Here is a 68,784-nt window from a genome sequence, read left to right on the forward strand (position 1 = left end):
TATAGAAGAAGCACAACCAAAAAGAAGTTCAACAACATTAACTCAGGTCACTTGGGAAACACAACATAAACAATAACAAGAACAACAAGTGAATGTCAGTGCACAAAAAAGAGTGATTGCCCGTAGTGGAGTAATTATAATAAAAGCACAGTAGTTTCAACAGTACATAATATGAAAATTTAAATGACTAAGTACCAATGTCATCAAATATAGGGATAAAAAGAAAATAAGAATTCAAGGAAATTTGGATGGAGTGAAAGACATGGATCACTGGGCAGGAGAAAAAGTAAGGGGCCAAGGCCTTGATGAGCTTGTCCATTGGTTCATTTACTCTCCTTTGATCAATGATCATTTGCTCTCTTAGTTTCTCCACCTGTTTCCTTAATCTTTCATTCCCACCCTTCAACTTAGCATTCTATTTTGCCAAGGGTCCTCGAGGACTAGGTTCTCAGTATATCTGAGTAGGTTGAGCCATCAATTAGATCACCAAGAATCTCCCCAAGCTTCGTCTCATCAAGAACAGACTGAGTCCCATGCACATATAGCATCATAGTATCACATAAAACATATAAGTTTTTACTTCTTCAGAAACATTGGGACTTGGAGGAACAAAGAGGTGATTCTATTTTTGGAACTCAACAATGTCAAGAAGTTCCTCCAGTTTTCAGCATATCAGAGTCAACACTCTGCCTTACAGCATTTTTTGAGACTTCAAAGTCTTCTCTCTCCAAACCTAATGGATCAACCTTTTGCTTCTGTAAGGAACCAGGTTCCTCACTTACACTACCTTTTCTATCCCTGATCAACCATGTCTCCCTATTCTTCTTCTCAATATGTTACTCGTATCATCTGTTGCATCTTTCTCAGCCAACCCCCCTTGTTTTAATTCTTTCTCACATGTAAGGATTTTATTTCATTCTCTCTGCCACAATCACATCAGCAGGTCACATCACTTCATCATCAATCCTTTTTACTGGATCGAAAGTTCATTTATATACATAACTTAAAGAGGAAAAGATCATCATTAAAATTGACTTCATGAAAAGGACTTGAGGGATTAGGTCCCTTATTAAGTCCTCATATTTACCAATTTCTCCATCCTTGAAGGCTTCCACAAATCCAGCAACAACTTCAGCCTTACACTCTAGAATATTAGATCTGCCCTATTCCCTTTCAGTTAAATTTCCATCAAAATCTACCAAAGAATTCTTTGGGTTTTGATTCTGATGGAGTTAGGTTTTTGGAAAGTGATAGAGTTGGGTTCACTTCTGGAATATTTGGAAAGAAGGATTATTTTGATACAAGGTTGATTTTGGCTTTGAAAAAAAATCGGTTTTATTTGGGTGTAAGATACAGAAGTGCATTTTTGGGGCAACGAGTTAGTTCAGAAAATGTTTAACATTTAGGCCATCAAAAGTTAGGAGGAGAGGTAGGATAAAGGCATAAACAAATTAATAACATGATACTTCAGCAGCTTAAAAAGGCATATAAGTATTGAAGAGACTACTAACCAGGTTCTGTGACGATTTTTGAAAATTTTGAGCAAAGATTCTTAGAAGTGCAATGTCACTCTTACTTGTTTTTGCCCTGAAACTGCCATATATATATATATATATATATATATATACCTATAACAATATATTTTTGAGTTAGATGTCGCCAAAATATACTTTTTAGCATTTTACCTTTCCTTCTTAACATAGCCAATCATAGAGGGACTATGTCCTTAGTTGAGCTTGATAAACCCCAACTCCAGATGATTTATTTCAAAATGTTCCCTGCTCAGCGCCTTGGTGAAGATGTCTGCTACCTGATCCTTCGTCTTCCAAAACTTCATACAAATCAAAACCTTTTCAACATTGTCCCTGAGAAAATGGTATCTGACATCAATGTGCTTGGTTCTCTTGTGTTAAACTGGGTTCTTTGCCATGTTAAGAGCACTGGTATTTTCACATAGAAGCGGTACACAATCAATGTATACACTAAAATCTTCCAATTGTTGCTTGATCCACAGTGAATGAGCACAACACGAGGCAGCTGCAACATATTCTACTTCAACTATTGAGAGAGCTACTGAGTTTGTTTCCTTGTACCCCATGAGATAATACATGATCCAAGGAAATGATCCATTCTAGATGTGCTTTTCCTGTTCACCAGATAGCCTGCATAATCAACGTCAGCATAACCAATAAGGTTGAAATTGTCACCTGAAGGATAGTACAGAACATCCCTCAAAGAGTGATGTCGCGCATTAATGTGCCTTGTCCTCTTGTGTTGTACCGGGTTCAAGCTGTAAATACGCCAAAGTCTTCAAGATATTGCTTGATCTGTACTATTTAAGCCCAACCAGAAGCAGCAACCACGTATTCAGCTTTAGCAGTAGGAAGAGCCACACAATTTATTTCTTTATACCCCATGAGATAAAGCATGACCCTAGAAAATATGCCATTCTAGATGTGCTATTTCTATCCATTAGATATTTAACATAATCAGTATTAGCATATCCAACCAATTCAATGTTATCTCCTAAGGGATAGTAGAGAACCAGGTCCTGCATCCCTCTGAGATATCTTAGGATTCTCTTGGCAGCTTTCAGATGAGATTCCTTTGGATTGGATTGAAACCCAACATACAGACCCACACTAAAAACAATATGTGTTCTGCTATAGAAGTGACCCTATGATACCACTATACATGGTCTGATTTATAGGGGAACTAGGTTCATCCATTCTAGACAAGTAGCTATGGCGATAGGAGTGTCAATGATTTTTGATGTCTCCATGTCAAATCTCTTCAGCAGCTTCTTGAAGTACTTCTGTTGTCTTATCATTGTCCCCTTGGGAGTCGCTTCACTTGTAAATCTAAGAAGAAATTCAGTTCTCCCATCGTACTCATTTCTAACTCACTTCCCATGAGTTTTGCAAATTCTTCACATTGAGAGTCAACCGTTGTTCCAAAGATGATGCCATCAACATAGATCTGTACAATGAGTAGGTTCCTTCCTAATTTCTTCAAAAAAAGAGTGTTGTCAATTTTCCCTCTTGTAAAGCCATTTTCTAGAAGAAATTTTGACAACCTTTTACACCAAGCACGGGGAGCCTGGCTCCTATAATAGTTCTGTCAGCAGGTCGTGGAACCAGGTTCCACACACTATTCCTCTTAAGTTGATGGAGATCTTCTTGCATAGCTGTAATCCAGTCAGCATCTTTCAATGCTTCCTTGATATTCTTAGGATAAATTAGAGAGAGAAAGGCTGAGAAGGTAAGTAAGTTTCTTATCTTTGATCTGGTTTGAATTTCTCAGCAGCTGGAGTTCCAAGTACAACATCCACAACTTTGTTTTCTGCTTCAGATATCGTGATTGAGGGACCAGGTTCCTCTATGTCAGCTGGAGTTTCATCTTTAGTTCTGAGGAACAAGGTCCATGTAAATCTAGAGTAATCATCCATAATGACGAAAATATGTACCTCTTTCCTCCTCTACTTGGCATCCTCATAGGTCCACATAGATCCATATGGAGGAGATCAAGTGGCCTTGAGATACTAACTTCCTTTTTGGGGTTGAAAGAGGATCTGACTTGCTTTCCTTTTACACATGCATCACACACCCTATGATCCTTGAAGCTTGACTTAAGCAGACCACGAACCAGGTCCTTGTTGACTAATTTGTTTAGCAGCGTGAAACTTGCATGACCCAGCCTTCTGTGCCATAATAGCACTCAGACAACTAAGATACCCTTGTCGCAGATTAGGGAAAAACCTAGCAAGCTATACTTCAACCCCTTCACAAAGTACACATTTTCAATAGAGTGGGGAAGAGACTTCCTGATCCTTCCAGCTCCCAGAATGTATCCCTTCTTGCCATTTTCAAAGGATACACTCCCTTCCTATAGGGCCTTGAGTGAGAGAACATCATTCATTCTTCTAATTTTATGCTTATAGCAGCCACTATCCATATACCATTTTTGCTTTGACTGCTACCTCTCACTTCAGCCTACACACTAAATCAATGATTAGACTTAGGAACCCAAGCCTGTTTGGGTCCCTTATAATGATAGAATGGGCGAATCAAACTTCTTTTTGCCTATGCAGGCAACACATATTTTCTTTTCTAGGAACCAGGTTCCTCATCAGTACCCCTCATAAGACTGAGTTTTAACTCTAAAAGAGCCCTTGTAATAACCAATTTGACCATAGTGAGTGCACAACCTATTATCAGCTACAATTACATACTTGCTATGGGGATTATAAGAGGTTTTAGCCTTTTCGAACCCGATTCCTTGCTTGTTTTCACTATTACTCCTGTACATAGAAGTTATTACATCAGATGACCGGGTCCATTTAAGTGACTTATCAAGATCATTTTTAAATCTCTTTAAATCCTCATAAAGTTGTCTATTCTTTTCAAGCTCAGCAACAAGACTTGTTTTAACTTTCTTAAGCTCACTCTCAAGCTCAAGTTTAACCTCACTAGCCACTTCTTTACCCTTAGTGTTGTCCATCCATTTTTTGTTTGTTTTTTTAACAAGATATGTTCTCTAGTTACTTCTTCCACTTGTTCCTTCAAGTCTACAATAGAAACTACCATATCATCCCTCTTTTGTTCTATGTCACCAATTTCTTCTATTAAAGCATTTTTCTCATTAATGAGGCTATGATAGGCATCAATCAACACATTTGCGAAGTACATCAATTTTATTTTAGAGTAAGTTTTTAAATTTCTTTGAACATCAAGAAAACTTACCTCATCTTCCTCCTTGTCCTCGTCATCATCAGATTTAGCCATGAGTGCAAAGATTGACTCATATTCATTGTCAACAACCATAATAGATGCATCTCCTTGGTCATACTCATATTCAGACTCACTAGAGGAATCTCCCAAGTCAATCACAAGTTTGCTTCACTATGTTGTCAGCAACATCTCTTCTTTTTAATTTCCTGTCAGGGACTGGGTTCCTCTTAGATGCCTTATCAGTATTGGTTTTGTAACGATCCTGCTTATGAAGAGGGTAGTCTTTAATAAAGTGTCCGAACTTTTACACTTATGACAACAATAATTTCCTTTGAAATTCCTGCTGGAACTTCCTTTCTTTGGGATCCCGCCATTTTTACGAACCATCTTCTGAAATTTTTGTGATCTATTAGTTGAATTGACTTTCCTCAAAGTTTGGTGGAGTAGCCATGTATATCCTTTCTAGGTGTTAACCTTTTATAAAGAACCTGCTCTGATACCAATTGTTAGAAACTAAGCGTCCACCAGAATGTATAGAGAACCAGACTCTCTATCAGCTCCCACTGTAAGCAACAGAATGTAAAACCCAACCAGTATAGGGAATCGGGTTCTCTAATTGTTCCCACAGTAGCTCGGCAGTAAATAAAAAACATAGTGGATTTTTACATGAAAAAATCCCAACTCAAGGGGACAAAAATCACGACCTACACTTGTAGGCTTTCAACTTTACTAACTTGTAAACACCTATTACATGCCACTTTATAATGACGCCATTACAAAGATATTCAACTAAACTAACTTGTGGTACTCTTACCACAAGTCACTTTGTCACTCCCTAGTTACAAAGACTTTAACTAACTTGTGATGCTCTCACCACAAGCCACTTTGTGACTCTCTAGTTACAAAGGCTATACTCACTAACTTGTAACAACACTATTACAAGCCACTTTATAATAACTCTATTACAAATACTTCACAATTCGACTAACTCTAGCCAAGACACAAACACAAGGGTTTATGATTTACAAAAGGGTTTCCTACACAATGCTTCTAACTAAGCTAAGTATGAGTTATAAATGAAGAACAAATAACAAAGACTCAACAAACCTAAGGACTTAAGATATCTTCAATCTTGGATCCGGTCCTTGAGGTTGCGGCAACTTTGTTCTTGAGAGAGAGGTTGTGGCTAGCACTTGAGAGAATATTTTCTTTTCTGATTTTGCAAGTCTTGGCAAGAATGTCTTGTGCCTTACACCAGGTTTATACTACAAAAGACATCACCTTAGTGATGTCAATTCACAATGGTGATGTTCAATCTTGGTTAGTACATGTCTCTTCTCAATGGGAAGTGACTGCTGCACTGTCGCGTGTACAGTTGCAGGCAGTCACTTTCTGCAGTTGCTTTCCGCTGTACAGTTGACTTATACTTCTGTCAGGGGAACACCAAGGGATAAGGTCCCTAATCTGGTTATGTAAATCTAAAGGCACACTGCCTAGATTGTCTTGAGTCGATTAACTTGAATGATTGTACCATGCATGCTTCAACTCCTTTATCTGGTTCTCTCATGAAGTAAGTTGTTTTACCTTCCTTGATTGTATTTATACGTGTGTGACATCACTTACAATGATGTAAGCAAGGTAGGTAAAAAGTATTCCATAGAAAGTTGACTGTTGCACTGTTCCTGTGCAGTAGCGTGTGCAAGCAACAACTTTCCTGCTGGAGATTTGACTCATACAGTCTCCTCGGGAACTAGTAGGGACATATTCCCTCAGTTGTTCCTTCCACTCTGAAGAGTTGAGTTATATCCCATGCTGGATCCCAACTTGGAACTTTGTGATCTCATGGTCTTGTAAATGTGTAACATATTCCTTATCTAGTTCTGGATGGTAAGTTTGTTAGATCATAAAAACATAAAGTAAAGTACTTATGCCCAAGGTACTTGAAACCTATCAGATAGAGACCATATAATTACGTTTACTATGGCTCAACTAGTCAATTGATGCCAATCGTTATATTTTGGATATAATTAAGAATTTAGTTATGAAATATAAATAAAATGTAGATATTGATGCTAGTTAATTACATTGTTGCGCTTTATATATAGTTACATTGAACGTCTATATATATAATAAGTAAATATTGATAGCGATCATAAATTACGTTTACTATGGTTCCACTAGTCAACTGATACCAATCGTTATATTTTGGGATAAAATTAGCAATTTAATTATGATAAGTAGATATTGATAGTGACCATAAATTACGTTTACTATGGTTCCACTAGTCAATTGACACCAATAGTTATATTTAGGGATATAATTAGCAATTTAATTATGAAATATAAATAATAAGTAGATATTGATACTAGTTAATTATATTGATGCACTTTATATATAGATACATTAAACGTCTATATATATAATAAGTAGATATTGATAACGACCATATAATTACGTTTACTATGGTTCCACTAGTCAATTGACACCAATCGTTATATTTTGGGATATAATTAACAATTTAATTATGAAATATAAATAATAAGTAGATATGGATTCATATTTAATTACATTGTTGCGCTTTATATATAGTTACATTGAACGTCTATATATATGTGTATAGTAGCCAACATATAATTTCATTCATTAAGGTCATGCGTATATTGATAGTGACCATATAATTACGTTTACTTTGGTTCCACTATTCAATTGACACTAATCATTATATTTTGGATATAATTAGCAATTTAATTATGAAGTATAAATAATAAGTAGATATTAATGCTAGTTAATTATATTGTTGCGCTTTATATATAGTTACATTGAACGTCTATATATATATAATAAGTAAATATTGATAGCGACCATAAATTACGTTTACTATGAGTGACGACCCGGCCAGTCGTCTCATGAGTTACCGCTCTGTTTCCCCCATTACTGCCTCTTTATGCTTTGTTTATCCATTTTATGTGGTATCAGATTGGTCGGATTGAGTTCGGAAAGGATTTGGTAAGGTTTGAGACACTTAGTCTCTTTAGAGTGAGTTTAAGTTGGAAAAGTCAACTAGATGTTGACTTATGTATTAGAGGGATCGGATATGAGTTCTGATGGTTTGGTTAGCTTCGAGAGATGATTTGGGACTTAGGAGCGTGATCAGAATGAGTTTTGGAGGTTCAGGGTAGATTTAGGCTTGAATTGGCAAAATCGGATTTTTGGTGATTTTCGGTTAATAGGTGAGATTTTGATATAGGGGTCAGAATGAAATTACGAGAGTTGCAGTAGCTCCATTTTGTCATTTGGGATGTGTGTGCAAAATTTCAGGTCATTCGGACGTGGTTTGGTTGGATTTTTTATCAAAAGCAGAATTCGGAAGATTTTGGGAACTTAGGCTTGAATCTGGTGTGTTTTGGTTGATTTGATGTTGTTTGAGGTATTTTGAAGATTGGTACAAATTCGAATAAGGTTTTGGGATACGTTGGTGCTTTTGGTTGAGGTCCCGGGAGCCTGGGGGTGATTTCGGATGGTCGACGGAGAGTTTGAGGAATTGTTGCAACTGCAGATTGTGCTGTTTCTGGTATTTACGCTCCTGTGAATTGGGGACCGCAGGTGCGACGCTGCATATGAGCGAAAGGGGCCGCAGAAGCGGAATTCAGTAAGGTGTCAGGAAACCGCAGAAGCGGTTATAGGTACCGCACCTGCGATGCCGCAGATACGGGAATGGCACCGCAGATGCGGAAAGTGGTGAGTTAAGTGATTTTCGCAAAAACGGATGAATAACCGCAAATATGGTACCGTAGAAGCGGTAAATAGGGCCACGGATGCGAAAATGCCTGGGCAGAAGGTGTAAATTGTGCTCTTCGCGATTTTGAGCTGTTTTCACCATTTCTAATTCGGCTTGAGAGCTTTTTGGACGATTTTGAAGAGGGATTTCAAGGGAACTTCATTGAGGTAAGGAATTTTGACCTAAAACTCGTTCCTATGCTACTATTTCACGGATTAGAGCTTTGATTGATGGAATTTAAGGGCTAAAATTGGGGAAACTAGGGCTTGGAAACTTAGACATTTGCTTGAGGATGTGAAGGACCATTTGAGGTCGGATTTCAGAACTTTTGATATGTACGAACTCGTGGGGAGATAAGAAAGTTATTGATGTAAAAATTATCGAATTTCAAAACGTAGGTCAGGGGTCGGGTTTGGCCAGTTTCAGGATTTTCGATATTATTTGATTGTTTTCGCTTGGGCTTCGTTCCCTTAGCATATTTTGATGCCGTGATTCTGATTTTGAATAGATTTAACGCTAGCGGAGGCCAATTCGAGGGGCAAAGGCATCGCGGAGTAGTATTTTCACCGGTTTGAGGTAAGTAACCATTGTAAATCTGGAACTGAGGGTACAAAACCCTGAATTTGACTCATTTTGATAAATGCGGTGACGCACATGCTAGGTGACGAGCGTGTGGGCGTGCACCGATAGGGATTGTGACTTGGTCCATCCCGTAGCGACTGTTAAGCCGCGTATTTAATTTGGAATCTTATATTATTCCGTACTTTAGTCATTTATACTGTATTATGGGTTGTATGCCATGTTTGAGGCCTTGTGCCGACCTGTTGAGACCTTTAGGGGCATTTTTATTATTTTTCTCACTTTACTTGTTGAAAGCATATTCTCAATCATGTTTTACCTGTTTAAATATTTAAAACTGGTTTTATCGCTCCACTTCTAAATGTGAGGACTATTCGGATTGAGTTCCCTAATTTCTACTATTGTGCCCGAGAGGCTGTGAGGTTAATGATTGAGAAAGGTTGAGAATCTAATAGCGAGGATATTTATATATGTGTGAGTTATGGATCGGGTTTCACGCCGCATCGGTTACTATGATTTCTATTATTATGAGATATTAATGAGAGTGAGTACTGAGTGACGAAAGTGAGTCACGAGTGACTGAGATGCTGCTCGAGAGGCCATATTCTGAGTGATACCTTGCCCGAGGGGCCCAGTTATGATATTTTCACTGATTTCACTCTTCTTTTAAAAATAGCCTCTGTTGGAAAAATTGCTAAGTATATGATTTCAAGTATTTAAGCTGAAGTTGATAATTTTACGATGAAACTGGTTTTAAACTGTGAAATGGATTTGTTATCTTGTTGTTTATTCAGTTATATGATTTTTAACTGCTCGTCACTGCTTTCAGACCTTATTTACTTTAGTTACTTATTGAGTTGGCATATTCACGTTACTCCCTGTACCTTGTGTGCAGATCCAGGTGCCCGAGTGACAGAGTGAGGGTCTTCAGCTGATCCAGAGGTTGTCGGAGATTTCAAGGGCGTCCACAGCCCTGTTTTCTCCTTCTTATCTTGTTCTTTTCCGCATTTTATAGACTTATGTTATATCAGACAGTCAGTTATGTAGTAGAGGCTCTAGACTCGTGACACCAGATATTTGGGGCTGTGCAGTTCATGTTTATTTGACTTCCGCTTATATTTTGTTGTCTTAAACACTTATTACGGAAATTTGGTATCTAAACCTGTGTTAGAAAATGGTTTTATAATATGTGTATCGTAGCCAACATATAATTTCATTCATTAAGGTCATGCGTATATTGATAGCGACCATATAATTACGTTTACTATGGTTCCACTAGTCAATTGACACCAATCGTTATATTTTGGGATATAATTAGCAATTTAATTATGAAATATAAATAATAAGTAGATATTGATACTAGTTAATTACATTGTTGCGCTTTATATATAGTTACATTGAACGTCTATATATATAATAAGTAGATATTGATAGCGACCATAAATTACGTTTACTATGGTTCCACTAGTCGATTGACGCCAATCGTTATATTTTGGGATATAATTAGCAATTTAATTATGAAATATAAATAATAAGTAGATATTGACACTAGTTAATTATATTGTTGCGCTTTATATATAGTTACATTGAACGTCTATATATATAATAAGTAGATATTGATAGCAACCATAAATTACGTTTACTATGGTTCCACTAGTAATTGACACCAATCGTTATATTTTGGATATAATTAGCAATTTAATTATGAAATATAAATAATAAGTAGATATTGATACTAGTTAATTACATTGTTGCACTTTATATATAGTTACAATGAACGTCTATCTATATATTAAGTAGATATTGATATGTTGCGCTTTATATATAGTTACATTGAACGTCTATATATATAATAAGTAGATATTGATAGCGACCATAAATTACGTTTACTATGGTTCCACTAGTCAATTGACACCAATCGTTATATTTTAGGATTTAATTTGCAATTTAATTATGAAATATAAATAATAAGTAGATATTGATGCTAGTTAATTACTGTTGCGCTTTATATATGTTACATTGAACGTCTATATGTGTGTGTGTAGTAGCCAACATATAATGTCATTCATTAAGGTCATGCGTATATTGATAGCGACCATATAATTACGTTTACTATGGTTCCACTAGTCAATTGACACCAATCATTATATTTTGGATATAATTAGCAATTTAACTATGAAATATAAATAATAAGTAGATATTGATGCTAGTTAATTACATTGTTGCGCTTTATATATAGTTACATTGAACGTCTATATATATAATAAGTAGATATTGATAGCGACCATAAATTACGTTTACTATGGTTCCACTAGTCAATTGACACCAATCGTTATATTTTAGGATTCAATTAGCAATTTAATTATGAAATATAAATAATAAATAGATATTGACACTAGTTAATTACATTGTTGCGCTTTATATATAGTTACATTGAACGTTTATATATATGTTTATAGTAGCCAACATATAATTTCATTCATTAAGGTCATGCGTATATTGATAGCGACCATATAATTACGTTTACTATGGTTCCACTAGTCAATTGACACCAATCGTTATATTTTGGGATATAATTAGCAATTTAATTATGAAATATAAATAATAAGTAGATATGGATTCATATTTTCTTGCACCACCGAATTTTCTTGGTTTGAATCCATCTTTTAGATAGGGTAAAATGTCCACTTGACTTGGTTTGATATGAAGGAAGTATAATAAATCATATACCGTATTTGTTTTTAAGAAAGGAAGAAAATATAATAATTTATATACACACTAAATCATATAATTTGTATAAACATAAAATACACATAAATATAATGGAAATACAAATATAATACACAAGACTCTTCAGCTCCCAACATTTAATTTTCACATATTTCAAAGTTTGAAATTTAATTTTGTGTTTTGATGGAAAAATATAAGCTAATTAGTTAGGGAGTCTTGGATGTCTTTTCACTAGTATTGCCAAAGTTGGGTCACACCAGTTGGGTTGTTTAGCGTCACCCAAATAGAATTTGAAAGAGAAACACAATTTTTATAAGTAACAAAATTGGGAAATGATCTTGAATCAAGATTGTCTTTAACAAAGAGAAATTCACAATGTGTGATTTTAAATTAAAAAAAATTAGCGCAATTTTTCTCAATTAACTCAAAATATTCTTTAAGCTGAAAATTATTACAAATCGTAGCTCACCGAATAAATCAATTGTCTCTGTTTCATATCCATTGGACAAAAAACAAATACAAATTGGAAGCACAACTTTTTTGTCTTCCTAGGATAATTTTTATCCCCAAAAACACTTATTTTCCTTCCCACATCTCCCCATATAACTTCTTATTAATGTTTTATGCAGTTCACTTTTTTCCTATTCTTTTCACTCTAACACTTTCTGTTTTCCTTCCTAGGAATTTTCCACTGTTATGCAAGTTTTACTTAGATGGGAAAAATTTGTGAACAATTTAATAAGATAGGTTGAATGAATATAGTACCAAATTTTGTTCGTCTGGCAAAAAGCCTGTGAACAAGACAAGATTTACTCATCTGGTAAAACTTTTAAATAATTTAACAAAATACATATATCAAAGTTCTGCCCCGGCTACAAAATTTTTCCATCTAGCAAAACGTGTGAACAATGTAACAAGATGGGTAGAATAAAAATAGTATCAAATTTTGCACGTCCGTTAATTAAAATTTGTGAACAATTGAACAAACATAATTTTGCCATTCATCCTCGGTCGTGTAGCGCCGAGTTTATTTTACAAAACTTGCTTAAACGGGAACAAAATATAAACGGTGGTCTCAAATCATCCTATTTGTACAAATCACCCAAGTACCTCTCATCCTGTTCTAAGGTCAAAGTAGAAGACACAAAATTGGCAAAGCCATTGTTAATCAGTCGAATTAAATGAAACACACGTGAATAATATCAACTTTTTATGATAGAAACACTCAAGTATTTAATGTTTATTGATCACGCTCAACTAAGCCTATTAAAAGACTACGCGGACATTGTAAATATAATCTGGGGTATTATGTCCCGAGTGGAATCCCACAGGGAATTAACGTATCAAGAGAAGTCTGTGAAGTACTAAATTCTTATTAGTCAACCTCCTCAAACTTTGCGAATACAAGTGGTGTTATAATTACTACGACAACTAATCGAATCAATAAAACAAAGGTTAATTAATACGCAAAAATGTAGACAATTGAAATAAAGGCCTAAGGTAATGGCTTCCCCCGTTGTAAATTTCCTTAGTCGTATATTTCTTATAGCTATGAATTAGTTATCTCTACCGATTATGAACTCTCCAGCTATCATAACTCTCTCTCAAGTAATTATAATAATTTACTAGACGCATTCTCTCAAGCTACGCTAGCTAGATTCGCATTACAGTTCACTTAGATCGCATTCGAGGTATCGTTATCTCTACTCCAACCTCTAAACCCTCGGTTATGACTCTCGCCTATACTCCGGGAGTGATGTTGTTCAAACAATTACCTAAATATGCACTCTCTGTCAAGCAGATACATAATAAATAGGAACGGCTAATTGAGGATCCCTTCAACTAACAAAAATCAAAACGTAGTTGAACAAATAGAGATTAACAACCAACTCAAACTATATTAATATAACAACAAGTTCATCCACAACGGGTTCACCAAAAACCTTAGATTAAAAGAGTTAGCTATTCATAACAATGATAAAAACTACAAAAGAATTCATGAACAATGGTAAAAAAATAACCATAGAAGGAGATATGGATTGATACCCAATTGCTTCCTCTCCTTGTGCTCCTCTCCGGCTCTCCAAAGCTGCATACCCTTGTTGTGGGCGAGCTAGACTCTTTTTAGGTTGAGGGGATTGGTCTTGAACCTCCAAAAGTACCCTTCAGATCTGTTTTTCCGTCTGGACTAGCGCGGTCGCGCTACTGGACGCGCTAGTGACCGCGCTAGTGCCCTAACATTCTACCTTGGCCGTGCTAGATTAGCGTGATCGTGCTATTGACGCGAACTTTTTACCCTGTTCCGTTTAGAATTTGGAAAAACGTAAAACATGAAAGTTGTATCCCTTTGAGTTATCTTTCCAACCATATATTGTGGAGTGCAAATGGAGTTCTGAGCAAAATGTTATATCTATTTTACTAGATAGTGCGCAATATGCCTTCTCGAGTCTTCGTTCGTTCTTAATTATCAAATTTGACCCCCGAACCCGATCGCGGCTTAATTCCTTGAGCTTTTACTCAGACTTCAAAGCTCAAAATCACTTAATTTCATTCTATAACATCTATATAGCTCGGAATCGCTCCTACAAGACATAAAACACACACTTAGTGCAAAACACTAGCGATTAAAGCTCAAACTCAATTAAAGTGCAGTAAACTCGAGTGTAATAAGCGACTAAAATACGTAATTATAGCCTATCATCACTTATTTATTTTACACTTTATGTAAATAGAGTGGCAAATATTGATTCGAAAATTATAATATTAAAACCCAAAATTTCATAGTAATAACCACTATGCCTCAATCCCAAACAAGTTGTGATCGACTATACAAACCATGATTCTCTATTTAAACTGAGCACGTCCCAACACTATCTATACTACGAGTACTCATCGTAAATTGGCTAGTTAATTGCTTGCATACCGCAATCCTCCTCCTTTTATCCGAGTTTGGGACCAACAATATGAGCAAACTCACGTGCAGATAACAGCCAAATTTCATAGCAAAGATTCATAATCTAAGAAAGATTTAAAAAAAAAAAAAAAAAAAAACAAATCAGAAAATTTTGGAAAATAACCAATCAAATTTGCCTCAGTTGACTATTATGCTTTTTAGAGCTAAATTTACTAAATTTGTTGCACGTTGAGTCATGTTATTGAATCACTTGGAGCTCACGTACAAGGTATGGTCTACAAACCCCAGATATGAGAGAAATGCCATGCACGGCAGTGGCATAAAAGTCAGAGGACTTTGTTACGAAAATGCAAGGAATCTACACTTGTCAAATCGTATTTACTTGGACAAAGGTAACTTTTGGACCGGCGCCTAAAACTATCTGCATTCTATAACCGTAAAAGTATATAAAATTTATACTCCCTCCGTTCCAATCTATGTGAACATGTTTGATTGGGCACGAAGTTTAAGAAAAAATGAAGATTTTTGGAATTTATGGTCCTAAACAAGTCAAAAAGGGGCCCAGAATATTTGTGTGGTTATAAAAGTTTCTCACTAAGGGTAGAATTGTAAGTTTCAGCTAAATTGTTTCCAAATTTAGAAAGGGGTCATTCTTTTTTGAATGGACAAAAAATGAAATAAGTTCACATAAATTGAAACAGAGGGAGTATATTTTTTTGTATATAACATATAACAACAACAATAACTCAGTAGGATCCCATAAGTTGGGTCTGGGGAGGATAGAGTGTACGCAAACCTTACCCTTGTCTTTAAAAAAAAAAAAAAACATATATATATATATATATATATATATATATATATATATATATATATATATATATATATATATATATATATATATATATATATATATATATATATATATATGGGATATGGAACGAGGATTAGGCAAAATTAGCCGAATCTCGTAAATTCTGGTGTTCCTTTTATTGTTGTTTTATTATCTTATTTATTATTTGGTGACTGTCATAATTTTTGGTATAGTAGTTATGACTTATTCACACTATATACATTTGGCTTCCACAACAAGATTGGACCAAATACCAAAATTTCATGTTCTTTTCCTAAAAGCCAAATTCATATTGACTTCCAAAATGCACCAGGAGTTTCTACGAAAGCAACCAAAAACCTTTTTGATCATAAAGAACAAGCATACAAAAATTGACCAATTCAATCTTTACAAGCAACGGGGTTAGGCAAATCAACAACTTAGTTATGACTTATGAGACCTCTACATATCGTGTTACAAGGCACTTTTTTTTTATTTTTTATGACGGTGGTGTATAGCCAATTTGGGTGCACCTCGACTATTCCAGTATCTGCTACCTTTCATCAACACAGACACTTCACCAAGAATAACTGGTATCGTGTTACAAGGCACTTTACCAAGAAATATTACATGGTTGAAAGTTAGATATGTACTGCTGGTTCTGAAAGGCAAGAGGACTTTGCTAAAGAAGAATCTTACTGTTAATTTCAAATGTCTTCAAAAAACCTTTTCTCCTTCCTCTTTCTACTTGTTCTTCCATTTTCGAGTTGTTCTGATGCAACAGCTTGGATAAAATCTGGTTTCTGGCATGCTGGCAGTGAGTTTCCAGTTCCTGAAATTCCTTCTACTCTGTTCACACACATTCACTTTGCCTTTGCACATATCAGCACTTCAACTTTTGAGCTTTACATATCTCACTCTGATGAACCGTATATCTCTACTTTCTCAAACACTGTCAAGCAAAAGAATCCCTCAGTTATCACACTTTTATCCATCTGGGGAGGAAGGGATGAGTCCCCTAACTTTTTCGCGATGACTAGCCAGTTTTCTCGTAGGAAATATTTCATCACAACATCAATAAAAACTGCTCGACAATATGGATTTCAAGGGCTGGATCTTCATGGTGTCAACCCAAACACAGATGCAAACATGACTAATATGAGATCATTCATTGAAGAGTGGCGGACAGCGATTAATTCTGAGTCCAAGAGTTCTGGTACAAGAAGACTGATCTTGACTATGGGAGCGTACTACTCACCTATGCTAGATTCTATGTCCTATCCAGTAGATACAATTATCAGAAGTTTTGATTGGGTTCATCTCAAAGCATATGACTACTACTTGCCTACAAAAGAAAATTTTACAGGACCACATGCAGCTTTATATGACCCTACTAGCAAATTAAATACAGACTATGGTATAAAGGAATGGATCAAGAGTGGATTACCAGCCAATAAAATAATTCTAGGTTTGGCATACCATGGTTATGCATGGACACTTGTGAATCCAAAACGTAACACGGTACGCTTACCTGCAAGAGGTTTGGCAATAACACCCGATGGATCAATGAGCTACAGATACATCAAGCAGTATATGAAAAGTTATGGAGTCACACCAGTCTATAATTCCACATTTGTTGTGAACTATGTCACCATTGGATCATTTTGGATTGGTTATGATGATGTCGAAGCTATCAGAACTAAAGTTTCTTATGCAAAGGATAAGGGGCTTCTTGGTTTTGCTGCATTCCAAATACCTAGTGATGATGTCGATTGGGAGCTGTCAAAAGCAGGTTTAAATCATAGAGAGCTTTGCTACCATTTCAAGATTCACTAACTCCTATTCACTCAGCTCTATCAACTAATGTTTTTTCACAAATTAATACTTTCCTTACAGCTCAGGACGAAGAAGAAGATCAAAGCAGCAGCGACCGAAGGTTACTGGCAATTCTTCTGCCAACGCTCACCCTCACCATTCTCCTACTAAGTACAATAGTGTTTATCTTGAAAAAGAAAACCATAAGATCCGAAGGTAAATAATTCAACCCCTTGTCACTATTTCTTTTAAATGACCAACCAGAATATACTGGAACTGAAAAGTTTTCCTTTGATTATAGGGATCGGGGAATTGAATGAAAGAGCTATAGGTCGTAACCTAAAAGTTTTCAGCCTTGATCAAATAAAAGCAGCTACAGACAATTTCTCAATTAAGAACAAGCTTGGAGAGGGAGGATATGGACCTGTTTATAAGGTATTGATAACCCAACTTTTGCTTTATCCTTTTACAGGTGATTCAAATTATGTGTCAGTAATGCTAGGCGGCCATGAGATCAGAGAATCTGTAGCATAATATATCAGAAATAGGGAAACAACGATGGCAAGAAATTAGAATAACCACCTTGGCAGCATTCTGAAATAGCCATATTCAATAAAGAAAACAAAAGAAATAGAATTAACAAGTCCCTGGTTAGTGCATAACATACCTTCTGAATACCTTCAAGTGTTATTAGTAACCTCATCAGAGGAATGTAAATCTTGTGTTTGTTTGTTTGTCTTCATTCACATCTCTGAAACAGAAAAGAGTGAAACAGCGGAGTACTCAATTTATAAAGCAGTCATGTAGAAGTAGATGAAACAAAATCCAGTGCTTAAATCGACTTTTAATTGGTGCATCAAAACCATATTTTGGAGTAAATCAAAAGAAACCTTCATCTATAAAAGTACGAATGAAACCTGAAGCAACAAATCTCTGTTTCATTCCCTATGAAGCCTTTATTTTATGCACATCCCTCTAACCACTTTGAACGTTTTCTTATTGTACATTCAAGTAGAAAATTTGAGCTAATCTTATGCTCTTTTTAGCCCTCAATGTGTATTGTCAACCACTTATCCATGCATATACCTGATAGACTTTGAAGAGGAGCCTTCGCGTAACTGGTATAGTTGGAGCTCACGGGTTCAAGCTGTGAAACAGCCTCTTGCAGAAATGCAGGGTAAGACTGCATACAGTAGACCCTTGTAGTCTGGCTGTTCCCGGACCCCGCAATGTGCGGGAGCTTAGTGCACCGGGCTACCCTTTTTTATACCTGATATACTTTGTGCAGTTGGAAGTTTTTATATACATATCAAAATGTGAAAACAGCTCTACATGGTAAGTGGAGGTATAGTTTTATGATGAGTATAGTTACTAATCGTGCTCCCTGTGTCATCCAGGGAAGGTTAAGTGATGGGCAAGAAATTGCAGTAAAACGGCTTTCAGCATGCTCTAAGCAAGGAATAGAAGAGTTCCAGAATGAGGTCACACTTGCTTCAAAGTTACAGCACGTCAATGTTCTACAACTTCAGGGCTTTTGCATTGAAAGAGACGAGAAGATACTGGTTTATGAGTACATGCCAAATAAAAGTTTGGATTTCTACCTTTATGGTGCGTAAACTCCTACCTCATTACAAAATATATAACAGTACTTCATATGGTAATCCAAGATCTTAAGGCATATGATCATCTATATGCCACATGTCCAATAATTCATTATCTGATGCAGATCCAGTACAGAGCCTGCAGTTAGATTGGGAGACACGGGTTCGTATTATAGAAGGAGTTACTCAAGGACTTCTATACCTACAAGAGTACTCAGCATTCACAGTCATTCACAGAGACTTGAAACCTAGCAACATTTTACTGGACGATGAGATGAAACCGAAAATCTCAGATTTTGGTATAGCTAAACTTTTCCAGAAAGATGAAAAGGAAGCAAACACCGGAAGGATTGTCGGGACCTAGTAAATATCATGACTCTTAACCACTGTTACTTACTTAATACTCCTACAAGTATTACCTCCTAACATTGCAGCTTGTGTTCTGTAGTGGTTGTGTTCCTCCAGAGTACATTAAGCGAGGTGTATACTCCAGGAAATATGATGTTTACAGTTTTGGAGTTTTATTGTTGCAAATCCTTGGTGGAAAGAAGAATTCAAGTGAATATGGAATCGAGAACGATCTGAATCTTCTAGAATATGTAAGTCTTTGCTGTCTTATCTAACTAGTTCAATCTCAAAATTTTCTACGTGGAAACTAAGCTAATACGATCAATATTCAGGCATATGAACTTTGGGGAAAAGGCAATGGAGTGGATTTTCTTGATCTGTCACTGCAAGATGATTCTCGAATAGGCGAGCAACTGAGATACATGCAAGTTGCACTATTGTGTGTCCAAGAAAAATGGGAAGACCGACCATCGATGTTGGAGGTGTACTCCATGCTCAAAAATGAAACTGAGGTCTTGCCCAATCCTAAAGTTCCTGCCTTTTCCAAGAATAAAGACAATGACACACAAGAGACTTTAGTCACACCTGACCTTACTTGTTCGGATAATAATCTCACTATATCCCAACTTATAGCCCGTTAACACTTCAAAGTTTCAGGGAGCATTTTAATCTCACAAATGGTCTTTTTGCCTCAGTTTCTTTAGTTGGTCTCCGGAATCCCGTAGAGCAAGTTCCTGTTGTATACAATACATCACCCAGTCACAATTAGCAACTTTTTTCATAATTTTCCTATGATGAAGGAAAATTGTTTAAGTAGTGAATTGAAGTATGACTAAAGTAGAGTCTAACATGTGATTGCCTATGAAGGAAATTCCCTCAAGTAAACAAGTTAGATGCCAAGCCCAGTCTTCTTAAATTAATTGATCCAGCAACGACACTAAAACATTGCCACAGACTGAAATATAATCAATAATTAACAAAGATCATTTTCAAAAATCCATGAGTAATTCTACAGTACAGAGTTGGTTCATGACTTTGTGAAGTAGTTTAAATACATGTGCGCACACACATGTTATTGAGGCGAGAAAAAAATCTAACAAAAGATCCAAGCTCTAGAAATGCTAGTAGTTTCCCTAAGTCTGTTGTTGGGGGAGAAATTGGAAATCAGCATTCCCTCAACATAGCTCTATTTAGCTCAGACTCATTTAACCCAGGTGTTCATAGTTCTTCCTATTTTCTAAACCATGACAAATCTAATTAACTGGCAACATTTGTGCCCGTGCATTTTGTCTCGCCCTAAATGGAATGACTCTCTTATTATGTTGCGCCCCGACCTGAGTCCCCATGTCCACTTTTCCTGACTCGCAACCCATTTAGTTGGCAAAGCCAACAAGACTAGGAACGTTCCCTTCATTCTATGTTTTTCCTGTTTCCGCAGCGCTTCCTTTCACTGATTAAACTTTCAGTGAGATGATAATTCTTTAGCTACCGCTCATTCATGTAAACGTATCTTGATACTGGTTTAGATCGGAGGTGGATATTCAAGTTCTAGTAGAGTTCTACTGAATTTTAAAACATCAAATCACATATACTTAACCATATTATACACATATACATAACCATATTTTACATTCGAGGCAAATGAAGAAATGCATACCTTCTTTTGCTTTTTTTTAATTAGCAACGAAAGTAAGAGAAATTATAAACAGAAAGTTTCAACGCTTTAATTTCAAACACCAAACAACACAAATGTTCGTCCAAAATTAAACACATTCTTCTGATTTACACTAATTTACCCAATTTCAGAAAGTACTTGACATGTAAACTGGCATATACTTTCCAAAAGATAAAACCTTTGGGATAATGCCATTTGACCTAAATCTTCCAGGACCCAAAAATTGCACACCAAAGGATAAGATTTTGTAATGCACTTCAGAAACTGAAATTGCAGAAAACTCTAATCAATATTTCTAAATTAAGAAATGGAAACCGACTCAGGTTAGAGATTTCAACTGAATAAAAAAGCAAAATCCACGAAAATGGAGCTCCGAAAAAAGGCAAAAAAAATTTGGACCATTTCTCGATTTGTGCGTGTCATCCTTGCGCAGGGGCCATGCTAATCTTCTCTGTATCGTTCCAATTTTATCGGATGTCCCGAAGGGACGAACTTATTTGTAAGGGTTTCGATAAATAAACTGAAGAAAATTTCATTCTGTCGCCGATGAGGGAGCAACTAACTAGCTAGTTGCGATTTTAGTTGGGACGGGACTGGGCTACTGTTCACTCCGTTCCCTCTGAATAAGCCCATATTTTTGTACCTGGACTTAACTGTAATGGGCCGGCCTTCTTATATTCGTTAGTCCAACCCTGGAAAGTGGCCCATTTGTCGTCTTATATAAAGAAAAATTAACCTAAATAGCCACTCACCCAACCATTTAAACTAAATATATATATTTATAATTTATGTATACCAGCTAGGAAAAAGGGAACAGTAAATCCATTAGATAATTTATGTAAAGATTATAGAAATTGCACTTTTAGCTTATAATGTGTGTGTAGCACGAAGACTTGAATAAAATAGTCATTTAATTATATGCCTAAATTTTAGGAATTTCAGATCAAATAAAATTTATTTTTGAACCCTTCCTTATTTAAAGTAGATAGAAAGTACTAATATTTAAAACTCTAAATTCTATTTAGATTTTTCCAGATCAACTGGAATAAACACATAAAATTGAATATTAACAAAATATATGAACTTTTACGCAAGTTACCGTTCAAACGAAATGATTGGAATAATCATTAAATGATACAAAATACTTATATAATTAAATGAGGAAACACATATAAAATAATTGGTATACATGTAATATAAGAGTCGTAAAACAAAAGCATACTCATGTACAAATCAAAACTAGGGAAATACCGCATATATATATAAGAAAATACCGAAAGATCACTCATTATTATCAATATCTTGTACTTTTTTCTTTAAAAATATAATCATGTACAAATCAAAAATAGGAAAATATCGAAGGAAAAGACCCGAAACACTTTCCGATAGTGATGGGATTGCACTAGGGATCAGCTCTTAGCCTATTTTTATTGGGAAAATTTTACATTAGAACAACTGGGCTCCCTACTTTTCAATTTTATAGCCCATATTTCAATTTACAACCAACTAGCCCAAAAATAATAGGCTAAGATTCAACATCCAACTTCAATAGATTCTCAAAATTACTATTTAATTTTAAAAAAAGATTCCTCAAACTTTTAAATTAATTTTCGAATCAGTAACTGTGACTCAAATATTAATTCAACAAATCAAATTCATTTGGGTGGTGAAAATTAGATTTTTAACAAGCTTAAATATGTGGGTTTAAATTCCGAATTTGATTTTGTGAGAAATTTGGAGTGGGTGTTATTTAGACTTGTTAGAAATCAAAAAAGAATGGTCTTCAATGGTGAACTTCTACTCTTCAATTTTCTTACATTGCAAGCAGGTGACACAAGAGGAGAAGCAGAAAATACATGGTCCCTTGAAGCATATGTATAAGATGTGAGAAGAAAAGAGAGTGAAAATAATGATTGTGATAATACAGATTTAACTTCATAGTTTTTAGAAGCAATAGTTGTAAGAACACAGATTTTGAATTTGCTAGTGCTTTCAAAATATGTACAATGTGGGCTAGGTGGGGTAAAACTTAAAAACATGGGCCATTTTTTTGTTATCGTGTGAAGTCATGTATATTTTCTTGTAATTCTTTCATTTTTATTTGATTTGATGATGGATGAATTGGCGCGGCATGTCCAAATGAAGGTTCCATGGTGTATGCTATTTGAAGATGATATGACGAGACACGTGAGGAAGTTAACGCTAGGCTGGAGATTTAGAGACAGACCCTGCAGTTTAAAGGTTTCAGGTTGAGCAGGACTAAAACGGAGTACTTAGAGTGCAAGTTCAATGACATAACTCATGAGATAGATGTGGAAGTGAGGATTAAATCATAAGTCATCCTCAAACGAGGAAGTTTCAAGTATCTTGGATCAATAATCTAAGGAAATAGGGAGATTGATGACGGTGTCACACATCATATTGGAGCGAGAGTGAATGAAATGGAGGCTCGAATCCGATTTTTTGTATGATAAAAATGCATCACCACGACTTTTGAATCTTTTAGAATGACTTTTATACTCTTTGTCGTTGTATATGACTTTCGGAGGAAAAAAATGCGTTGTTTAGTGACTTCTTTTATCCTAAAACAAATAAAGGTGATTTTACTATATATATATATATATATATATATATATATATATATATATATATATATATATATATATATATATATATATATATATATATACACACACACACACACACACAATTAAATTTATACGCGATTTAAAGGATGCGTAATTTAATTCAATACGAATAGTCTAAGAACAGTAAATAATTGAATTCAAGGAAAACAAATTGATCAAACCAAACGCGATGGATAATTAAGCTTGGTTTTATGATGAACACTGAAAGTTGGTTCCGATCAAGCCCTCGAGATGGGCTCGGTTGTAACCAAAATAAGTAAGCATCTGAAGAACACTTTGACAGTAATTAAAGAACAAAAATTAACTTTATTGCTTTGGTATGCGAGCCAACAGTGGTCTTAAAAATAGGTTCTCCCCTTTACATAATAGGGGAGTTTCAATCTTAGTACAAGTCAAAATAAAGTAAAAATCTTTATGCTCTTGTAAACCATGATACGCCGTTGATATCGGGCGAGATTTACACCGTAATATCCGGGTAAGGTCAGATATTTCGGTCCCTCATTTGTCCTTTTCAATCGTCTTTCCTTTAGTCTCGGTTCTTTATTTTGTTCGAACTCAATTCTTCTCATGTTTGGCTGTGTCCGATTCTTGGCGCGTCATTCATCCTCCTTAGGCTCTGATATGTGGGATCCCTCGGCTTTAACCGATGCCATATCCGACCGCACTGTCTTCTTGTTTCTTTACCGAAAAATCGGAAATAACTTTACTTCCGATTTTACCCGTACACAACATTCATCAAGTTGAGTGACCATTTAGAGAATTAACTCATGTTTGTGGCCTTTGTTCTAGATGTGTATAATATGACTTTGTTCACTTCCAGCAAAATACTCACAATCATCAGTAATGGCCCTAAGAGGATGGCATGGTATATACTCCTCTTGTTGATAAGGTTGAAAACAAATAAGGAATCCGTTTCCACTTCTAAATTTTTGTATTCCCTTTTTTTGACTAATATGTGACCTTGTTTGATACTTACACTTTTGAAATAAAACTTGATGTAGGCTTCATTTTACCTGCATATTTCAATATTTATTTTTCTTATATTAGATATTTACACCAAATCAATATATATACAATATATATTTTTACATGTTTTCTCACTTAGCAATGATTTTTTGTTTTCCGAACCTAGCCATGATTAACCAAGTATATTGTTTGTTATTTATTGCCTATATATAAATTCTTTATTGTTATTTGTTGCATATAATATTCAACAATCTCTTCCCCCACACTCTATGTTATATCGTTTTCTTGGAAAACATTTTTATTTTGTTTTAGTAAATGACCGGCAATTCCATCATTCTATAAATACTCCCAGAAAAAAAAATTATTCTTTTATAGCCAAAAAAGGAAAGCTAGTAAAACCAAGAGATTTGTCAAAGAATATAATTAGGAGTACATTTCTAATGTTTCTAGTAGCCAAGAGGAAAACCTTTGTCGAGGGCTATATCTCTTCGTCAACTTGTCCTAGTTTAGAAGTTAATTTTTTTTTTTTAACTATTTCCCTCGCTAACAAAAGCAGTTGATATTATAAAAGAAAATACCATCAATGGTGTAGCGGATGGGTCGTTCTTCCCTTAACAAGAGGTTTCGGGTTCGAACCCTTGGTATGGAAAAATCCTTGGTAAGGAGCGGTTCCCTCCAAATGGGGCCCTACACCGCGCGCATCCGAATATAGTCTGGCTCCAATGTGGGTACCGAACACCATGGGAGAGACAAAACAAATATTATAAAAGAAAATGATACGTGGACTATGAATTATGAGGCACTATGAAATTGCAGTCAACTCCATAATATACGTCTTTTCACATTATTCACAATTTAAAAGTGTTTTACTTTATGGATTGGTAAAAATATCAAGAAAGAAATCACTGTGGATTTGTCAACTTGAACGTTTCAATTTCAAAATTAGATTATTTTTGATTTAATGATGACAATAAGGTTCAAAACGAAACAATATTTTCGGATTTGTTTTTTTTATATATATATATATATATATATATATATATATATATATATATATATTTTTTTTTATTTTTTTTCTTGTCGATCCCACTAGATGTGCAGCCTCAACCTCACGTTATTGCCCATTTAAACTCTTTTTAATGTAAGAAATGGTAAAAAGTGAAAAATAAAATCACTACGGATTTGTCAATTTCAACGTTCATAGATCACTACAGATTTGTCAACTTCAACGTTCATAAATATATTTTAAATTTAAGTGTAAATGTAAAAAGGTCCAAAATGAAACCACTACGGCTTTGTCAATTTCGACATTTGAAATATTTTCCTATTGAATAAATATTATTAATGTCTTTATCTTGTCAATAGAGCTGACTCACACTATGTCCTTTTCTTTTTTGCCATTAAGTTCATTGACATGTTCCTATGTTTTGTTTGAATAAATTGCTGATAACAACTTTGAGAAGAATTCATTTTCATTGTTTTCTTTAACAATAAAATGGAATATAATCCATTTTACATTTGACTGGCTTTTTATGTTTCCTTTTTTTTTGACCTAATAATGCTTCCTTAGAAATTTTGTCTTTGACTGATAGATAGAAGTTCTAATTGGATATATATTTTAATAAGGAGTATAACTTTATGTGCACAAATAGTATACATCATCAAGCTAAGATGATTGCTTATATCAATATTTAACTCTTTATAATAATTCAGACTTTGTAATATGCAAACTAAAGTAAATGACCCACTATAATGAACTAAATTGAATTGTTACACAAAATTAATTACACCGTCAATATATATTAATAAGGAAGGGAACCTTTGAGCAACGGTAAAGTTGTCTCTGTATGCAAAGGCGGGTCCAAAATTTAGTTTCTGATCAGTTCATACCATAATTTTATATTAATATACAATAATAACTGGGTTCACAATTAGATATTTATAAATATTTAGTGAGTTTCTTATTAGAAATACCGCGTCTATGCAAAAGTTACCGGATTTCTGTGAAACCAGTAACAACACTCTAAATACACCATTGTCCGTGACATATATGTCACGAGTTCGAGGTGTGAAATCAACCACTGATGTTTGTATCTGGGTAGACTACCTACATATCATACCCTTTGAAGTGCGATCCTTCCCCGAACCCTGTGTAAATACGGAATACTTCGTACACCGAGTGGCTAGTATATATAAATAGGAACCAATCCCAAAACTCAAGAGAATTGATGCAAGAAGCTTCTTCGATTTTTGTAATAGTCGAGAAGAAATCTTAATCAAACATGGGGGATATGCCAATAGAATTTAGAACAAAAAGATAAATCCAAGAATAAAAGCCAAACTGTTGGCTAAGAGGTCTTTGTTATTCTTATTTTTACTATCATAAAGTATGATAGTACTACATGCTTTAACTATAATACTTATTCTTAATATCAATTGCACTAAAAGTTGTCAAGAATGTTACAAATTCAAAAAGTTATTAGGTTAATTTATATTGCACAGTCGTACAGACAAACAGAAAACGATACTAGTAGTTAAGTCACGGTATAATTATTTACAAGCTAACAATATAATTTCAAACACGTAAAATAATTTGAGACAAGTCAGTAATTGTCATGTATATGTAACAGAGGCGGATCCAGAATTTTAAGCTTATGGGTTCCTACAACAATCTTAAGTTAATCTACATGATAACTGGACCAACGAACTGGGTTCCAAGCTAAATATTCTTATACTTTTAATAAATTTTTATTATAAATACAGATCTATGCAAAAGTTATTGGGTTCACGGGAACCCATATCCTTTTCTCTGGATCCGCCGCTGATATGTAAGGATGATACATAAAGGTGTGATTAATAATTAAGTACTATAATACATTTTAAAGCTTATAAATACTACTCTAGTAATAAATGAGCCCTTTTAATTTATTTGTGCGTCCACATATCTCTATATACAGCAATGGAAAATGGAAATTTAATGTTTAATAGTATAAATTAATTACAATGAGGTATTAGTTCAACTTTCATCATTTTTTTAGTGCAGTCCGAAATTAATGATTTGACTAATCCGAATTCGCATCACTAAAAGCTCACTATTGACGTATAAAAATTTAAAAGGACTCTATTCCTAGGGTTCGAATCTGAAACTTTAGGCTAAAGGATATAAATAACAAACTTCTGTTGTTATTTATCAGTATATTAGTTTTTAGTTTAATTTCCTTCGTTAAAAGCTTCTATAAGAGAAAAGTGACATAAGACCTTAAATTAAACTACCTATTATAATAGGGGTGGCTTCATCATTTTATTGCGAGATTGACTCAAGATCAAGCTAAGCAGATTTGCTAATATACTAGTACAAAATAATTAAAGAAGACCATGACAGCACATTAGTATTAAATCAAACTGTTCCAAAAGAAAAAATCTTTCAATAACTGGAAAAGAATTAGTTCTCATTCAAGATTTTAATTTTCAAGAATATTCTATACGTATATAAACGATTCAATAAAGGAGATCTTGACGTAACTGGTAAAGTTGTTGTCATATGACTAGGAGGTCATAGGTTCAAGCCGTGGAAACAACTTCTTGCAGAATTGTTAGGTAAGGTTGTGTACGATTGACCCTTATGGTCCGACACTTCCCTAAATTCTGGCGAAAACTTAGTGCACCGCACGATTGCTTCTCTAAACTTTTCAATCCATGACTAAGCCATTGCTGAAATTTGGTGCTCTTGTGGTCCATATCCATTATGTCTCCTTTAATTGCTCTTTACCTGCCCATTTACTTCATGAGGCATGTTCATTGAGGTGAGAAAGGTCAACTCCCACTGCAATTTAAAAAGTTATTTACTTATTACTCTCTCCGATCTATTTTATATATGACGGTTACCAAAAATAATTAAAGGGAGCCTTAAAGCAATGAAAAAGTTATTTTCGTGTGATTTATAGGTTGTGAGTTCGAGCCGTAGAATTAGTCCCTAATACTTGTATTAGTGTAGATTGCATACATCTCATTCGTTGGGGTGCGACCTTCTCCGGGCCCTGCATGAAGGTAGGATTTTTCGTGTACCGGATTTCCCTTTTGTGGTTGCTAAAATAATTAGTCCAAAATACTTGTCATTTAAAAAATAAGATAAAATTAATTATTATTTTTTCCATATTACCTTATTTTATAAATGTGTAGAGAGATTAATATGGTAAAAGTAAAAGTAGCATTAAATTCAGATTAAAGATTAAATAAGGATAATTTAGTTAAACTATTCTTGTATTTAGTATTTGCTAAAGAAATGGGAGCCTTGGAGCAACGGTAAAGTTGTCTCCGGGTAACTTATAGGTTACGAGTTCGAGCCTTGAAATCAGCCATTAATGCTTGTATTAGTGTAGGCTGCCTACGTCATACCCCTTGGGGTGCAGCCCTTCTTCCCTGGACCTTTCGTAAATGCGGGATACTTGTGCACAATGCTACCCTTCTTTTTGCTTTAGTATTTTCATGCAAATGGCAAACATGAGAGGTAATATGAACGGGAGAAAGTAAGTTATATATGCAAATTGTGTAAAGAGTTATATATTATTAATGTATTTTATTGGGTAGGTTATTAATCCATCTTTTATAGACGATTACTTATAGCGATTTTTTAGGTGACTTGACAGTTTATTTATACTGTTAATTTAAAATTATTATAATTGTGCGCGATTCCTAAGTTTTAAAAATGGTGGCGCAAGATCCCAAAAATCAAGTGATAACTCAATATATTCCGTTAAATATTAAAATGCATCTTCCACGTTCATTAGATAACTTAAGCTTGTTTTAATCTCGACTTGGTTGTGTGTGATTTATAATTAAAATATTTAAACACTGTTGTGAAGAAAACTGAAATAGAATTTATGGTCACTTAATAGAAGTTATTACTTATGAAATGCACACTTGAATACACTGAATATGTTATTATTATTGTTGTTGTTGTTTATTGCTAAATTTCCTTATCCATTACTCATCCGCCCGAATCAATAGGAAATGCAATTTTTGAGCAATAAATTGACCTCTTACAATACGTAGATAAATTACCGTGTTGATATGCAAGGGTGATTTGCACAAATAATACACTTCAAGTGTCACTCTTGATTTTTTTTTACCTCAGTTACCTCATGGGAAGACCTGTAAGTTGTCCTTCACTTGTCGCATAGGCGACATTTTTGATTTTTAGCTTTAAAGGTTTGTCCATAGGGCAAACGGTCAAAAATTTAAGATTCCGTTTTTAAGGTTATTGGATGTAATTTCATGGTACTCAATGCAACCACATAGCTAATTATTACAGTGCAAACACTATATTAAGTGCTTGTAAAACTTCAAGCCTCCTAGGCAGAGTTAATAAACGACTTTTTCTCTGTTGACTCATAATATATTAAATATAATCCTCTTGCGTTGAATTAGTCAAAAGGCACAACTCCATTGAGCAGTGGGACAATACCCATAGCCATAACCAACCAGTCAAAAATATCAACTTTTTATAATACCAATTCTTTAAGGTAATCTTAAACTCCATCCACACATACAAAGTCATATTTTTCATGTGATGTATTTACAGACGCGGAGTCAGGATTTCAAGTTTATGGGATTGAGATTTTAATCATCTTAAATTATTAAGTTTTAAATTAATAATTTATACATATTTAATGAATTTTTTAAAACAAATGCAAAATTCGAACCAAAGCTATTGGGTTCAACCGAACCGCTCTCTGCGCTCTAGCTCCACCCACGTGTGTCCAAGTAGAAACAGCCAATTCCTTAATACCAAAAACTAAACATAAATAAAAAGGAACAATCCCAAGTTTGAACTTATCAAGGCTCCATTTGTCTATATATAGAGATCAAAACCATATAGTAGTATTGTCTTATTCAATATCATAAAACCATGGCTAGTCCTAAAACTCATGTTCTTTTCAGTTTTGTTATCTTATGTTTTGCCTTTGCTTGTGCTATGGCACACCCTCCATCTAAAGGAGTTAAAGGTGCATATTATCCTTCTTGGGCATTTTCAACTTTTCCACCATCATCTATAGATACATCTTTTTTCACTCATATCTACTATGCATTTCTTGTTCCAAACAACACCACCTTTAAATTCGAAATCGATGACGAAACGTCCACTCTCCTCTTCAACTTCACCTCTACCCTCCGATCGAAAAGACCGTCCGTTAAGACGCTCTTTTCGGTTGGTGGAGGGGGCGAAGGACCTGCTAGATTTTCACGCATGGCGTCAACAGCTGTCTCTCGTTTGACTTTTATAAAATCTAGCATAGAAGTAGCCAGAAAGTATAATTTTGATGGAATTGATCTTGATTGGGAATTTCCTCAAAACAAAAAAGACATGGAAAATTTGGCTATTTTATTAGACCAATGGAGGGTTGAGGTCAAAAAAGAATCTTGGACAACAAAAAGGCAACCCCTTTTGATCACAGCAGCTGTTTATTTCTCAGTTGATTTCTTTTTATCTGATGAATTCAGATCATACCCTGTACGTTCAATTAACAGGAATTTAGATTGGATCAACTTAATGTGCTACGATTATCGCGGATCGTGGGACACATCTGCCACGGGTGCACCAGCTGCATTATTCGACACGAAAAGTAACATTAGTACAAGTTATGGAGTAAGGTCATGGATTAAAGCCGGAGCAATAAGAAGCAAATTAATTATGGGATTGCCATTATATGGTAGGACATGGAAATTAAAAGATCCTAATGTACATGGAATTGGTGCACCAGGAATTGGTATTGGTCCTGGAGATCAAGGGACAATGACATATAGGGAAGTAGAGAAATTTAATAAAGAAAATAATGCTAAGGTTGTATTTGATATTGCAACAGTTTCTACATATTCTGTGGCTGGGAATTCTTGGATTGGATATGATGATACTAGATCTGTTTCAATGAAGATAGGATATGCTCAAGCTCAAAGACTTCGGGGATACTTCTTTTGGGCTGTTGCTGGTGATCTTGATTGGAAAATCTCAAGAACAGGTAACTTGCTTACACTTATTTTTGTAAAGAATTTACTTATATACGCTGGTAGTGTCGTATGTCCTGTCTTTTCACCTTAGTAGTCCTATGCCTCCTCAGTGGGTGAAATTCAAAAATAGCCATATGTACGAGTAGTAATTGAAAAATAGGCACGGTTTCAAAAGTAATCGAAATTTAGCCATTTTTCATGTAAAGATAAATCTGAACGAAAATATTGTTCGGAATCCGGAAAATATTCCAGCATAATATACCGGAGTTTCAGCATAATATACTGGACTTCCAGTATAATATACTGGAGTTCTAGCATAGTATATTGGTCAAGCATAATATGTTGGAAGTTCATACACAGGTGCTCCAATCTCCAGTATATTATATTGGAACTTTCTGTGTGTTGGAGTTCCAGCATAATATGCTAGAAGTTCATACACACGTGCATCAATCTCCAGTATATTATGCTGAAACTTTCCGTGTTACAGTAAAATAGTGACTATTTTTCAATAATTTTGCAAACACTGGCTATTTTTCAATTACCGGTTCGAAAACTGGCTAGTCAGTGCTATTTTCACCTACTCAGTGTTTCTAAACTAGTCCAACTTCATACCTTTCCAGCGTAAACTGTCAAGATCTTTTACTTTAACTTGTTACAACACGGGTGGATTTAGGATATCTATAACATGGGTTCACTACTGAAAACAAAGAGAAATAGGTACTTAGCGGGAATTAGTCTCGTTTCCTTTGGATAAATAACTCAACATTCAACTAAGTGTAACATACATCCTTTTTGGAGCATGGAGGCAAGTAAATAATATTAGATTAGTTCTAGAAAATATGTATATAAAATAACTAGTTTGCCGGAAAGATCATAGGTTCGCGTACACCATACTTTAGGCCTAAATCCGGCCCCGTCACAACATTTACTCTACTTTCAAGCTATCTTATCATACTTGCTATGGATATTACCAGTTTTTATAGGTATTATATATAAGTAATGGGATTAGTTGCCTGAAAAATAAGACATGTTGCCTGCTCCTACAAGTTAAAATATATAATAGTGCAAAAATTCTTTATAATGTCGGTATATATATATATATATATATGTTAAATCCTTCTAACAAAGATCATGTGGTCTTCTTACTTCAAATATTTTTAAAGGAGTCAAACATATATTAAGATTTTGATTAAGCAAAATGATTAAATTACTGATTAAGAAGAAATGTTTGAGAATTAAGTGGGAAAAAAGATCTAACATATAGAATGTTCTTAACTTATGATTGATTATATTTCTTACACATTTTATTTTTTTTATTTTTCCTATTTTGCAGCTAAACAGTTGTGGATTGTTTCATAAAAGATGAAAGGAAGAAGGTTCTGAAGAATTATATATATATATATATATATATATATATATATATATATATATATATATATATATATATATATATATATATTGTAATTCTCAAAATTTCTTGGAACTGAATTGATATATGAAAATGTAATAAAGCTGAGTAGTTTGTTTATTTTGTAGTATCTGTACTATGTGCCTTCAGCTAATAAAATTTGTTAGTGTAAGAGAACACAAACTTTAGCTTTAGAAATTTTGGACTTATATTATGGATAAGTTGAAGGGGAGCTTTGGCGTAACTGGTAAAGTTGCCGCCATGTGATTAGGAGGTCGCGTGTTCAAGCCGTGGAAACAGCCTCTTGCAGAAATGCATAGTAAGACTGCGTACAATAGAGATCCTTATGGGTCGACCCTTCCCCAGACCCTGCACATAGCGGGAACTTAATGTACCAGGCAGCCCAGGCTACCCTTTTATATTACGGATAAGTCCTAATAGAAATTGTCTGGTTCAATTGTTGTTACTATATTACATTCTATATTTTCAGTTTTCTGTTGGTTTTGGTCCATAACTTCCTGTATATTGCAGCTTCCATTGCTTGCAAAGCTTGTGATTCCCAACAGAAAACTAATATTTTCCCAACAGAAAGAAAACAAGAAATGCATCAAATATAAACCATACTAATTCTCAGCAATAATTCAAATGTGAAGTATAAATAGAAATGAAGGGTATATTAAATAAACTCAATCAAACGATCCAATGATAGATAAGAATTTGGCTCTCAGGGTCTAATCCTGTACGCGCGACTGCACCTCAAATTTCATCATCCCATGCCATAGAAGCTGAAATCATTGTACACAATCATTAGTTCAGTTTCAAATGTTCATACTATAAATAGCAGTATGATTCTAAAAAAGAGACATATATGTCAAAGTATTTAAGTTCGTATAAAGTTATCTCCTTGTAACATATAGGTCATGAATTCAAGTTGTGGAAGCTACCACTAATGCTTGCATTAGGGTAGACTGTCTATATCACACCCGTTGGAGTAAGGCCCTTCCTGAACCCTGCGTGAATGCGGGATACCTTGTACACCAGGCTGTCCTTTTTTTATTTAATTTCGTAAAAAAGTTACAACATTAGAAAAAGGGGCAGCCCGATGCACTAATTCTCCGCTATGCACAGGGTCCGGGGAAGGGCCGAACCATATGGGTCTGTTGTACGCAGCCTAACCCTACATTTTTGCAAGAGGTTGTTTCTACGACTCGGACCCCGTAACTTATTGGTCACATGGCAGCAACTTTATCGGTTAGTATCATTTAACCTATTATAGCAGGTATTTTTATCAGTTTAGCATTTAATACTTCTCATAGAAATTTACTGTAGTTACCTTATAAGTGTCCTGATTGGTGTAAATTAGAACGTCGGTGCATAAAACTTAAACTCAATATCGGAAATTGAAGACTTTAGGAATTTTACCTGCTCTAGAAAGAGTCCAGTTGCTGTCATAGCCAAGTGCCCAGAAAAAGTAACCACCAATTCCCTGAGTCTTAGCATACTTAATCTTTTTTGTGATTGAATTAATGTCATCATATCCAATCCAATTTGTTCCAACATATGAATATGTTGAAACTGTTTCATTATTATATACAATAGTGGCATTGTTTTCTGAATTGAATGTTACTATATTATCATATGACATTTCTCCTTGAGTTCCAGGACCAACTCCTACTGCAGGAGCTCCAATTCTATGATCATTTGGATCCTTCAATTTCCATGTCTTTCCGAATAAGGGAATTCCCATTACTAGCTTTGTTGAAGGAACCCCATTTTGTTTCCAGGCTGAAATTCCATAACTGGTGCTAATATTGCTAGACTTATCGTATAACAAGGCCGGAGCACCAGTCACTGAAGTATCCCACGAGCCCTTGTAATTGTAGCACATGGGGTTCAAGAAATCAAGATAGTTTTTTAGAGCTTCTCTAGGATAAAATGTACCTGATAAGAGAGGATCAGGAGAGAAGGAAAGAGCGGCAGATAGGATGAGTGGAGGTCTAGAGGAAGTTAATGACTCTATGCTGATGGCGTGACGCCATTCTTTTAATAGTAATGCTAGATTGTGCATGTTTTCTGATTTGGTTGGGAATTCCCAATCAAGATCAAGGCCATCAAAGCCACACTTTCTAGCTACATCGATCGTTGATTTGATGAATGAAGCGCGATTATCATGGCAACTCGTCATACTGGGGAGAACCGGTGAACCTGTGTCTCCTCCTATTGATAGCATGGTCTTCGTTGCATGGCTCTGAGAATGGATTGTAGCCGTGAAGTTAATCATTGATTGCTCGTCAGTTTGGCTTACGAGCAACTGGAATGATGTATTATCAGGCACAGCAAACGCATAGAAAATGTGGGTGAAATATTCAGTAGGGATGCTTGATGAAGGAGCTGATTCAGCTAGCCATGAAAGCCAGTATGCACCTTTGATGCCAGAAGGCGTAGGCGTAGGTCCTGGTGCGGGAACAGGCATACTGGGATATGGCACTGGGGCAGGAACCAGAGGCATGATTGGTGGACTAGAGACAGGAATTGAAGGCATGGAGGGTGAAGGTGGACTAGAGTAGGGAGCCGAAGGCACGGATGGTGGACAGGAAGCTGGGACCGGAGGCATAGATGGTGAAATAGAGGGAGGTATTAGAGGCATGTAGGGTGGAACAGTTCCTGGAGGCAGAGATGGTACAGGGAAGATTGGAATGAAAGGCGGGGACGGTGGACTAGTGCTTGGGAATGGAGGCATTGATGGTACAAGGAAGCCTGGAATTACAGGCAAGGACGGTGAACTAGGTGAGCCTGGAAATGTAGGCGCGGTTACAGGAAAGCCTGGAATTATAGGCGAGTATGGTGAACTAGGCAAGCCTGGAATTGAAGGCACAGATGGTACTGGGAAGCCCGGAACTAGAGGCGTGGACGGTGAACTAGGCGAGCCTGGATACGTAGGCACCATTGGTACAGGGAAGCCTGGAATTACAGGCGAGGACGGTGAACTAGGTGATCCTGGAATTGCAGGCATGGATGGTGGGAAGCCCGGAAGTAGAGGCGTGGCCGGTGAAATAGGCGAGCCTGGAAATGTAGGCATGATTGGTACAGGGAGGTCTGGAATTACAGGTGAGGACGGTGAACTAGGCGAGGCTGGAATTGCAGGCATGGATGGTACTGGGAAGCCTGGAACTAGAGGCGTGGATGGTGAACTAGGCGAGCCTGGAAATATAGGCACGATTGGTGCAGGAAAGCCTGGAATTACAGACAAGGACGGTGAGCTAAGCGAGCCTGGAAATATAGGCACGGATGGAGGGAAGCCTGGAACTAGAGGCATGGACGGTGGACTAGTGCTTGGAAATGGAGGCAAGGATGGTATCTGAAACTCGGGAGCGGAAGGCAGTGGAAATCTAGGGATTGGACCAGACAAGGGTGAAGGAGACACAGAAACAGGAGCTGAAACATAACGAGATGCAGAACACACTTGGAATTTAGCACCAGCAACAAGAAAAATAACCAAAAATGTTGACAAGATTTCAGGAATAGCCATCTTTTGTTAATTAGTCACTCTTTCTCCACCAGTAATAATATGAAATGAGATGTTTATATATACTAACTAAAGCAAGACGGGAAAATAAGAATAGAAAATGCTATCTTTGGTAGTTACTGAGGTACAGATGTTTTTCTTGAATATAACTACCTTGTTTGTTTGTATTTCTTAATCTTATGATATTTACATTGATGTAACATTGTTGAACCTCTGATTGTATCGATATCTCTATGTAGAATTAAAGTTTATTCTATTTGATTTTGGATCTTTACATGTCGATGTAAAATTCTGCAAACATAAGTGTATTCTAATTTGATTTTAGATAATCCTAGGCCTGCTTTATCCTCAGCTGGAGCAACTGGTGGCTCCACCGGTGTTGCTTTGGATTAGTACGGATCTCATCTCGGCCTCTACCTCGTCCCCGACCTCTCGCGGCCCTAATTGGTGGTACTGGTGGTCCTGGAGCAACCGGTGGCTCCACCGGTGTTGCTTTGGATTAGTACGGATCCCATCTCGGCCTCTACCTCGTCCCCGACCTCTCGCGGCCCTAAATGGTGGTACCGGTGGTCATGGTTGGTAGTAATTTTACAATTCATTCTCAGAGTTCGAAAGTCGAACCTGAGACCTTTGCTTAAGAGCTGAAAAAAATCCATTTCATTTGTTTTTACTTTCACATTCATGTCCAAATTGTATTGGGAAAAAAACTGAATTTATATTAAAAATGATGTGGCATGACACGTGGATTAGTTGAATGGTCAAAGAAACAACAATTGACTAAGAGGCATGGTGAAAACAGCCACGGGAAGAAGAATTTAAATAAGCACGAGACGACGTATAGATACGAGTCTCGTACCAATTTAAATTCTTTGCAGCCAACGGATTAGAAGGCATTGAAAGCAAGGATCAGATGACAGAAAGGAGCCCAAATTCATTATTAAATGTCTGATACGTTATAAAGTTGGTATTTAATATGAATGATTGTGTAACGGCCTATTTAATGTCATTTATTGCTCATGATTATATCATTAAAGCTAAGGCTTTATTCCTTTACCTAGAATGATCTATAAAAGGAAGAAGGATCATCATTTGTAAGGACACGATATACTATTGAGAATACACTGAAATACTTATCTATTTACCCTCTACCATTGTTCTCAAAAGTATTTTATTTTTTGTCTCCTGATTATCAGTAACCCGAATTTTTCTTTTAGCTTTGACCAAGGACTCAGATTTTTGGTTAAACAAATTGGTTCCGTTACCGGGAATCTGATAATCTTTCCTTTTAAGCTATATCTTATCTATTATCGTCACCATGTCAAACAATAACGCCGACAACAACAGTAACAACACATTGGGAAGCCATGAAAATCAAATACATCAAAATCAAGATACCGTGGTTCCCTCTCCTTTAAATTCACTACGTCAATCTCGTGAAGGCACTCCTGTTACTGAATCCCGTGCTGATCAACAAGAGCAATCTGAACATTTTGAAGGAGTTACAACTGAAGCTTTGCAAAAGCTAATCGATGCACAAGTCGGCAAAGCTCTTCAGGCACTTGTTAGTCGATTGCCTGTTGCGCCACCTACGCCGACTCCTAATAATAATACATTGGAGAACCCCCGTTCTGGTCTTGATAATTCTGGAAACGGAGCAACCCCCAGTGAACCACAAGAAGGGGGACCAGGTAATTTAAATAATTCATATTTGCAAAGTTTAGTACTAACCTTGCAGAAACAACTGAAGGAACAAAATGAACTAATAGAGCAAATCCCTGGAGTTCCACCAATAATAAAAGGAGTAGACATGGACAAATACTCACAACAACCATGGAAGCCTAGTGCTGCTCCCCTTCCAATTCCGAAAAAATTCAAAATGCCTGACATCCCGAAATATGATGGTACTACAGACCCACGTGACCATGTGACTGCATTTACAACTGGCGTGAAAGGCAACGACTTGACCAAACAAGAAATTGAATCAGTATTGGTCAAGAAATTTGGAGAAACACTCACCAAGGGTGCATTAACCTGGTATTCTCTTTTATCTGAAAATTCTATTAATTCTTTTGCTGAGCTTGCAGATTCTTTTATTAAAGCACATTCGGGAGCACAAAAAGTTGAGAATAGGATGGAAGATATCTTCAAAATCAAACAAGGGGATTCGGAGTTGCTTAGAAACTTCGTTGATAGGTTCCAACGTGAAAGAATGACTCTACCTCGTGTGCCTGACAATTGGGCTGCTATAGCTTTTGCAAGTAATTTAAATGACAAAAGTTCTGAAGCCACGAGACGACTCAAAGAAAGTCTTCGAGAATTTCCTGCAACCACATGGAATGATGTTTACAATAGGTATAGCACGAAACTGCGAATCGAAGAAGATACCGTACCTAAGCTCCATCATGAAGAAAGGGGCGGTACCCGAAGGTCGGATTCCGAAAAAAGATCAGGTAAAAACAGGTACGATCCATATATGGGACCCGCAGGAAAGGACCCACGGTCGAAGCAAGATAACCAACAATACGATCAAAAGTCAAGGAACCGGGATTCTAGCTCTTCTTCAAAGTTCAGGAATGATAGGAATAGACAAGAATCACGTGATGATGACAGGAGTTTAAAGGCACAATTCGGTGGATATAATTTCAACGTCTCTACCTCCAAGCTCGTAGCTGTTTTAAGAAGCATGGGAGATAAGGTACGGTGGCCGAAAGAAATACGGTCAAACCCAAGTAGACGCAATCCGGACCATTGGTGCGAATTTCACAACGATCACGGGCACAAAACTTCAGAATGCAGATTCCTGCAAAGTGAAGTAGATCATCTATTAAAGCAAGGATATCTCACTGAGTTATTTAGTGAGAAAGGAAAACAAGCTTATATGAAGAACAGATAAGAACCACCACAACCTCCTTCACCCAAAAGGACAGTGAATGTCATAAGCGGGGGAGAAGATATTCATGGCATAACTTACACAGCTTCAAACAAGGTTTCTAAGGTAACAATTACACATGGGAAACGGGTGCGGCAGGTCCGTGACAATGAAAGCATTTCGTTCGATGACGCAGATAACGAAGGAGTAACAACTCCACATAATGATGCACTGGTAATATCTTTACTTGTATATGATACTAATGTAAAGCGAGTTTTGATTGATCCAGGAAGTTCTGTAAATATTATATTACTAAGGGTACTGCGGGAAATGCAAGCTGAAGACAAAATGTTACCCAAGGCGCACACCTTGTCAGGTTTCGACAACTCAAGTGTAGTAACAAAAGGTGAGGTAATACTAACAACTTTTGCTATGGGTGTTGTGAAGGAAACTAAATTTCAGGTAGTTGATATGGAAATGGCCTACAATATGATCATGGGAAGGCCATGGATACACGATATGGATGATGTCCCATCAACCCTGCATCAAGTTATCAAATTCCCATCACCATGGGGAATTTGTCAAATTCGTGGGGATCAGCAGATGGCCAGAAATGTCAACGCTGTAACAAGTACGAGCGCCGTAAATAAAGCAAAATAGCAATTACAGGAAACAGTTGAAAGTAAAAGAGATCAAACTTCAACTGAACAAGAGAAAACAGATTTGGACTCAAGGCCTGACATAATTCAAGAACCTGAAGAGAACGAAAGCATCAAAATGACGATTGAAGAGCTTGATGCAGTGACGTTATTTGATCAACAGCCTGAACGGAAGGTTTATATCGGGGCTAATTTAGACACGAACATGCGAGGTATGATAATCGAATTTTTAAAAGCTAACTTAGATTGTTTTGCTTGGTCCCACGCTGATATGATAGGGATACCTCCGAATGTGATGACTCACAAACTCAACGAGGACCCTTCTTTCACACCAGTAAAGCAAAAGAAACGGAAACAAGGTGCTTTCAAGAACCAGGTGATTCAGGATGAAGTCCAAAAATTATTAAAAATCGGATCAATCCGTGAGGTAAAATATCCAACTTGGTTAGCTAATACGGTGGTTGTACCCAAGAAAAATGGTAAGTGGCGTGTTTGTGTAGATTATACTGATTTAAATAAAGCATGTCCAAAAGATTCCTTTCCCTTACCACATATAGATCAACTAATTGATGCGACCGCAGGTCATGAACTTTTAAGTTTTTTAGATGCATACTCAGGATATAATCAAATCAAAATGGATCCTGGTGATGAAGAAAAAACTTCTTTCATCACAGACAGGGGGACTTATTGTTATAAAGTAATGCCCTTTGGTCTCAAAAATGCGAGGGCAACCTATCAAAGGTTGGTCACCAAAATGTTCCAAGAATATTTAGGGAAAACAATGGAGGTATATATAGACGATATGCTCGTCAAAACCCAGCAATCTCATGATCATATTTCTCATCTATCTATTACTTTTGAAATTTTGCGAAAATTTAACATGAAACTCAACCCAGAAAAATGTGCATTTGGAGTTGCATCAGGTAAGTTTTTGGGTTTTCTTGTTTCTAACCGTGGTATTGAGGTGAATCCTTCTCAGATCAAAGCAATAGAAGAAATCCCGGATATCCTTACTAATAAAAAGGAAGTACAACGATTAACAGGAAGAATTGCAGCTTTGGGGAGATTTATTTCCAAATCCTCAGAAAGGTGTTTTAAGTTTTTCTCTGCACTTAAAAAGAAAGATCATTTTGAATGGAATGAAGATTGTCAGCAAGCCCTTAGAAATTTGAAAACTTATTTGTCAAAACCACCGTTGTTGGCAAAACCGAAGGTAGGGGAAAACCTTCTCATTTATCTGGCCGTATCTGAAGTCGCGGTAAGTGCTGTTTTAGTCCGCGAGGACCAAGGTAAACAATCTCCTATTTATTACGTAAGTAAGTCTTTATTGGAAGCTGAGACACGATACCCACAGTTAGAAAAATTAGCATTAGCTTTGGTCATGGCATCTAGAAAGTTAAGACCTTATTTTCAATGTCATCCCATTGTTGTAGTTACTGCTTTTCCGCTTCGAAATATTTTGCATAAACATGAGCTTTCAGGAAGATTAGCGAAATGGGCTATAGAACTAAGTGAATATGAAGTTATTTATCAACCCAGGACCGCTATAAAGTCTCAAGTACTAGCTGATTTCGTGGCTGATTTTAGCCAGGGGATGCATTTAGAAGCAGAGAAAGAATTATTAGTTTTTAATGGTGCGAACCCGGGGACTTGGGTTTTATACACTGACGGTTCATCTAATGTAAAAGGGGCAGGCTTAGGAATAGTCCTCGTACCACCTGCGGGGGAGACCATTAGACAGGCTATAAAATGTCATTCTATAACTAACAATGAAGCAGAATATGAAGCTGTAATTGCAGGTTTAGAATTGGCACGAGAACTCGGCATAACACAGATTATAATCAAGAGTGATTCTCAACTCGTGGTTAATCAGATGCTGGGGACTTACACAGCCAGAGAGTCACGATTGCAAGAATACCTCGCAAAGGTACGGGATTTAATAAAGCAATTCCAAACTTGGAAAGTAGTGCAAGTCCCAAGAGATGAGAATGCAGAGGCAGATGCTTTAGCAAACCTTGCATCCGCAGCAGACGTGGCAAACAATACAGATGCTTCAGTCATACATCTATTTCATTCTGTTCTCGAACCTGACAAAAACTAGGTAAATTTTAATCATCTAACATGGGATTGGAGAAATGAAATTGTTGCCTTTTTACAACACGGAACTGTGCCTAATGACAAAGGAAAGGCTTTCGTGCTTCGCAAAAGAGCTGCACGATATTGTTTATATCAAGGTAATCTTTATCGAAAGATGTTCGGCGGACCACTAGCAAGGTGTATCGGCCCTTCTCAAACCGAATATGTCATGAGAGAAGTACATGAAGGACATTGTGGGAATCACGCAGGATGACGGTCACTGGTAAGAACGTTAATTCGCACAGGATATTATTGGCCTAAGATGGAAGAAGAGGCAACCATTTTCGTGTCCAAATGTGATAAATGTCAAAGGTACGGCAATAATATGCACAGACCAGCTGAGTTACTACATACTGTTTTAACCCCTTGGCTCTTTATGAAATGGGGAATGGATATCGTAGGTCCACTTCCACAAGCGAAAGGTCAGGTAAAATTTCTACTCGTACTTATAGATTATTTCATTAAATGGGTAGAAGCAGGGGCATTTAAACAGGTACGAGAAAAAGAAGTTAAAGACTTCATATGGCGCAATATAATATGCCGCTTTGGAGTACCAAAGGAGATCGTATGTGACAATGGACCACAATTCATTGGAGCACAAGTTACAGAATTTTTTCAAAGTTGGCAGATCAAAAGAATAACATCTACGCCATACCATCCAGTGGGAAATGGACAAGCGGAATCAACTAACAAAGTTATTATCAATAACTTGAAAAAGAGGTTACAAGATTCAAAAGGTAATTAGCCTGAGGTGTTACCCGGAGTACTATGGGCTTATCGTACAACGACCAAAACAGGCACTGGAGAAACACCATTTTCGATGGTTTATGGTACGGAAGCCTTAATACCAGTTGAAATAGGTGAGCCAAGCACACGGTACGATCAGGAAACGGAGGAATCTAATAATGAGGAGATGCGGGTTAGCCTAGATTTACTTGAAGGAAGAAGAGAGACTGCTTTGATAAGGATGGCAGCACAAAAGCAAGTAATAGAACGATATTACAACAGGAAAGCACGCCTCAGATTTTTCAAAATTGGGGACTTCGTGCTTAAAAAGGTTTTCCAATCTACAAAAGCTGTTAACTCAGGAAAGCTAAGTCCAACATGGGAAGGACCATACAAAGTTTGTGGCATTGCGGGAAAAGGAGCATACCAGTTGGAAACAATGGATGGTAAAGTTTTACCCTCACATTGGAATGTTGTCCACTTAAAAAGATATTACTTTTAAGAAAGTACCTACGGTCAGGTATCATCATGTAAAAATTCTTCTCTTGATTTTTTAATATTTTACTAACGATTTTAGATGCTAGGCTAAATATCCTAACTCGTGCCAAATGATGAGTCACAACCTGCAAGGCAAAATGGAGTATGCATAAATTCCTAGCCCAGGGTTACAATTAATCTGATGGAAATACACACGAGTTAGGCAGTCTTCATCTATAATCACATAGTCGAGTCCCGTATATCTTTCTGTTTCAGGAAAAGGTCCAAAGTAAAAAGAAATAAACAAGTGTTCGAGGCTTCATACTTCACCGCTCAAACACTTGGGGAACTACATATTATACACAGATAGGTGCAAAGAAACAGATACGAGTATCGAATAAAAGTCGGCCAAACTGAAGCAAGTGTTAAGAAGAAGTTACGAAGTCTTCAGCATTCATGAGAACAACAGAGTCATCTCTCAAACTCATAAACAAAGTCACCTCTCAAACCCTTCTCAACATGTAAAGATAGGGTCATGACTATGTACTGAAACAGGTTATAAAAAAAAACCTTGTTTAGTTTATGTTATTTACAAATCTATTACAAGAAAAACAGTTACGAGAAAAGTGGTAGATGTATTGTAATACATGTAACAGTCAAACACTTGTTAAAAGTTGTTTCATACAAAACGTGTGTTTTCCTATTACTTTCATCGTATTTTAACACCATTATGAAGTTGAGACGTCTTCTTCATTAAGTGTCGATAAAATAAAAGGGCCCTCTTTTATAAGCCTCATGTCAATAAGTCATGGGAGAATCATAAAGCATTTTCAAAGGATAAAAATGCTAAACTATTCTATAAGTCCTAAATAAGTAAAGAAAAGGCAAGAGTAGAACACATTGAAGTATTAACAAATTTCTTGATCTAATTAAAAAAACTAAGTAGAAACTTAGTCAATAAAAGTTTATACAATTGCCCCATTATGATAACTGGGGACTTTCACCAAAAAATCCCTTAAAACTAAGGGATAAAACCATCATCCAGTTGAAGGGGTTAGTACATCAGAAGTTGCAATATGAATTTCACTTTCAGCCACAGGCACGGTGGCAACTTCTGAAGAAGCAGCAACAGGAACGGTTTCAGCTGAGCTTGAGGGGATTATCACGGAAGTTTCAACTTCCATAGACTGGGTTGTAGAAGTTTAACCCTCTGAAGCTGGAATAGCAACATTTTCAGGAACTTCAAGGGCAGGAGAAGGAGTATCAATAGACTGTTGGCTTTTCTCGATGGTATCTATGACTTTAGCCAGTTCAGACTGCAAGTCAAAACCCTCTTGAGCAACTTCCGTCAAAGCATCACGACGAGAATTCAGAAAAGCCCAACTCACTTCTATGTTAAAATTTTCCTCTAGAAGTCCATATTCCTTTTCCCACATAGCAAGATCGTTTTTTAAAATTTGATTTTTAGCTAAATGGGAATCAAGGGAAGCTTCAAGAGAAGCATGAGAACTCTTCAAGGCTTGAATCTCGATAGAAGAAGTCTGTAAGTCAGCCTGAGCTTGAGTTAAGTTTTGCACTAACTCTCCTGCATATTCTTCCTTTTTAGCCAAAAGTGCCTTCAGCTCTCTAACTTCTTCACTAGCTCTGGATAATTGTTCTGATAAAGAGCATTCTAAAAGCTCTTTATCTCTTTTCAATTGGCTTGAAGAAGCTTTGACTGTTGCCAGCTCAGAAGTTAAACCACGGTTTTGCTGCTCTAGGAGGTTTTTATTTTCTTGCAACTCTTCTATAGTCCCTTGAGCATTTTCGAACTGCTCCTTCCAGTTGGTTGCTTCAAGTTGGGCTCCCCCAGCAATTTCCTCAGCCTCGTGGACAGACTTCTCAGACTCACGAGCTTTTCTTTCCAGTAAGGAAATTCTTCTCATTAGTTCCGTGCTAATAAGATTAGCCTACAGAGGTAAGTCATGGAAATGAGAAATTGAAGATAATTTTAAAAAAAAACTTGTTGGTAGAAATACCTTCAAAGTAGAATGAACTACGTCGTTCATCAAAGTTAAGCAGCTATGGCTCTCCATCTTCTTCTTCTCGATATCTCCAATGAGAGGTTCGAGCCAAACATCAGCTCTGCCAGTCTTCCTCGGGAGGCTATGATTGGCAGGAACTTCTAAAGTAACACTTCTCATTGACATATTTCCGCTGCTAGAACCTGTCTCTGTATGATGAACAGAGGGAAGAGGAGCAACGGAGGGAATAGAAGGAATGGAGGGAAAAGATGTCGAAACCAACACCGGAGCAGAAGCAGGTGCGGTTGAAGTAGCTAAGGGAATATATATAGGAGCAGTAGAAATTGGCAAACAAATGGAAGGTGTTAAAGCTGGTAAAGAAACACTTACGGTAGGCAGAGGAATGGAGGAAATAGGAACAAGTGAGGAAAGAGGAGCTTCGTCAAAAACAGGTCCGAGCTCGCCACTCTCGAAACCACTGTCAAAAAGGTGCTGAATTGATTCATTATTATCTCTTGGTTCGGCATCCTCATCAGATTGAATCAAAACAGGCTTGGTGGCGGAGGTACGAGCAGGAGTGTTTTCAATTTCATCATCAATGACTATTCGTCTCCTGGCCCTTGGCCTGGTAATTAGGGAGGTACCCTCCTCTTCTTCTTCAGAACTTTCCTTTGTAGCTTTTCTTTTAGGCAACAAGGCTCGAGCCTTATCTAAATCCAGAGCAGCATTCGCAGACATGCGAATGGCCATAGCTACTTCAGCTGTCATTCCTCTAATGCAAAATCCTGATTAAAGAATAGATATACATGATTAAAGTTGAGGAAAAAGTGCTTAACATGTAAAACAAAATTTTGTAAAAGAGGGGATACCGTGTGTTTTGACTTTCCAGCCATGTAAGGAAGAAATTGATTTCCAAGTTCTTTGCTCCCTAGGAGCAATCTTCAAAAGTGAGTCTACCCAACCACGAAAGTTGGGAATAGGTTCCACATCTCCCATAGTTGCTACAAAAAACCAAGAAGGGACGAGGTTAAAAAACAACATTCTTTTGAAATTCTCAAAAGTATGTACGGTAAATAAGAGAAAACTTACGTTCAAAATTCCACTTCTCAGGAAAGGGAATATTTGTTTCACCAATCAAATCCACTGTACGGACAGCAACGTAACGGATATACCATCCACGATCTCTGTCATCCTCAGGGTTTACCAAAACTTTTTTGCTCCTTGCAGTTAAGGTGAAAACCCCATGGCGTATTAAGTTGGGATGGTATAGATGAATGAGATGAGAAAAGGCGAAATTGACATTGGCCTTGGATGATAAATATCTCAAACAAGCCACTGTTCTCCACACCAATGGACCAATTTGGGCCAAACAAATGGTAAAGAAACGACAAAAATCGAGAATAACTGGGTCAATCGGAGGATTAAAACCCAAAGTGAAGGGGTAAGTGTAAACAGAAGAATACCCATTTCTAAAAGAAGAAATTCTTTGATTTGGGGAAGGAATTGACATTCGAAGACTATCCTTCCAATTACAATCTCTTCTTATAGTGGGGATTGTAAGCTCGGTTACTAATGTTGGGTAAGTATCGGCTCTTTCTAAATTTTTAATTTGTTTTTGAAGAGACGTTTTGTCACTTTCAAAAGACAAATCACTGGGAACTATATCATCAACTGAGGGTTCTTGAGAAGTATCAAGAATTTCCCTACTCTTAGAAGAAGGGGCTTTTGGAACAAAACTCCTTGAAGAAGAACCAGAGGAACCGCCTCGCGTAGATTCTAACCCTGTTCGAGGCCTACTTCCTCCGCCTCTTCTGTGTCTAATAGGGGCGTTGGGGAACTGATCTAGAATTGAAACTTTTTTATGGTTAGGGTTTGGAGAAGACATTGTCAAGAAGAAGGTATGTGTCGAAGATTAGTGAAGAATACAAAGGAAGACAAAGTTATGTGTAAAATGAGAACCGTCAACTTTTTAAGTATAATGATGAAAAGCCTATAATAAAGGTAGCTATCACTTCGTAAATAGTGAGAATGAAGAAGTCTCGAAGAAAGGAATGAATAGCGGAATCAATTATAAAATGACACATGGACAGAGCATTAAATGGAAAAGACTGCTGAGACGTTAGTACTGTCATGAGCATTAATTGTGGCAAAAGTTCTTTTTACATGAAGATCCACTTCCCAATTATTTAATTGATAAAAAAATGGAAAGTGGGGGGACTATCTGTATTGGGAAAAAAAACTGAATTTATATTAAAAATGATGTGGCATGACACGTGGATTAGTTGAATGGTCAAAGAAACAACAATTGACTAAGAGGCACGGTGAAAACAGCCACGGGAAGAAGAATTTAAATAAGCACGAGACGACGTATAGATACGAGTCTCGTACCAATTTAAATTCTTTGCAGCCAACGGATTAGAAGGCATTGAAAGCAAGGATCAGATGACAGAAAGGAGCCCAAATTCATTATTAAATGTCTGATACGTTATAAAGTTGGTATTTAATAGGAATGATTGTTTAACGGCCTATTTAATGTCATTTATTGCTCATGATTATATCATTAAAGCTAAGGCTTTATTCCTTTACCTAGAATGATCTATAAAAGGAAGAAGGATCATCATTTGTAAGGGCACGATATACTATTGAGAATACACTGAAATACTTATCTATTTACCCTCTACCATTGTTCTCAAAAGTATTTTATTTTTTGTCTCCTGATTATCAGTAACCCGAATTTTTCTTTTAGCTTTGACCAAGGACTCAAATTTTTGGTTAAACACAAATAATAAAAGGGATAAAACCTCATTAAATAGTAACAATATCCGAAATTAAAGGGATTAAACCTCATTAAATAGTAACAATAACAAGATAATTAAACGGATAAAACCTCAGTAAATAGTAATTGATCATTAACTCTATATAAACTAACCTGATATAAACTAACCTGATTAGAAGGCATTGAAAGCAAGGATCAGATGACAGAAAGGAGCCCAAATTCATTATTAAATGTCTGATACGTTATAAAGTTGGTATTTAATAGGAATGATTGTTTAACGGCCTATTTAATGTCATTTATTGCTCATGATTATATCATTAAAGCTAAGGCTTTATTCCTTTACCTAGAATGATCTATAAAAGGAAGAAGGATCATCATTTGTAAGGACACGATATACTATTGAGAATACACTGAAATACTTATCTATTTACCCTCTACCATTGTTCTCAAAAGTATTTTATTTTTTGTCTCCTGATTATCAGTAACCCGAATTTTTCTTTTAGCTTTGACCAAGGACTCAAATTTTTGGTTAAACACAAATAATAAAAAGGATAAAACCTCATTAAATAGTAACAATATCCGAAATTAAAGGGATTAAACCTCATTAAATAGTAACAATAACAAGATAATTAAACGGATAAAACCTCAGTAAATAGTAATTGATCATTAACTCTATATAAACTAACCTGATGTTTCATCTTTTGATTATCAAAAAATCACTTTCTTGAGGATAACCAAATAAGATGGTGTTATGATAAAAATCAAAATATGGTGGATATCTACTCTTCCTCCATGATCTTTCTCTCAAATGGTTAATGACATATTCAATGAGATATTTTCTATGTTCAATGACATATTCCATGACATATTTTCTTCACTTTTCATGCCTATATAAAGGCCTTGTAATAGATAAAAAAATACACACAATTGAAGAAGAAAATTTCTTCCTTTCTCTCTATCTCTTTCTTATTCATGTTTTACTAAATTGTCTTTATTTCTTGTTCATGTTTTACTAAATTGCTTTTATTTCATAATACGTTATCAGCACGAGTCTCTAACTAATTGTATATATATCTACAATTTTTTTTCTACATCCGGAAAGATTACAATTAGAAGCCATACATATCATCACATGATTAAATGTAAAGAGAAACTACATACGGTAAGTAATGAAATGTAAGAGGGTATGATTATCTTATACTTGTCATTCCTTTAAAATCGCATATGCACACAACTTCGTACTACACCTGTATTGCATAAGCACATATTAATATTACATCTTTTATATCACATGAATGGAATAAAATTTTCGAAGTTCTATATGTGAAAATCATAGTAGCAGTTAATTGTTGATATGATGCATGTCATGGTAACCAATGATATTTTATATAAATTGTCATATGCATATTTATGTGTTAACTATCTTCAATCTGTCCTGCCGCTTTAAACATTTTCTTTTACTTGGATGAATATTTTTTTCCTTTTGGATTTTTACACTTGCATATAGTACCAAAAAAAAGGAATAAAAAATAAAATAAAATTGGTCATACTGATTAAAAGCATAAATCATCTTGAAGAAAACAAGAAATACTTCACATCTTTATCTAGGTTGATTAATTACTTCTTTGAAGTTTGGAAAACAAACCAGCTATTGAGAAAATATACTTCATAATTTATGGTCGTATCATTTGAAAGCAAACAATGATTAGTATGACTACTAGAAGAGGTATTTTTGAGTATCCATAACCTACTTGATGTTTGCTACTGACTTACCATTTTCAAGTATTTTATATAAATGATGTACAAGCTACAACTGGTAAGTTGTTACCTATAATGTCACTTTTCAGGTAATATAAATGCTGAATTTATGTATTAGTACTATATATGTGTTGTTACCTATATGATATACTTTTGATAAATTTATTCACTAATTGCTTGGTTGAATTGAGTGAAAGGAAGTCATGGCGTTAAATCAAATCCAATAGGTAGGGTATACCCCGAAAACAATAATATTTTTGAGAGAGACTCAATAAATATTATGACAATGATTTTATGATCCTTTTAAACTCTAATAGAATTTAGAAGAAATATTCTGACTACAAACAATTGTATTTCATATAGATGCTACAAATAATTAATAAAGCTTTACGCTGATTTGAGATTTGTACACTTATTTAAGAAAGCAAATTTGATTTGCTAAGTTGCAAATTAGTTGTGTATAACTTTCTTGGCATGTGATTGAAATTAAGGCTTGAGAATGAATCTCAATATTGTTTAGCCTATTATACCATTAATTGAGGATAAGACATCGGGATCAAGTCCTGATGCTCCATAATGATAAGAGCTGGGTTTGAGTCCCAATTTATTATGGCCTAACATGCCTTTATATTGGTAAGACATTGGGTTTGGGTCCCAATGTACCATATTGATGATATAATGATGACTAAAGAAAAATAATATATTTTTCATGAAAATGCATGAAAATTGTCCCACTTGATTTGCTCCATTCTTGAAGTGAATGTGATAACAATGCATAATAAGTTTCAATGAAGACAATTGGTTGAACAATGAACGTGGGTGTTTCAAATATCAAAATAATAATAATCATCACTATGATTATAAAAGGAGAACAATAAGGGTTCTCAAAATAGTCCTTCAAAATGTGAAGGCAATGCTTACCATCAAATTGGTATGAAAATATGTCGCTGATTATGATCCATTCCTTGAAGAGAATGTGACTTATGATAAGCATTGAGAATGCAAACTCATTCCTAAAGTTGAATGTGGCAATATGTGATAAAAGCAATGAATAAAGACATGCAATTCATTATTATATGAATACCACACAACTCACCTCTAAGGGAGGTTTGAGTAAACTAAAGAGAATAAATATTATTGTGTGGTTACATGAATATGTCATTGGTCGCGTACATGTGATATGCCAAATATTATTTTGCCATGCTTTATAAAAGTTATTAAAAGCAAAATTAAAGCAAGAAATGATTTTGCTTATGATGATTTTGACAATGACAATTTATTATGATATAATTTTCTCCGTGAAGGAGACATTTGCCATATGAATGGTATGATAAAAGATCTTGTAGTACAAAAGTTGTTAAGAACTCCGGAAAAACTAATTTGTTACTACCCGGATGAATAAACTTATTCATGACATTGATATTGTAAAGTCTCAAAAGAAACTTTTTGAGTTTCAAATATATAAGTCAAAGTGATTGGCATATTGAGACTATAAATGAAAGGAAGATTGAATATCTTCATATTTCTATAATCATACTGGGTAAATATGAAAGATTACCTGATCTTCTTTCTATTTGTACTACACAAATATAAGCATGATGCTGGAATCATATGCCACAAGTAAACTAGAGATTTACTAAAATAAATATTAATTGGCATGATCGATTGACCATATCGGTTCAATTATGATGCGAACAATTAGTTAAGAATTATATTGACACATATTGAAGAATAGAAGATTCTTCAAGAATTCTCTTGTGCTGCTTATTCTCATGATATACCAGTTAAAGGTTGGGATTGAATCCTTTGATTTCTGGAAGGAATAAAAGGTGATATATATATATATATATATATATATATATATATATATATATATAAAAGGTGATATATATATGGGCCCAGTCACCTGCCATGTGGACTGTTTACTATAATATGATTTTAATAGATGCATCTATTTTATGGTCACATGTGCATTTGTTATCAACTTGCAGTTTGGTTTTTGCAAGATTGCTTGCTCAAATTATTAGAGCACAATTCCAGAATATAAATTATGATGATTTATCTTAATAATACTGGTTTAAATCCAAGTTGGTTTAGCAGAAATTGTATGCCTCCAATTATAGCTAAATCATTGGTTATGAGAACAAAACTCCCAAAAACTAAATTATGTATGAGATTTATTATTTAATCAGCAACACTTGTACGCATCTAGCCAAGTTATAAAAAAAATGTTCCCTATCACAATCGGTTCAGGGTCAGGAACCAAATAATTTCTATATAGAAATATGGATGTGCTATATGATTTAATTATGCCACCAAAATGCACAAAGATGAGTTCCCAAAGATGGTTGGGAAATGTGTTGGTGATTCCAACATTAGGGGGAGAAAATGGGCAGCTGAGAAAGTGATACGTGAAATGAATTATTATGAATACATATAGATCCTCGTACAAGAAAATATAAACTTGAAGTTCAAGTGATAATTCATTTACAAATTATTGCCAGACGCATTTGCTGACCCAAAGCTAAATGTCGTATTTCAGCTGCTAATGCTCCAAATAGAATAAAGTTCATGAGGGACAGAGTCTATGGCACGCATAAAGTGTAACAGACCAATTGGTTCCAAAGATAAAACTCCTTGAAGAAGGAGAAGGGCAAATATTCAAAATGGTCATAATAAGGAGGCAAGTGCCCTAGAAGAGCACCACGACATAACACTTCATAAGACCTCATGGGAGAGGCTCAGGTACCTGAAAATAATGAAAGAAAGAGATCTCAATAAGTTATGTCTTTATTGGGTAATAATGGAACTGACATAAAATGATTTTCGACGATATTGTTAATATAATGTAGCGCTCAATATGATTAATATTGACGAGGATCTTGAGATCAAATTTGTCATGAAATTTGGACGGATAAAAGATTGGCCAAATAAAAAATACGCAATGAAATTGACTTCACTTGAAAAATGTGAAGTTGGACGGATAGTCCAACACCTAAAAGTGTAAAGTCAATTGAGGTATAAATGTGTTCTTGTGCGAAAGGTTCAAGTCGATAGACATAAAGACGACTTGTGGCACAAGAAAATTAGTAAATATCCTCACATTGATTATATGGAGATATGTTCTCTTATAGTGGGTATAGTCACTTCAGGTTTTAATCTGGCAATATATGAAAAACTTGATATGCGTATAGTGGATATCATTGAAAGATTTAAATTGTCTTGGAGCATATTAAGGTTTCCAAGAAATTTATTAAATAAAGCTTCAAAAATCCTTATACGGATTGAAACAATCAGGGCCCATGTGGTATAATTGCCCGAGAGAATACTTGTTGAAAGAAGGGTATAAGAATAATTCAATTTGTCCTTGTGTCCTTATAAAAGGATATGAATTTGAATTTGTTATAATCGCCATGTATGTTGATGATTCAAATATCATTAGAACTCCCGGAGAGCTTCCTAAAGCAGTAGACTATTTAAAGAAAGAATTTGAAATGAAAGATCTTGGAAAGACAAAATTTTGTCTTGGTCTGCAAATTAAATATATGAAAGATGGAATTTTTGTCCTTCAATCAGCATACACTAAAAAGATTTTAAAGAGCTTCTATGTGGATAAAGCACATCCATTAAGTACCCCGATGGTTGTGAAATTACTCGATATAAATAAAGATCCACTCCGACCTCATGAAAATAATGAAGAGCTTCTTGGTCCTAAAGTATCATATCTTAATGCAATTGGTGCGGTAATATATCTTGCTAACACTACAAGGCATGACATAACTTTTTCAATTAATGTCTTAGCAAGATATAGCTCCGCTCAAGGAGAAATTAGAATAAAATCAAGCACATATTGCGTTATCTAAGGGGGATTACCGATGTGAGCTTATTTTATGGCAATGATTGCAATACCGATCTTGTTGGTTATGTCGATGTGGAGTATTTATCTGACAAACACAAGGCTTGATCTCAAACATGTTATGTGTTTACATGTGTGGCACTGTCATATCTTGGCGATCGACTAAGCAATCAATCGTGGGTACTTCGTCTAATCATGCTGAGATAATTGCTATTCATGAAGCAAGTTGAGAATGTGTATGGTTGAGGTCTACTATACATCTTATTCGAGACAAATGTAGTTTGAAGTGTGATAAACTACCCACAGTTTTGTATGAAGAAAATACAACATGCATAACCCAATTAAATGGAGGATTCATAAAGGAGTTAGGACAAAGCACATTTCACCTAAATTATTGTTCACACATGATCTTCAAAAGAATGGTGATATTAATGTGCAACGGATCTGTTCAAGTGATAATATGGCTGATTTGTTCACCAAATATCTACCGGCGTCAACCTTCAAGAAACTAGTGTACAAGATTGGGATACGAAGGCTCAACGATGTGAACTGATGATCTCATCAGGGGGAGTTAATACGCGTTGTACTCTTTTTCCCTTACAAGGTTTTGTCCCATTGGGTTTTCCTTGCAAGGTTTTTAACGAGGCAACCAAAAGGCGTATTTCTAAATATGTATACTCTTTTTCCTTCATTAGGATTTTTTCCCATAGGGTTTTTTCCTAATAAGGTTTTAACGAGGCACATTATTTATCGACATCTAAGGGGGAGTGTTATGATAAAAATCAAAATATGGTGGATGTCTACTCTTCCTCCATGATCTTTCTCTCAAATGGTTAATGACATATTCAATGAGATATTTTCTATGTTCAATGACATATTCCATGACATATTTTCTTCACTTTTCATGCCTATATAAAGGCCTTGTAATAGATAGAAAAATACACACAATTGAAGAAGAAAATTTCTTCCTTTCTCTCTATCTCTTTCTTGTTCATGTTTTACTAAATTGTCTTTATTTCTTGTTCGTGTTTTACTAAATTGCTTTTATTTCATAATAGATGGCACATTCTTTGCCTTTGTTTAAAGTTCTGTTTCTCCTATTGTTGTTTTTCATGGGCAATTCAGGTATTTTAATCTTTTCGTCTTCAAATAATAAATAAATCAATCAACTATGTCTCAATTCAGAATAGTCCAGATGGTTTTCAATCAATATTCTTCATGTTGCGACCTTATTTCCCTAACCATTAACTTATTGCAACTTACTGAATTTTGAGCAATTACCCCCTCGTCACAATTTATACGATACTTTTTTCTTTTTAGTAAGGCTCAATAAGAACAACATCTTTTTATATTTAGTAAAAATTCAGCTTGAAAATTTTTCTTTTTATCTTTAATGCGATAATTTTTAGTTACATAAACTTCTATGATTTATTTTAGGCTACAAGCTCCAACAATCTTTCTTTATTTTTTAAACTTAGTGTCTAGTCAAACACATTCATACATTATTAGGACAGAGGAAGTATATTAATTTCACAAAAATGAAGTTTGAAAATAATAAAAAGGAAACAAAAAAGAAGAAGATCTTGTTTTAAATATTATTTATTTCATTTTATTTTATGTGTTAATTTTATTTTTTGGTGATGACAGAGGCAAAGATTTGTGTTGAATTAAGCCACACATTTAAGGGGTGTGTCTAAATTGGGACCCTGCAAAAGCGAGGGTTTCCTTCTTGGAAAGTGCACTCTATATGGCTTCCCACGCCATTGCTACTGCCAAAAGCCATGTATTCTCAATTATAATTATACTTATAATCATCATCTCCCTTAATCAATTTTTTTTTCTTTTTTTATTAATGTTTATGAGGCTTAAACTAAATACTTAGCATATAATTACCCTAATGTATCCTATGATGATCAATTATAGAAATAGTATTTGGGAATTTTTTAAACTACATTATATTCTACCCCTTTATCTCTTTGATTTCGGATCTTTTTTCTTTTCTTTTTTTGTGCATCCGATATTTGAAGTCTGTTTGTCTAACTAATTTGGATTTCGCACAACATATGATCCATTAAAGGGGAAAACACTTGTTACGAAGAGTTTTTCCATTCTTATGGCTTAAATTCAAGACCTCTGATTATTTTTATTTTTATTTTAAAAAAAAAAACATTTATCCCACTTTGCTGGATTTCGCGTTGTATATGATCCACTAAAGGGGAAACATTTGTTATAAAGAGCTTTTTCTTTTTCAGGGTTCAAATCCAAGACTTCTGGTTAATTGAAAAAACTTTCCATCTATCCCATACGCTCTTTGTTTCGTCGGAATTATGACGTAGATTGTGAAATAAAATCAGCTACATATTGAATGGCAATTATATCAGCTCAAAATTGTGCAATGAACTATCATCAGCTTCATGTTTTTACTTTCATCTCTTCTCAATTTACTTCATGTTCCAGGTGAAATTGTTGGTACATATATGCAAAATGGATAAAATAAAGTAATTACTTTTAGCCTCGACTGAAACTATTTACGTTCAATAACCATAAAAGTGAATAAAATTATATGTGTGTGTATCTCTGTGTGTGTACAAAAATATACATTTTTCGGCCATTATTTTGACAGTGGCTATACATTGTCATTTTCCAAGAAATATTCGGTGTGATTGGTGTATGTTCATCTCTGCTTTAATTTTATTAAAGTCCAGTTGATATTAGTCCTTAGGTTTTAACTTTTCCGAATTAGATAAAAAGTCAAATTAGTTCCTTAATTTGTGATTATGATTTCTATTTTTGGTGCTTAGAAACTGATTAAGAGTAAAATTCATATTTATCATCATTTTGAAGTTGTGGTTAAAATTTGAAACTATTCAGTAAATATTTGAGCCATTTGGAGATGTTTTTGACCAATTTCGAATGGAGTTCCGTGGGTTGATGTTCGTAGGAGATGAAATTCAATTTTTGCATAAGTTTGTATAATTTTGTATAATATAGTAAAAATGTGTATAAATACTTTTTATACACTATTATACGTTTTTATACAAGATTGACAGAGTGTTTACATCAAGTCCATATTATATGTATACGGTGTATAAATATTATTGCAAAAAAAAAAAAAAATGATTGGCTATGCGACTGTAAACCTAAAAATACGGTTACATATGTGCAATGTTTTGTTTGGCTGTTTATTTGTGCAAATATCGCAAAAGAAAACGAGAAATTTTCACAAACCGCTATTGTTTAGTGGTTATTAGCTAGTTGTAGCTACTATTAAATATATTACTTCCTATAGCTATGTTTTCAGGTTTTTTAGAGTGTATTTAATGGATACATTAGCATTTCTAGACGTGAAACAGGGGATTACAGCTAGACAAATTATTGTATTCGACTGTATTCACGGCGTGAAAAAGTGGATTACAGCTAGACAGATTATTATATTCGACTGTATTCACGATATGTATTTGTGAAAACAGTAATGTAAATAGCGCAATTCATGGTCTATTTAGCTGTTTTTAAGCGGAAAGTGAACTAATTAACATAATAAACTCCTAATATAACTCAACAAACTCAATTATAACACACAAAATTTATATTTTCAGTTATAAAAAAGATTCTGAACCGAAAAACACCGCAAAAACATAGCAATCTTCATAGAAATTATATAATTACATTGAATATAGTTAAATACATAAAAATACATTGAATACATGAAGTATAGCAGGTCATCTATAGTGCAAAAATATATGAATACATACTGCAGATACATTTGAATATATATATATATATACATCTGAATACCTAAATTATATTAATTAAAAAAAATATATGAATAATATTAATTAAAAAAACATATGAATACATTCATGGATTATAGCGAGGCAGTGAATACAATGAAATACATGAAATCAACGAGATACACTGAAATACAATTAAAAAAAAGACAATGAACACAATGAAATACATGGAATACAGCGAGATTGTCACGACCCTAAACCCAACCTGGTCGTGATGGCGCCTCTCGTGAAGACAAGGCCAGCCGACTCACTTCCAATTCACTTTAAGAAATTAAAATAATAACTACTAAGTCTTTAATCAGAAATAAAATCCCAAAATAAGTGTCACACCTCCTTTTTCACCTACACCCCGGAAAAGAAAGGGATGTAAAGGGAGTTTTTCCAATTAAAGGACAATCGAGACGGGATTTTATTTAAAGATTCAGAGTCGCCACTTGAGAGATTTGTGGTGTCCCAAGTCACCGGTTGAATCCCGAATCGAGGAAAAGAATGACTCTGTTTAACAGTCTGCGCACCAGAAATCCGGATAAGGAATTCTGTTAACCCGGGAGAAGGTGTTAGGCATTCCCGAGTTTCGTGGTTCTAGCACGGTCGCTCAACTGTCATATTCAGCTTATTTATCTGACTTCAATACATGTTGAATCTATGTGCAAAATTTAACTGTTTACCGCTTTGTTATTATTTATTCAAAGAATTGCAACGTCGTGAGAATGCATCTCGAATTGCGCCATAAAAATGTACCCGCAATTTTTGATTCGTTCCAACTTCGTTGAGATTTGGATTTGGGTCACATAAATGTGCACCTGAGTTTAGGAAAATAACATTATTAAATACGCGCCTAAAGACTAACGTGTTGTTATTTTGAGAAAAGTCGTAAAGTTCGCTATGCGGCCTGTCTCGAAATCTAAGCATTCGAAATAACTGTCCGTTGAGGGCCCCGCAATTTGTGTATTCTTGTTTGTCGGGGCTCGTCTCATTCATTATTTTTTTAAAGGAATTCATAAAGTGTCTACATTTCTATTTAAGTTTGTCTCTAAAATAAAAGAGAAAAATCCTAGTTAATGTATTAAAGCAAACGCAACCGGAAAATTGTAATCAAACTTGCATAAAAGGAGATTATTTCATGCCTTATTCTATAAGCCAATACTACTGAAATTGAAATTATAAATAAATACGGAATTGACAAACAATATATATTCAAAGGAAACTAATTATCCTATAACTAATTTAAACCCACATTGTTAGATGAAATGAACCGTTGGAACTAATGGTTTTTAACTACTTGAAACTAAGCCAACCTTTATTACTAATGATTACGAAAGTTTGCTTAAGCTGGATCATTAACTTAAATAACCTATTGGATTAGTGTTCTTAGCCTTACTACATTGAATCGTACTTCAAATATATCAAGCCTACGGATTATACCAAATTATTAACCAATTATATTTGCCTAACACTTACGGATCTTTGTTACTAACAAGATTCAAAAATCACAAACTTCAAGTTACTTCTATTCCAAGATTCGCGAGTTTAAAGCTAGATTTTACCAACCAATTAAATCGATTCACCACATTAACTAATTACCAATTCGAGTTAGAATGTGATTCCGAAGCTGCTTTATTTTATATATATGAATTAGCAAAAATTGAAACTGATAACTATGCAATTCCTACAGAAATACGTCCAATAGTTCAACAATCTAACAATTCTGCTCAAATTAAACATGCATATTGTATTGACTAATATTCACGTCATTTCAAGGATCTTAGGTCCGTAATCTAATGTTATGCCCTCTCTAGCTGCTAATCAGTGATAAGCAAATCCAACAGTCAAATTACCCGTCCAGTTCTAAACTAACTCACAATTACCATTAAATACAAAACAATGTGACTCCAAGATTACACTGCCATTTATCAAGACGAGTGAGGACTATGAATCACAAGATCGCTTCATGCTTTGAGTAACTTCTGATTTTCAAAACTTAACTACACTAAATGAAGTTAAACTACCACATGTCTAACAAATGATCAAATCTCCCGAACAGTCCATGAATTTAACAATCCAAACCAGTCTAAATTATTGTAAAACAATTTTAATTACAGTCCAAACTACTACAATCAACTATGATAAAACACGACAAGAACTAAAGCTTCCAATGAAGTTATACTTCCATTTTCATTTCATTCCGATTGGACAACTACATGATTTGAAATTAAGGACATGTACCTAGTATAGGCAATACAAGAAGAGGAAGAAAAGGGTCAACAGCAGCAGTAATAACCAACAGAAGTTGCAACAGCAGTGTAACAACAAGATAATCAGCAACTACAAACTGTCCCAAGCATAGAGCAAAAGTAAAAAGAAGAAGTGTTTTAGTTATTTCAAGTTCTCAAGCCAAGCAAATAAAAATAGCTACTCTTTTTCAAGTGTTTCAATTTTCAAAATTCAATCCCGTTTTTTTTTTCTTCCTTCAGACCCCCCTCTCTTATACAAGTCTGCCTTCCTTTTTAAAACTACTGCCTGACCCTCTTTTCCCCACTAAATCTGAAATTTTCCACTTAAAATCCACTAAGGAAAACTTTTCCTTATTTTCAGCCCCTCATTCCCTTTTGTTCCCCATTACCAAATTAATTAATATCCCACTAACAAACACTAACACTAAAATATTATTCTAACTGTTTCATTCCTAAATCACCCCTAAAACCCCTTAATATTACTGCCCCCCTAATACAACTATTCAAATATATTAAAACTTTTGATTCTAAAATCTGTTCAACTATCAATTAACTAAACTAATTTGATTAACAGCTATAACCAATTCCAGCTAGTACTTTAAGACAGAAAAATACATCAAATATAAGGGTTTCAGTGATTCAGAACAATGCTTATAATCAAACATAATCTTAATTAATCAGACAACTAACAATTGAAAAAAACTATAAACAACAGAACGCCAAATGATTCAAACTATACGAACGACCTAATCAACAAAGCTTAATTAATCGATTACATATTACAATTGACACTGAACAATCAGAAACAGAGAAACAGGCAATTCGGGTAATTTCAGTGGTATTGACAGAAACAGGGATTAACATGAAACTAATTAATCGATGCAACTTATTAATCGATTACACAAATTATAACACATAACAATTATAGCAAACAGAAGCAAATGATAGAATTGGACCAAATAAAAGGTCTACTGAAGATGAACAGAATTAATTAAAAGAAAAGTAGAAAAATCACACAAACTACTAAAACATGTAAAGAGATACAAATAGAACACATGAACAGAAGGAAGGAAAGGAAAAAATACCTCTGAATCTTAAGAACAAAATAACCTAGTCTCGAACCGGACTCGACCTCTTTGAGGTCGAACAGACTTTAATCGAAGTGTTCTCTCAACTGAGAACACCTCGATTAAGGTCTATTAGACTCCAACCCTTCGTTTAATTGGACAGACCCCAAGGTTCTGGATTTCTAGGGTTCATACAGTCGATTTGGGACTTGAAGGTTTCTGGTTAGATTCGAACCAAACCAAGCTTGGTTTGGTTACGAGTGAGGTCAGGGGAGTAACTGGTATGAATTTGGGGTGGTTTGGCATAGATTGAGTTTTGACTCGAATCTTCAAATGAAGATTCGAGAAGCTGGGGATTGATTCGAGCCAAGGGAGTAGTAGATTCGTAACCAGGGTGTTAAGGTGGATCTATGGTGTTAAGGAGGTGGCCGGCGGCGTAGTTGCCGCCGGGTTTCAGGCGAAGGGGAGCTATGGCGGCTAGGGTTTGACCTAGGTTCCGTCTCTGAAATGAGAGAGACAGAGTGAGGAAGGGGGGTGCGTTTGGCTATGTGGGCGTGGGGTGAGAGATGGGGTCTTATATACGAATGGGAGGGATGGATCCTGGCCGTTGGATCAGGTGGGATTGATGGCCAGGATCTCTTCACTTAAGGGAACGGTGCCATTTTGATTGAGTGGGGATTGGGTTGGTCTCAGACGGAGTGGGTCGGGTCATGAGGGAAAGCCTGGGAGCCGTTAGATCAAAAGCAATGAACGGTCCCGATCAAATACAACCATACGGCGTTGTTTGGTTTAATGAAAGAACTGAACTGGACCGTTAGATCTGTTTGATCAACGGTCCAGATGGAAAGTGCCAATACGGCGTCGTTTCCTTCGTCTGAGAGACCAGCTAACCGGACTGTGTCAAATGAGTTGATTTGGGCCTGGTTTTTGGTCTCAATTTTAAGCCCACATCTGAATTCCTTCATTTTTTTGAGCTCTTTTTCTTTTCCTTCTTTAATTTCTATTTTAAACACAATTCCTAATTAAATTGTAAATTCAAAAATAAAACTACACAAATATTAATTAACACTTACAACAATTAACACACAAATTAAAACCTTAAAATAAAATCACACAATGACAACAAATAGAATAAAATGCATATTTTTGTGATTTTCCTTTTAGAGCCAAATGATGGTTTAATTAATTCCTAAATGCATAATTAAATCCTAAATATGCATGCAATATGTATTTTTGTATTTTCCAATTAACTACAACAAAGTAAACATTTACGGACATAATAATTACCAAAAATGTCACGCAAATTCTCAAAACTGTACCCGAAGGCAACTTGCTTTATTTCTCGATTTCTTTTGGAGTAATTTCCGTGAAGAAAAAATCACGTACTCACAGCTGCCCCTCTTTGTCCGAAAACACAAAGAGTTTTCGTGCAAAGATAAAGTGAGCGGATACGAGCGATTTTTGCCCGTTGGAGTACTCCGTGTGAAGCATTTTTTGAAAAAGATTTAACCGAACCTTTGCTTCAAAGGTTTCCTACATATCCCTGGCTAGAAGGGAATCAGGTTAATGTAGTTCAGGAAATTTTTGTAGCTGGGACTACCATGGGACTGCCTTTTGCTGTTACTGCGGCTGCATGCTGTTGCTACTGCTTTTCGACCTCCTTATTACACCATTGCTTAAAGATAAAAAAGTTATACTAAGCTATGAGCTATGCATTACAAAATGTTATTCTCAAACTTGGTCATGTGACTGGTGTTGCCTTGTTGCCTTGTGTTTCCTCTTATGTTGCCTTTACTTCTGAATTGACTTGTATTCTCCCTTGATCGCCGATCTCGAACTGTTTATTTCCTTCTTGTGAGCTTCACGTTATTTTCCTTCGAATCTTGAACTGCTTTCCTTTGCTGGGGATTTTGTTGTCTCCCGTTGCTTTACTGACTTCAACAACAATTACTTCTTAAAATATAACACCTCCATTCTCCAGGCGGGCTCCTAATTTCAACAACTCCTTAAATGTAACACCTCCATTCTCCAGGCGGGCTCCTGACTTCAACTACTTCTTCAAAATAATTCGACCTCCATTCTCCAGGCGGGCTCCTAACTTCAACAGCTTCTTCAAAATAATTCAGCCTCCATTCTTCAAGCGGGCTCCTGACTTCATCAGCAACTTTGAAAATAAATCAGCCTCCATTCTCCAGGCGGGCTCCTGACTCCAACAACAACTTAAAAATAATTCAGCCTCCATTCTCCAGGCGGGCTCCTGACTTCAACAACTTTTTTTAAAAATAATTCAGCCTCCATTCTCCAGGAGGGCTCCTAACTTCATGAGCTTCTTAAAAATAATTCAGCCTCCATTCTCCAGGTGGGCTCTTGACTTCAACTACTTCTTCAAAATAATTTGGCCTCCATTCTCCAGGTGGGCTCCTGACTTCAACAGCTTCTTCAAAATAATTCAGCCTCCATTCTTCAGGTGGGCTCCTGACTTCATCAGCAACTTTGAAAATAAATCAGCCTCCATTCTCCAGGCGGGCTCCTGACTCCAACAACAACTTAAAAATAATTCAGCCTCCATTCTCCAGGCGGGCTCCTGACTTCAACAACCTTTTTTTAAATAATTCAGCCTCCATTCTCCAAGCGGGCTCCTGACTTCATCAGCTTCTTAAAAATAATTCAGCCTTCATTCTCCAAGCGGGCTCCTGACTTCATCAGTAACTAAAAATGTAACACCTCCATTCTTCAGGCGGGCTCCTGACTTCAACTACTTGAATCATCTTCTTTCAACTGTTTCCCTCAAAAACTGGTGTCTTATTCCTCCGAAATCTGCTGGGGATAAATGTCGGTGTTTTATTCACAACTATGTTATTTTCCTTCTTCATGGACTACTTCCTTTAAAGTTGGTGCCTTCCTTCCACTTGGAACTACTTTCCTCAAGCTGGTGTTTTCACTTCTCTGAAACCTGCCGGGGATATCACTACTGGGGAATTATCTTCCTCCTTTTAACAATGGTGGGGATGATATTGATTCAAAGGCCATTACTTTTACAACTTTGGGTTATCTTGCTTCTTCCAAGATTGCTTTTCTTTTAAAACTTGTATCTCCCTTCTCGTATACTACTGGGTATTTTACTTCCTTCAAAACTTGTGTTATCTTCTCTCTTTCCCAAATGGCTATCTGATTTCAAGAAAATTTTCGTAATGAGAGAAAATTTTCTACCCCAGTTTGATAATCTTCTTTGTGACCCTGTCTTCCTGCTGTCAATAATATTTCCTTTCCCTGCTTTAAATCAAAGAAAAATTTGTTAGTTTAAAATGTGGTGAGTGGTCGTGCTACTTCTGCTGGGGATGGTTTTTCCCTTTTTCCTTTCCCTACTTTGCTACAAAACTTGCTGGGGATGATATTATTTGCTGAGGATGATACTTCTGCTAGGGATGATTTTTCTTTTCTCTTCCTTCCCCGCTCTGTGTTGTCCGACCATTGCGGAACTTGGTCGAGAATCTGTCGGAGTTGTTCCTGTATCTCGCAAATCTGCTGGGGATCCCTATAACCTTTTAACTGTTGCTTTTCCATTTTTCTCCAACTTCCCCTGGAAATTTGGTCCTCTTGGGATCTAGACCCATTCATCATTTGGTCTTGCGACCAACTTCTTTTCGCTTTATCGCCTTATCTTTAGCCTGTCCTATTCGCATTTTGCTTTGCACCATTTTGGCAACTGGTAGTAAGCTCTGAAAATCCTTTTCAAAAACAAACTGCTGGAGAGGTAAAGTCTTTAAACCAAGAAATGAAAAAGTGATGATTTCAAAAAATAGAAAAAGAAGAAGTATTTCTGAACAAATGCTGGGGAAAAGGAAAGAAAAGAACTTATCTGAATGATATAACCGATCCCAACGATCATGTCGCGCATTCCGGATTAATCAACCCAGTCTATTTGTATCAATCAACCCTTCGGACGGCCTCATATTGCTGGGGATAAACAGGCACTCAACTCTTTGCCAAATGCGGATCCTTTCTGCCAATCTTGTCTTGTCGCCTCATAGTGCCCTTCGAGGGGTTTTCACTAATAAGACTCTCTCGTTTCTCTCAAATCTCGTCGTCTTATGGTGCTTGTGAAGGTTTTCACCGATAAGACTCTCTCGTTTTATTTCTCTCATCTTTCGTCGCCTTATGGTGTTTGTGAAGGTTTTCACCGATAAGACTCTCTCATTTTATTTTATTTTTCAGCTGGGGATTGGAGTGCTGCCGATATGACTCTCTCTGCTGGGGATTCTTTCCAGTTATCAATTCATTTCCAGTTTATGATCCTCTTCTCTGCTGGGGATCAGAGTGTTATGCATGACTTGACACTTCTCGGATACTGATCGGGAGGTCTTTTTGGGACATCAATATGGGTTTTTGTGTATGGCCAAAAGGAAAAGGGGTATCAAAAGTTCAAAATAATTTTGATGGGTAAAACAGTACAACTCTTGGAATCAAACTTTCTTTCCAAAATTAAAAACACAACTTGTGCCCCAGCTTTTCTTGCTTGGGGATTTTTATTTTTTGTTACACTATGACCAAGCCGTGAGGCGCCTACGTATCCTTCTTTGAGGAATCAGGTCAAACGTAGTTCCCAATTCCTTTATTGTTCTTGTGACTTTTTCTTTTATTATCATTATTTTTCTCTTTTTCTTTTTCTTTCATTTTAATTACTAATTCCAAAAGAGGGATATGAAAGAATAAATAAGGCTCAAAAGGGGAAGCAAAGGTTAAAGTATTTGGATAGAAGAAAGAATTGCCTCCGTCATTTAATTCTCCGATAAATGCCAACCACAAACAAACAACAATTACAATTAAAAGAAATCATACATAATATCTCTTAACTGCGTCAGAATTGATAGCCATGTCGACGCATTTCCCTTCGATTTCTGTTAAACATAAAGCGCCATTGGACAACACTCTGGTTATAATGAATGGTCCTTGCCAATTTGGGGCGAACTTGCCTTTTGCTTCGGCCTGATGTGGCAGGATTCGTTTCAACACCTGCTTCCCTACCTCAAATTTTCTGGGGCGCACCTTTTTGTTGTAGGCTCTCGCCATTCTCTTTTGATATAACTGGCCATCAGACACAACTGCCAATATCTTTTCATCAATCAAGTTCAACTGCTCCAAACGGGTTTTGACCCACTCGTCATCATCAATCTCAGCCTCAGCGACAATCCGAAGGGATGGAATTTCAACTTCCGTCGGTATTACTGCTTCAGTTCCATATACCAACAAATAAGGAGTTGCACCTACTGAAGTCCGAACAGTAGTGCGATAAACCAACAATGCAAATGGTAATTTCTCATGCCATTGTCTGGACCCTTCTATCATCTTCCTCAGTATCTTCTTTATGTTTTTGTTGGCTGCCTCAACTGCTCCATTCGCCTTGGGACGATATGGGGTGAAATTGCGGTGTGTAATCTTAAACTGTTGACATACCTCTTTCATCAAATTGCTGTTAAGAATAGCACCATTATCCGTGATGATCACTTTTGGGACCCCAAATCTATAGATGATATGGGAGTGAACAAAATCCACCACTGCCTTCTTGGTTACCGACTTGAAAGTTTTAGCTTCAACCCACTTAGTGAAATAGTCGATGGTCACCAGAATGAACCTATGACCGTTGGTAGCTGCCGGCTCAATAGGTACAATGACATCCATGCCCCACGAAACAAATGGCCATGGTACTGACATTATATGTAATTCTGTCGGTGGAGAATGAATCAAATCTCCGTGTATCTGACACTGATGGCATTTTCGCACGAAATTGATACATCACGCTCCATAGTGAGCCAATAGTACCCTGCTCGAAAAATCTTCTTCGCCAATACATATCTGCTCATATGTGGCCCACAAACTCCAGCATGTACCTCGGTCATAACTGTCGTGGCTTGACTGGCATCTATACATCTCAGCAATCCCAAATCTGGGGTTCTTTTGTACAACACTCCCCCACTGAGGAAAAATCCATTGGCCAATCGCCGAATGGCTCTCTTTTGTTCTCCGGTGGCCTGCTCTGGGTATATCCCCATCCTGAGGTACTCCTTGACATCATAAAACCATGGCTCGCCATCCATTTCTTCCTCTATCATGTTGCAATAAGCATGCTGATCACGAACCTGGATATGCAACGGGTCAACATGAATTTTGTCTGGGTGATGCAACATTGATGCTAAAGTGGCCAAAGCATCAGCAACCTCATTGTGAACTCTTGGGATGTGTCTGAACTTCACTGATCGAAATCGCTTACTCAGATTGTGCAAACATTGTCGATATGGTATGAGCTTCAAATCCCGTGTTTCCCATTCACCCTGAATCTGATGCACCAGGAGGTCCGAGTCCCCCAGGACCAAGACGTCCTGGACATCCATGTCTGCAGCTAGTCGCATACCCAAAATGCATGCCTCATATTCAGCTATGTTGTTGGTACAATAGAAACGTAGTTGAGCCGTAACAGGATAATGACGTTCTATTTCAGAAATAAGTACCGCTCTTATTCCAACTCCCTTCGCATTTGCGACTCCATCAAAGAAGATCTTCCAACCTAGTTCCTCAGGTAATTCCAACTCATCTATATGCATCACTTCTTCGTCAGGAAAATACATCCTCAACGGCTCGTATTCTTCATCAACAGGATTCTCAGCCAAGTGATCGGCCAGTGCTTGGGCTTTCATGGCCGTCCTCGTCACATAGACGATGTCAAACTCCGTGAGTAATATTTGCCATTTCGCTAACCTCCCTATGGGCATAGGCTTCTGGAAAATATACTTTAGTGGATCCAAGCGTGAAATGAGATAAGTAGTATATGATGACAGATAATGCTTCAATTTCTGAGCCACCCAAGTTAGGGCGCAACATGTCTTCTCAAGTTAAGTGTACTTAACCTCATATACTGTAAACTTCTTGCTGAGATAATAGATGGCTTGCTCCTTCCTTCCTGTAATGTCGTGTTGTCCTAGTACGCAGCCAAACGAATTCTCCAGGACCGTTAGATAAAGAATTAATGGTCTCCCCGGCTCAGGTGGAACCAACACAGGTGGATTTGATAAATATCCTTTGATCTGGTCAAATGCTTCCTGACATTCTGCCGTCCATTCTACCGCGGCATCCTTCTTCAGTAGCCGAAATATGGGTTCACAAGTTGCTGTGAGTTGAGCAATAAATCTGCTGATGTAATTCAACCTTCCCAACAGACTCATTACTTTTGTCTTGTTCTTCGGCGGTGGCAAATCTTGGATAGATTTGATCTTTGACGGGTCCAGTTCAATACCTCGCCGACAGATGATGAATCCCAATAGCTTTCCAGATGGAACAACAAAGGCACATTTGGCCGGGTTGAGCTTAATATCATACCTTCGAAGTCTTTAAAAAAACTTCCTTAGGTCTGTTACGTGGTCTTCCTGATGCTTGGACTTTATGATCACATCGTCCACGTATACCTCAATCTCTTTGTGGATCATGTCATGAAACACAGTGGTCATTGCTCTCATATACGTTGCCCCAGCATTCTTCAAACCAAATGGCATTACCCGGTAGCAATAAGTCCCCCACGGTGTAATGAATGTCGTCTTTTCCGCATCTTCTTCATCCATCAGAATCTGATGATACCCAGCATAGCAATCTACAAAAGATCCGATCTCACGTCCGGCACAATTGTCGATCAAGATATGGATGTTGGGTAATGGAAAGTTGTCCTTTGGACTTGCCTGTTCAGATTGCGGTAATCGACATACACCCTGATCTTCCCATCTTTCTTTGGCACTAGCACCACATTAGCCAACCAATCAGGATATCGAGTGACCCGAATAACCTTTGCTTGTAGCTGCTTGGTTACTTCTTCTTTAATCTTCACACTCATGTCT

The 68,784-nt window shown here is 36.0% G+C and overlaps 3 protein-coding genes, 1 long non-coding RNA gene and 1 other non-coding gene across 6 annotated transcripts; 2 read left to right on the forward strand and 3 right to left on the reverse strand.

Annotated features, from left to right (window-relative positions):
* The first annotated feature begins 15,916 nt into the window (after positions 1-15,916).
* On the forward strand, positions 15,917-20,161 carry LOC107811781 (uncharacterized). The gene is made up of 7 exons (XM_016636771.2): positions 15,917-17,352; positions 17,457-17,591; positions 17,677-17,810; positions 18,773-18,983; positions 19,102-19,339; positions 19,425-19,575; positions 19,657-20,161. The coding sequence occupies exons 1-7, from the start codon at positions 16,272-16,274 to the stop codon at positions 19,963-19,965; spliced, it is 2,259 nt and encodes a 752-aa protein (XP_016492257.2). The 5' UTR covers positions 15,917-16,271; the 3' UTR covers positions 19,966-20,161.
* Positions 16,377-18,727, reverse strand: LOC142164171 (uncharacterized). 2 transcript variants are annotated; one of them, XR_012694734.1, is made up of 4 exons: positions 18,043-18,727; positions 17,800-17,898; positions 17,008-17,091; positions 16,387-16,512 (listed from the first exon to the last, which is right to left on the reverse strand). It is a non-coding gene; the product is annotated as an uncharacterized LOC142164171 (long non-coding RNA). The 2 variants fall into 2 exon arrangements; XR_012694733.1 differs by lacking the exon at positions 17,008-17,091 and having other exon boundaries at positions 16,377-16,512.
* Positions 20,162-21,386: 1,225 nt separating the features above from the next.
* Positions 21,387-21,488, reverse strand: LOC142164545 (U6 spliceosomal RNA). The gene has a single exon (XR_012695303.1). It is a non-coding gene; the product is annotated as a U6 spliceosomal RNA (small nuclear RNA).
* Positions 21,489-30,477: 8,989 nt separating this feature from the next.
* On the forward strand, positions 30,478-33,495 carry LOC107779287 (nod factor hydrolase protein 1-like). The gene is made up of 2 exons (XM_016599681.2): positions 30,478-31,629; positions 32,952-33,495. Exons 1-2 carry the CDS (start codon positions 30,522-30,524, stop codon positions 32,975-32,977), a joined length of 1,134 nt encoding a protein of 377 aa, XP_016455167.2. The 5' UTR covers positions 30,478-30,521; the 3' UTR covers positions 32,978-33,495.
* A 146-nt stretch (positions 33,496-33,641) lies between these two features.
* LOC107779277 (uncharacterized) lies at positions 33,642-36,671 on the reverse strand. The gene is made up of 2 exons (XM_016599673.2): positions 34,449-36,671; positions 33,642-33,811 (listed from the first exon to the last, which is right to left on the reverse strand). Exons 1-2 carry the CDS (start codon positions 36,553-36,555, stop codon positions 33,783-33,785), a joined length of 2,136 nt encoding a protein of 711 aa, XP_016455159.2. The 5' UTR covers positions 36,556-36,671; the 3' UTR covers positions 33,642-33,782.
* Between the last annotated feature and the right edge of the window lie 32,113 nt (positions 36,672-68,784).

Source organism: Nicotiana tabacum, chromosome 9 (assembly GCF_000715075.1).
Source record: "Nicotiana tabacum cultivar K326 chromosome 9, ASM71507v2, whole genome shotgun sequence".
NCBI lineage: Eukaryota > Viridiplantae > Streptophyta > Magnoliopsida > Solanales > Solanaceae > Nicotiana > Nicotiana tabacum.

Bases quoted from the DNA above. Each gene is read 5' to 3' on its own strand.
- LOC107811781 (XM_016636771.2), top strand. From the start codon at position 16,272: ATGTCTTCAAAAAACCTTTTCTCCTTCCTCTTTCTACTTGTTCTTCCA. The intron at 17,353-17,456 runs GTTTAAATCATA...CTTTCCTTACAG, and splicing joins TTGGGAGCTGTCAAAAGCAG to CTCAGGACGAAGAAGAAGAT. The intron at 19,576-19,656 runs GTAAGTCTTTGC...ATCAATATTCAG, and splicing joins ATCTGAATCTTCTAGAATAT to GCATATGAACTTTGGGGAAA.
- LOC107779287 (XM_016599681.2), top strand. From the start codon at position 30,522: ATGGCTAGTCCTAAAACTCATGTTCTTTTCAGTTTTGTTATCTTATGT. The intron at 31,630-32,951 runs GTAACTTGCTTA...CCTATTTTGCAG, and splicing joins TTGGAAAATCTCAAGAACAG to CTAAACAGTTGTGGATTGTT.
- LOC107779277 (XM_016599673.2), bottom strand. From the start codon at position 36,555: ATGGCTATTCCTGAAATCTTGTCAACATTTTTGGTTATTTTTCTTGTT. The intron at 33,812-34,448 runs GTAAAATTCCTA...CAATGATTTCAG, and splicing joins CTGGACTCTTTCTAGAGCAG to CTTCTATGGCATGGGATGAT.